Source organism: Gymnoscopelus microlampas (genome assembly GCF_963454915.1).
Source record: "Gymnoscopelus microlampas genome assembly, chromosome: 12".
Classification (NCBI taxonomy): domain Eukaryota; kingdom Metazoa; phylum Chordata; class Actinopteri; order Myctophiformes; family Myctophidae; genus Gymnoscopelus; species Gymnoscopelus microlampas.
Window position 1 is genome coordinate 7,449,499 of NC_139949.1, and position 66,479 is coordinate 7,515,977.

At 43.0% G+C, this 66,479-nt stretch overlaps 1 protein-coding gene across 1 annotated transcript; it reads right to left on the reverse strand.

Moving 5' to 3' along the window:
* Positions 1-19,579: 19,579 nt before the first annotated feature.
* On the reverse strand, positions 19,580-47,505 carry LOC311057154 (uncharacterized protein; the record flags this gene model as incomplete). The annotated part of the gene is made up of 7 exons (XM_084074105.1): positions 47,232-47,505; positions 46,342-46,446; positions 46,041-46,094; positions 45,297-45,380; positions 23,741-23,824; positions 21,064-21,189; positions 19,580-19,866 (listed from the first exon to the last, which is right to left on the reverse strand). Exons 1-7 carry the CDS (start codon positions 47,482-47,484, stop codon positions 19,580-19,582), a joined length of 993 nt encoding a protein of 330 aa, XP_083930231.1. The 5' UTR covers positions 47,485-47,505.
* Positions 47,506-66,479: the final 18,974 nt, after the last annotated feature.

Here is a 66,479-nt window from a genome sequence, read left to right on the forward strand (position 1 = left end):
TGTAATAGCCTTGCGGCGTCGCAGGTTCGACTCCCGGGCCTGTTGACCTTTCCGCATGTCTCCCCCCATCTCTCTCCCCCTTTCCTGTCTACCTACTAGTCTATCTAAAAACAAAGGCAACCAAAAGATTCTAACCAATTAGATATTCTGAATTTAGAACTTACAAAATGGCATTGGGCATGCAGGAATGACATTGGCCACAGAGACAGATTATTGTACTGGCATGAATCTATTATTTTTCCTGTTAATCTCTGATGTGTAAAATGATGCATATACACTGTATATGCATCATTTCACACATATCGCATACTGTATATTCTACAGCATGCGAAAGAAATTGGTGCCAATTCTCCCCACACCGATTATAAAGTAATCTCAAAACCACACCAGTGTGGACTGACCAGTGCCTTTATTAGCCATAGTTTAGGGTAGTGTACTGTACTGTGCTGTGCTGTTGCACTTTGAGTATACAGTGGTCAAAAGCGGTATAGATTCTTGTGCTACACACCCAGCCACCCACCCACACACACACACACACACACACACACACACACACACACACACACACGCAATGTCATTTATAGGACCAGTTGGCACTGGTCAAAAATTAAAGTTTAATATGTCACATCAATTAGTAATGCATTACCCCCGTTTATAAAGTAGGAGTGTTATATTACGTATTTCCACGATTGTGTAGTATAATGAGTAATGCCGGTATGTAATTTGACGTTATTCCCTCCAACACTGCTCAAGGTGTCCGTCCGGCTGTGGTTCAGCACCAACAAACACACAAGAGGCTTAAACATGAGCAGATCCCGACTAAGGAGGAGCTCATAAGGTTCCAGGAGTACGCTAGGGACAACATCCCAAAGGTCTTGGGTATGTTCAGCCTCTTTTATATTTATATATATATATATATATATATATATATATATGCAAAAACACAGCACCAATGTTTATTGATCACACTTCTGTCGTCCCCTCCCCCCGACCTGTTAATCCAGATAAACTCAAGAAGACGGGGGGGGCGAGGACAAAGGCCACGAGAGACCAATTCTACGGCCTACTGGCAGGCTATTGGTCTACACTCTACGGCCACAGGCCCTGTGTTTTAAAAAATATGGTAGACGAGGACGTGCGGGAAGCGAGGAGGAGCAGGGAAAAGGCGGTGATGAGGACCAAAGGCCCAGTGGACTTCTTGATCCTGGTGAGTGCTCAATTATATATTCACTTAATTTCTGTCACCATATTTTAACTAATCAGTTGACCTTCATGCAGGTGGCATGGTAGCTGAGTAGTTGCAACTGCTGCCTCATTAAGTTACCTTTATTAGCACTAACGCTTTCATTTCAGCAGAGTCCTGTTGTTACTTTAACTAACTTCTCATCAGCTCTAACGCTTTCATTTCAGCAGAGTCCTGTTGTTACTGTAACTAACTTCTCATCAGCTGTAACGCTTTCATTTCAGCAGAGTCCTGTTGTTACTGTAACTAACTTCTCATCAGCTCTAACGCTTTCATTTCAGCAGAGTCCTGTTGTTACTGTAACTAGCTTCTCATCAGCTCTAACGCTTTCATTTCAGCAGAGTCCTGGTGTTACTGTAACTAACTTCTCCTCATCAGCTCTAACGCTTTCATTTCAGCAGAGTCCTGTTGTTACTGTAACTAACTTCTCATCAGCTCTAACGCTTTCATTTCAGCAGAGTCCTGTTGTTACTGTAACTAGCTTCTCATCAGCTCTAACGCTTTCATTTCAGCAGAGTCCTGTTGTTACTGTAACTAGCTTCTCATCAGCTCTAACGCTTTCATTTCAGCAGAGTCCTGTTGTTACTGTAACTAGCTTCTCATCAGCTCTAACGCTTTCATTTCAGCAGAGTCCTGTTGTTACTGTAACTAACTTCTCATCAGCTCTAACGCTTTCATTTCAGCAGAGTCCTGTTGTTACTGTAACTAGCTTCTCATCAGCTCTAACGCTTTCATTTCAGCAGAGTCCTGTTGTTACTGTAACTAACTTCTCATCAGCTCTAACGCTTTCATTTCAGCAGAGTCCTGTTGTTACTGTAACTAACTTCTCATCAGCTCTAACGCTTTCATTTCAGCAGAGTCCTGTTGTTACTGTAACTAGCTTCTCATCAGCTCTAACGCTTTCATTTCAGCAGAGTCCTGGTGTTACTGTAACTAACTTCTCATCAGCTCTAACGCTTTCATTTCAGCAGAGTCCTGTTGTTACTGTAACTAGCTTCTCATCAGCTCTAACGCTTTCATTTCAGCAGAGTCCTGTTGTTACTGTAACTAGCTTCTCATCAGCTCTAACGCTTTCATTTCAGCAGAGTCCTGTTGTTACTGTAACTAACTTCTCATCAGCTCTAACGCTTTCATTTCAGCAGAGTCCTGTTGTTACTGTAACTAACTTCTCATCAGCTCTAACGCTTTCATTTCAGCAGAGTCCTGTTGTTACTGTAACTAACTTCTCATCAGCTCTAACGCTTTCATTTCAGCAGAGTCCTGTTGTTACTGTAACTAGCTTCTCATCAGCTCTAACGCTTTCATTTCAGCAGAGTCCTGGTGTTACTGTAACTAACTTCTCATCAGCTCTAACGCTTTCATTTCAGCAGAGTCCTGGTGTTACTGTAACTAACTTTTACCTAGTCCAGCACTAACACTTTCATTTCACCAAGGTCCAGGTGTAACTGTAACTTATCCATTTCAGACAGCCTTGGTGCTTTGGCGCAGGGCCCACCTTCTGTCTGGTCTGCGCTTCTACAGGACTGTGTCCCAGGTATAGGAAAGTTGTTGTGCTCCATCACGGTTCAAAGCCTTTTCGGTTTGTTTCCAGATTTGCACTGCTTCTATGATCCACTGGTAGCAGTTTGCACAGCTTCTGTTATCCACCCATATGAAATGAGAACTCCCAGTCCATCACTTGTTTTTCTTTGCTGTCTTGATGCACCGGTTGTTAAAAACTGTCTTTCTCACATTTTTTTTTATGGTATTGTTTCCTTGTAACGAACAATCGGCCTGTCGCTCATGTGTAGCCATGAGACAGATAACCTGCCGTATTAGCAGTAAGCAATACTTAGCAATACTTAATGTCACTGCAGACATCACTTGGTTCTGCACTGGACTGGCGAGTGGGAGGACCAGGTTCAAATCACCACCTGTGCACATCACTACACCTGTCTTGTATAGGATAGACTCTCACATCACACGTTAAAGGAAAACTTCACAGATTTTCAACCTAACTTCATATCAACTGGTCAAAAAAACGTTTTCCCCCAATTGGTCTGTGACGTAGAAGGGCTGTGGCCGGTTAAGAAAGTGGACTTAAGTGACATTGAAAACCTCAACATGGGGGGGGGGGTGGGGGGGGTTTATCATCATCATTAGTGAGGACCAATTGATATGAATATAGGTTGAAAAGTATTAAATCTGTCTCACACTTTGTCACACTTTTTCAGGTTCTAACTCACCCCACGTCTTTGAGTGACCACAACATATATTTGATTTCTTTATTTTATTAATTCATTTTCTCATCATATGGTAGGTCAAAGAACACAAGACCGCCAAGTCCTTTGGGTCAGCCTACATCCATGGGACAGAGGAGGAGTTCTCATGGGTGGAGGAATGGCTCACTGTGAAGGTTAGTGAAGTTACATCAACATCATCATCACCTTTATTTATACTCGGAAGTAGAATTGAGGGCAAGTCCTCATTTTCAGGCTAGCCGAGGTTACAGTAAAACACAGAGTATCACAACCATAAAAATATATAAAGAATACAAAAAAATGGCAAGCAGCTATTGAAAACGACAAATAGTTAATTAAAACAAGTACATTTGCGATTAAAAGTATTGTGGAGCAATCCTTTGAACTCACCAAGAGAAGGCAACGTGGTCAGTTTTAATGACTTTTGCAGGCAGTTCCAGGATGTTGGGCCGCCAACAGAAACAACTGTCCTGCCCAATTCTGTTTGGGCTCGGGGAACCTTTATTTGTACTCCGGTTTTGTGCAAACAAGCAATTGAAATAATTTTCCTTGTCTTTAGGAGCGGTTCAAAGGAAAGAAGAACAACTATGTCTTTTCAACTGGGGGGGAACAGGCCTGCGAGCAACTCCTCAAATTCTTTCGGAAGGAGTGGAGTGACTGTGGCCTCCCTGGGAGGCCATGGTTCATGCTCATCCGTACGGCTATCTCCTTTTATGTAAGCAATATGGCCCAACATTGCGCAACACAATTGTTTTTATATATTTAATAACCTTTCACCTATTTGATATAACCATATTTATTCCTCTGTCTTTGTTTTCCATGAAATAGGCGCGGCAGGCCATGTCTGTGGAGGAGCGCAAGAAAATAACGGACTTCATGGCACATGACACAGAGACAGCCGACCGGTATTATGCCTACAACCCAAGCGCGCAGGAGACTGCAGAGATCCGCCGCCTCATGCAGCAAGCTCTTCATGGACCTCAGCCAGAGGCCTCCATTGAAGAGCTGCAGGGCCTTGTTGACGATGCCGTTCAGGAGGGTATCGCAGAGGGGGAGGCCATTGAGACGGTCTGGGAGGAAGTCCAGAACCAGGCAAGTTGACTTATAGGGGATTCACACTAGGCCAAGTGGTTTTGTTATCATTCATATTCTCCTAAATAAGGACAAGAAACCTAAGATTTTGTCTATGTATGTAAACTTTGGAGCACAACTGTATCTGTTCTCTCTCTTTACCCAGTCACAGAAGGCCAAAGAGTCCACCACCCAGTCAGCAGGGCCCAAACGCCCTCCCTCCAAGAAGTGCGGGAAGAAGCGCAGAGCCAGCAAGGACAGTGAGGGGGAGCTGACCGAGGCGACTGAGACTGAGGAGGAGGGAGAGGTATGTTGAGTTACTTGGGTCCAGCAGGTTCTTAGAAAATAAAAATATTGTTCCCATCTCATAATGTCTAATAATGTCTTTAGATTAGTGATGAGTGACCTTCTAAAGCAGTGGTTCTCAGCCTGTGGTAGAGGAGGGCCAGTGGGGTCGGAGGGGGGGGGGGGCAGATGACAGTGAAGTGATGATTTATGGACTTGTAAGACTCTCAAAGAAAAAGGCTGTTATTGCATGAAAAGTAATCAACAAACTAGGCTAAAAACACTGGCCAAGTTGTCAAACAATATGTTAGTTAAGTTATTGTCCACGAATGGAAATGTGTCTTTTGTTTCATTTACAGAACACAAAAACATATCAACAGCAACAGCATCAAACACTTAACATTTAAATACAAAACATCTTAGCAGCAAAGAGAAGGGGAAAAACATCTGTATAATGGGCAGGTCTACAGAGATGTTATCATTAGCTGCCTTAATGGCATTAGGAATGAATAATGACTTGAAATATAATTTTTGTTTTGCCTTTGAAGCCTCGTAGTGTATGCCTGAGCCAAATAGTTTGAACTCACTGTTTAGTGGGAGGCCAAAATTGTGAAAATAGCAGATCTATGGGCAGAATGAATATCTGTGTTCCACAGAGCCTGAATCTGTTGAACGGAGTCACACAATTTGGGGGGTCCCCAGTTCTAAGCGATTATTTTGGGGGGTCAATTCTGCCTGGTCCACAAATTAAATAATGTCTCTGTCTGGTCTATACTTACCCATTATCAATGTATAGGCATAAACAATAGGAAAAAATCATTCTGCTTCAGTAGTAGGTGAAGTGTCAAATTAGGGGTTTTTCATGGTTTTGGATCAATTTGTTTACACAAATTTGTATTTCTATTTTTCTATTCTTTTTTCCCTTCTCACTTGAAAAATTCTCTTCAGGTAAAATGCCAGGAGTCGGGAGGTTCCTATCTATCCACCACAGAGAGCGAAGGAGAGGTATTCATGGATATGTCAATCTTTGTTTTTATTAACATTCCTAATCCAATAGGGCATGCCATGGAGACACACTTTTTTATGTTTTGGCGAAGTCAAATCAGGTTTTCTTTTTATAGATTTTGGTGTGTACAACACACAAGGCAGTATGTATACTGTAGCCTATATATACATGCAGTGGATATATATTACTCAATGCAATGTTAACTACAATTATGTCAATCATAATTTTATGGATTTTGCTAGGTTGACCAAATACTTGTTTCATTAATCTTCTACACCGACGAGACGAGTTGCTCAGACATGAGACTAAACTGTCTTAAGAAAAAATAGAAAAAAACTTGACAAATTTCTGTTTGTCCACCCCCCAGTCAGACACTCCAAGTGGTGTGGGAGAGACGCCCCCGCCTCCTCCAAGGAAGCAGAGGTCTAGCAGCAGTAACGGCAGAGCAGAGGAGGACACGGAGAAGCCACCAGCGGTATGTTTTTTTTTTTTAAACTGATGGCAGTCTCTGGATCACATGGTTTGTAATCCCAGATTACTATTTCGATGTGCATTCCAGGGACTGGACTCCTTTCTAAATTGCTTCAGACTGCAACTCTGTGAGCCCCTGAGACACGCACGCACACACGCACGCACACACGCACGCACACACGCACACACGCACGCACACACACACACGCACATGTCCTGTTGCATCTAATGCATCTATTACTATTCACAACACCTCTCATGGCATCAGAAAACCGAATGACGCCATCTAAGGGCGTGTATGTGTAATTGCAGCTTCAACATCTTTTTTCCAAAGTGATGTGTGCTGTGTGTGACACAGTGATTTGTTCTTTAAGCAATGAGTGATTATGGCTCTATTAAACATGGACTAGAGGACGCTTTAAACAGACTTTTCCATGCAGTTGTTTTGAGGATTTTGTTGTTGGGAATATGAATGGTTTCGTCTGGTCTCTTACATTTAACAACTTTAGCAGTGGTTTCAGCAATCTTCTAAACAAGAATCCAGAGTTTGACCTGCATTAAGGCTACATCCATTGAATGCCCTTTCTATCTATGGGACAAATTGATGCTCTTTGGGATTGTCAGAATTTAAACTAATTGAACATTTGTGTTCTACACCTAAATCTGAAAGTTGACATGTATGGCCAATAATTTGAATTGTCATATTTGGTTTAGACTTTGAAAGGACGGCCGACAGAAAGCACTCGCTCACAAACTATGGAGCATTCGTTAACATTTAATGGAGCGAGTGAGTCTGTAAACCTCCCTTGCAGTCATACTTGGTTGGAATTGATCTGGACACATAGGATGCTTTCAGTCGTTGCAGGGATTCTTATAACCTTCTCATCTCTATCAACAAGAAGCTGAGGAGAGTGTATGTTGTCTTGTATATTAAAAATCTGTTTGTCCACCCCCCAGTCAGACACTCCAAGCGGTGTGGGACAGACGCCCCCGCCTCCAAGGAAGGAGGAGGACACGGAGAAGCCACCAGAGGTATGTTTTTTTTTTGTTTTCTTTTTTAACTGATGGCAGTCCAAAGCTAGAAAAGTAAAGTGCCAGTGCATTATAAGAGACTAGCACAGAAAATAAACCTACAGGGATGCATAGAAGTCATACAGTATACAGAACAGATCACCTGTTATAGGTTTTGTTATGGAGCATAACTGCAGAGGGGACGAAGGACCTTTTGATCCTCTCAGTAGAGCAGCTTGGCATGAGAAGCCGGCCACTAAACTTGCTCCTCAGGTTCATGATGCCATAGAGAGGATTCTCTGTATTGATGAGAATGGCATCAAGCTTTTTCTTAGTTCTTATTTCCATAATGGCCTCGAGGGAGGCAGGGGTAATGCCGATTATGGATCCTGCCTTTTTAAGCAGTTTCTTAATTCTATTTTTGTCATCAACATTAATGCTGTTTCCCCAGCATACAACGGAGTAAAACAACACGCTGGCTAGGATGCTCTGATAGAAAATTCATAAGAGTCCTACTAACACCAAAGGATCTTAGCTTCCTGAGGAAGAACAATCTAGTTTGGGCCTTCTTTACTACAGCATTAGTGTTTTCCTTCCAGTTGAGGTTTTTGTATAGATGGACACCCAGGTATTTGTAAGATGGGACCATTTCTATTTGTGAGCCTTTAATGGAGATAGGAGTTACTGTGGCTTTTTTGATCCTAAAATCAATGACAAGCTCCTTGGTTTTACTTAGGTTGAGATCCAAGAAGTTCTCCTCACACCAGCTGACACATTTGTTGATCTCCTCCCTGTAGGCTTGGTCATTATCAGTTAAGATATGGCCTACAAGGGCGGAGTCGTCTGAGAATTTTTGAAGATGGAATCTTGACTGATTAAGCCTGTAGTCAGCAGTGTATAACGTAAACCAAAAGGAGGATAGCACTGTTCCCTGGGGGGCCCCTGTCTTTGTATGGATGGTGTCAGACAATGACTTATTAAGCCTGACATACTGTGGCCTTGATATTAGATAATCCATAACCCATGGAATGGTCGAACTATGGAGGTTATAGTTCATTAGCTTCAAGGCCATTAAATGAGGCTGGATGGTGTTGAACGCGCTAGAGAAATTGAAAAACATAATACGAACAGAGCTGCCAGCTAACTATAAGTGGCTATATATGCTTTGCAGCATGTATAGCAGCGCGTCATCAACACCCACCCTTTTCCTATAGGCAAACTGTAGGGGGTCCTGAAACGGACATACCTGCCTAGTGAGGGGCTCTAGGATGGTCCTTTCAAAACATTTCATGATCTGTGAAGTCAGGGCTATAGGCCTAAAATCATTAAGTTCATGGACTTTTGTCTTCTTGGGGACAGGGACAATACAAGATGTTTTCCAAGACATGGGTTTGGAGACATTGACAATGATAGAGAGAAGATGTAATGTAACACGTCACACAGCTGGTCAGCACATGTTTTTAATGTGCGGGGATGAACCCCATCAGGACCTGCGGCGTTGTTTGTGTTAAGCCGCTTCAGCTGAAGACGGACCTGATCAGCAGTGATGGTAATCGGGGGACATGTATTATCATCGTCTCTCTGAAATAGGGTAGAGGAAACCTGTGCATGTTCGTTAGAAAAATCATGCTTATCAAACCGGGCAAAAAACGTATTGACCTCATTTGGGGTTATCCCTTCCTCCTGAAGGCTCTTACTGGTCACACCACATCCAGTAATGAGCTTTAAACTGTTCCACACAGCTTTACTGTCCTGATCTTGTACCTTTTCATCTAGCTTAAGGCTATATTCTCTCTTGCCCTGCCTGATGATTCTTTTCAGGTCTTTTTGTGCTGCTTTCATCTTAGTTGTGTCTTTACTATGAAAAGCAGCCTTTTTTCTATTTAGAGCAGCTTTAACTTCCTTTGTCACCCAGGGCTTATTGTTAGAGAAACATTTAATGACCTTACAAGGGATAACAGAGTCGACACAGAAGTTAATATAGCAAGTGACATGATCTGTAACAGTGTCCATATCATTCCCTTCATAAAATATGGACCAGTCAGTACAGTCAAAACAACCTTTAAGTTGCTCACAGGCTTCATCCGACCATACCCGTACTGATTTAGTAGTGACAGGCTGCCTTTGCACGATCGGGATGTACTTAGGGCTTAGACTCACAAGATTGTGGTCTGACTTTCCCAGGGGAGGTAGAGCGGTCTGAGGAGAGTGTATGTTGTCTTGTATATTAAAATTATGTTTTGATTTATCCTCTAGATTGCTTCAGGGGAGGAGCCCAAGAAGTGGGTTCGATCTAGTCCGATTGGAACCAGAGCACGACCTCCCAGAGCACGACCTCCCAAAACGGTGTCCCCAGGCAGAGTGTCGCCAGGCAGTGCCATTCTAAGGCCGAAGACGACCATGACCTCACCCTACAAGCGCAAATTGGAAATCCATCAGCTCCAACAGAGACTGAGAGTTAGAATCAAGAGGCTTAAATTTGAATAGTTTGCATAGTGTAAAGTACATTTCATAATCATAAATCATATTTTGTTTCTGATATTCACGTGTCTTGGAATGTTGGGGTTTTGTTCATATGCCCCTTAAAGGGCAAGACCACTTTGGTAGAGGTTTGGGTTGTGTAGTTACCTTGCCATGATGTAACTCCAAAGGTGGGCAAGAAATAAAAAATAATTGCTGCATTGATTAGAAATTGATAATTCAAAATATGCTCCTCATTGACTTACATTGTAAGGTAAAACTGCTCTCAAAGTCACTCTTTTAGCACAAAAACGAACACAAACAAAGTTGATTCAGACAATATAGAACATCACCAAACCCAGTACTGTTTTTTTTTTTAAATAAAAATGTCAACTTCCTGTTGATTTTGCCATTTTTAATGAGTAGAAAACCCGGACTGGATCGGCGGATCCGGATCCAGATCTTCAAATAGTAAAATCAACAGGAAGTTGACATTTTTATTAAAAAAACAAACAGTACTGGGTTTGGTGATGTTCTATATTGTCTGAATCAGCTATGTTTGGGTTCATTTATGTGCTAAAAGAGTGACTTTGAGAGCTGTTTCATCGTACAATGTAAGTCAATGAGGAGCATATTTTGAATTATCAATTTCTAATCAATGGAGGAATATTTTTTTATTTCTTGTCCACATTTGGAGTTACAGTACATCATGGCAAGGTAACTACACAACCCAAACCTCTACCAAAGTGGTCTTACCCTTTAAATAATTGTTTAGATTGGTTCTTAGTGATCTGGGTGTACAGTGTAAAGACGTAAAGATGATGTCACGCACTTGTGGCTCTACCTCTAAAAACACTTAAAGGTGCTGCTGGAAATTTCCAGCAACAGTTCAAGCCCCTGAGATTATCTCCCCTTTTTGTTTATTTAAAAGCTGTATTTTGTTTATGTTGCATTGTATGGAAAAATTATAAATATACACTGGCAATAGAAATTGGCATTCAGTGTACTTGTATAAGCCTATTTTCACAATGTTGGTCTCTTTCTTATGTAATATTTAACAATTTGGCCTATTGGTATATAAAAAAGGTAACTAGAAGTCATTGCATTTAAATGTGCAGATACCCTGTGCGGTATGTTTGTTTATTTACTGTGAAGTGAGAGGAAAATGTTGCACATTAAGCTAATCATATGGAGACCCACTGGACATAATTTGGGAATCCCCAGTATGGAAACAACTCTCTCAGGAGAGCAGTGCAAAGACTAGCCATGGTCTGTGTAGAACAAGGTGTCTCTGGGGAGGGGATGGGAGGCTGCCAAGTGGGATGAGACATCTGTGACGAGGCTCAAGCCCCATGCAGGGGCTGCTGATGTTCTCTGTAAATCTTTGTGAAATGTGCTGTTCGTGGCATTCCAGAGATTTCACCTTATTTGTACCTAATGGCCCTGTAAGAGTATGCAGGGACGAGAGGAAAGTTGGATGGACTGAAATGTCACATCCTGTTCAGCTAATACCTTCATTCACAATTTTGGAGAATAAGTGACTATTTCTTTGGTTTTTTGTTAGATCTTTATTTGCTCAGCATACACCAGGGTTTCCCAAAGTGGGTGCCGTGGCACCCTAGGGTGCCTTGATGCCTGTCCAGGGGTGATGAAGAATAATTTGATAATGTTTGGAATTCACCAACATCACTTCAGTAAGTTTAACCACTTAGATCCACTATGCTTAGTAAAAGATCTGATTTGTACTGTACTTGATGAGTTATTTTTCCATCTACACCAACTCTCTTCACCAAAAATAGCAGATCTACAAGCTCACAACGCATCACAATGTGTTGTGAGCTTGTATATCTGCTATTTTTGGTGAATGTTCCCCTCAGAATAGGGACTCGATTGGGTAGGTTCGAGTGGTTCAAAGGTCAATAAGTCATTTTCAGTCAGTACAGATGGAAACTGAGTTTCCATCAGTTTTGACATGCTCCAACTCAGTGACATGCTGTATCTCAGGTGCATATTTTGGTATATGATATAAGATTCTAAGCATTAACAGAGTAATTCAGGGGTGCCGTGAATGAAAAGGTTATTTACAGGGGTGCCCCGAGTCACAAACGTTTGAAAACCCCTGGCATACACACACATTTTCACATTTCATTACAGTTCATTATATTGGTACTTTTCTGCAGGGTTTATTCATCTGAATTGACCACAGGAAGTATGTTACACATCTATTGTGGGTGTTATGTGGGTATTCACATTGTTTTGTTTCTGTTGTCATGTCAGCATCATTCAAAATCAAAATAGAGAAAGACTTTAGATTTGAGTCCCAAGCTCTGGATGTGTGGTATTGGTCTTTCAAGCACAGGCTGTCTTCTTTAACGCTGTAATCTTTAACGCTTCTGAGATATTAACATACAACTTAACATGTACTCTGATCATCGATATGTATGTTTGGTGTCATGCCACTGCTGTAGGCCTACTGTGTTTCATTTTGGTTGTGTACATCAGACCCTTCCCCCTGTTCTGTTGGGAAGGTAACGCAGCGAATTGTTAATAAGGGTGTTCCAACTCTAAATGCTGTGCTCGGGAATCTGATGTACAGTTTTGGACCAGGCTGATAGACTCCAACAATGACAGCATTAGGACTATAGACTCCAACAATGACAGCATTAGGACTATAGACTCCAACAATGACAGCATTAGGACTTTAACCATGCCTAGGCTAAGCAGCATGAGATTCTCATGTCTCTGGAGACACTGGAAAAAGTGTCTGTATGTCTGTTAGATGTGCTTCCTTTTCTTTTTTTCTGTTTTTGTGTTTTTATTTATTGTTATGTTGGATACTGTATGGACCCATGTGAGTCTGAAATAAAGAGTGATTGATTGAGAATCAGCATCATCAAATTACTCTCAGGCACCGTTATATGCGGCTTACTTTGAATATGGATGGACATGACAGAAGTTTTAGATTTTCACAATATGTCTGGAGCGATTTATTACAGATGTTATGCCCCTCACAAGTTTGGGGCCGCAGGGGGCGCACGGGCTGGTCGGCGGCGGTCCGCGAGGGGGTCCCCGGCCGCGCTGGAGGTGTCAGAGTGGAGCGCACGCGAAACGAGCTTGCGGATCAGCAAGTGTGAGTGAAGCTGGTGTCCACCAGGCGGCGCCAGTGCAGCGGGGGGTCCACGGGGGTCCCCCGGGCCGAGGGAGAGGGTCCCGGGGGTCCCTGGGGCCGGCGGGGGTCCGCCAGAGGGGTCCCCAGTGGAGAGCAAGGCATGGTGAGGCCTGGAGAGCCGCGGGGGTCCGCGAGAGGGGGTCCCCCAGCCGAGGGAGAGTTCCTGGGGGTCCTCTGGGTCCCTGGGGCCGGCCTGGCCGGCGGGGGTCCGCGAGAGGGGTCCCCCAGACAGAGCAAGGCATGGCAAGGCATGGTGAGGCTTGGAGAGCCGCGGGGGTCCGCGAGAGGGGGTCCCCCAGCCGAGGGAGAGTGAGGGGGCAGAATCACAATCTATTGCCTGCCGTGTACAGACAGAATCACAATCTATTGCCCGTGTACAGTGCAGGATCATGCACTGTACACGGGCAATAGATTGTGATTCTGTCTGTACACGGTGGGCTGTTCCAATAGCTTTGAAAATAGCCTGCCACACTGTGGAAATGTGCTTGAACTGCAAGATTCCTAGCAGTTATAAAAAGGAACACATAAAAAGGAATAAAAGATCATCCAGAAGGCTGATGGGCGATCAAGTGGCGTCCATACGTAGATGGGGTCCCAGAGAACATGCAAAGCCCACCCCCTTATTTTTCACGCCCACAGGATCCATATGGTTGGCCATGGAAATTTGGTGCCGTACACCAGCAATAGAACTAAGTGTCGTGTACGCAAATAACGATAGGGGTAATAATAATAATAATAATAATAACAATAATAATAATAATAATAATAGTATCATATTGTTATCAACTATAAATTAATCTCCCAGTCCCGACGTGTGCTGGAGGAGTGACACATGCTTAATTGATTTGACCTACTTTGTGCAATGTAGCTTAATTAATTATTGGAAGCAGCTGTATTCCAGAATATTTGGGGACGATCCTCCACTCTGTCTGGTAGGAAATGTATTCCTACTAGTGTAGATCTGACATGCTGCATTATCATGCATAGTACATAATTGCCTCCGTTATCAAACTGCAAGATTTTACATTTTTGAACCAGGCTCACTGGCAGTGACAAAACCTGACAAACAGCCTTCACTTCTTTCTCCTCAGCACTGTAATTGTTTTTTTGTTTTGTACTTATTTTGTTTCATGCATCCTAATGTCCTTTATAATTGTGTTTCCTTTGCTTGATGTTCTGTGTAAAGCACATTGAATTGCCTTGTTGTTCAAATGTGCTATACAAATAAAGTAGTGGGGAGAGAGAGAGAGAGAGAGAGAGAGAGAGAGAGAGAGAGAGAGAGAGAGAGAGAGAGAGAGAGAGAGAGAGAGAGTGATTGATGTGTGATTCATGTAATATTAACATATTGGGTTAATTTCTGTGTGACTGCTGGCTGACCTCATGTTCAATGATATTATTATTATTAAACAAGCATGAAAGACTCAATAAAACATCACATCATAAGATAGCAGATTGTCCCTGATGGCGGTCCGTGGCCAAATACAATGTATGAGAGAGAGAGAGAGAGAGAGAGAGGGAGGGAGAGAGAGAGAGAGAGAGAGAGAGAGAGAGAGAGAGAGAGAGAGAGAGAGAGAGAGAGAGAGAGAGAGAGAGAGAGAGAGAGAGAGAGGGAGAGAGAGAGAGAGACACACTCCCCCTTGTGAGCATATTGCACAAGTCACCACATCTCTGCCAGTAACATCTGCAACTAATCTGAACCAAATGTCTCTGAAAGTTAACACACAGTCTGCCTAGTTCATTGTGACTACAGCTTCTTTTGTTTTCTTAGCAGCTAATGGATGCTAATGTGAGTACATTTATGTTTCTGTAGTCTACATAATCTGCGTGTTCACTAAACAAGGAGCAGTGTCGGAAAAAGTACTAACATTTTTTACTTAAGTAAAAGTATCAATACTGCACTATAGAAATACTCTGTTACAAGTAAAAGTCTGGAATTCAAAATGTACTTGAGTAAAAGTATAAAAGTATTGGCATCAAAATGTACTTAAAGTACCAAAAGTAAAAGTACTCATTGTGCAGAATGTCCCATTTCAAATGTATACAAATATTTTGAAAATAGCAGATCTACAAGCTCACAATGTGTCGCGATGCGACGCATTGTGAGCTTGTAGATCGGCTATTTTCAAATGGCCGAAATGTATATAGGGGCTGAAATGGTTAATGTTTTTTTTAGCGGTGCCAGCCGCTCTACATTTGACCGTGTGTGTGGGTCCGTCCGTCCGTCCGTCCGTTTGAGTACGGCAAACATGCAACACATGCGCCACTTCAAGACATCCACACGCACGCACACACGCACGCACGCCAGCACTGCGCACGGCACGTGCACACACACACACACACACACACACACACACACACACACACACACACACACACACACACACACACACACACACACACACACACACACACACACACTCCCCACCATGAATCACACACAGGTGCAAGATCTCTATGATGAGCTGAGGGGTTGCCTATGCCAGGTGTCAATCATTGTCAATTAAGAGTCAAGGCAGTCACAACAGTACCCTGCCTCCACCAGGCCTCACACTACAACAGCACCCACACCACAAACATATTAGTTAAAGGCAACAATTGTTTGCCACCACTTCCCTGTCTCTGTGTCTGCTTTTGGGTACCCACCCTGTCAGCTATGACAGATCACTTTTTGCCACTCACCTTGGAATGCATTTGGCCCCACTGCTATATACCTGCACCACTTAACACCTGGGTGTGATTTGCTTACAGTGGCGCTGTTCAGTAGCCTTCAAATGAATTTACAGGGATTTAACATTGTTTCTCTAGTTCATATTTTGCCCAATTAAATAAGCTCATCAAAGGCACGCTTCCTTCACACAGGGTGTGATTTTTATAATAATAATCCAAATCTACAAAGCAACTACTAACTAAAGTTTTCAAATAAATGTAGTGGAGTAAAAGCACAATATTTGGATCCGAGATGTAGTGGAGTAGAAGTTGAAGTATTGGAAATTGGAAACACTCAAGTAAAGCACAAATACCTCAAAATTGTACTTAAGTAAATGTATTTAGTTACTTTCCACCACTGACATGAAGCGATAAATACCTGCATTGAGTCTGTTGAGTTCCTGCACTTGGTTTTCCGCGGCAGCCAGCTTCTCTCTCACCTGAGCCAGCATGGTGGCCAGGCTGTACATCTTGTCCCTCATTCCTGTCACCTCTCTCAAAATGTCAGCCATGGAGGGGGTTGCTGGTTCGACGCCGCTATGTCTCGCGTCTCCCTGAGCCCCAGCCTCACACACAACAGCAACACAAGCAACGCTCCGTGAGCCTTCATTCTGAAACACAGTCTGTGTAGAAGTTGTTCCAAGTGTGACTGCAGTTATTTCGTTTCCCAGCTATGTTGTCCTGTTTTTTTCTATTGGAGGGAGGTGTACATGGGTATTTCTAGGGCTAACATTGGTTAGATAGTTCAGGGGGAGGGACAGGGCTTTTAGAGAGAGAGGGGAACGTAGGAGGAGTTTGTGTTGTTTTGGTAGAGATAGTGCAGACATTCATGCCTCATTAGACTGTTGCAATACGGCAATGTTACAATAATTTGAAGGACCCCCAGTTTGCTCCAGTATAACTCAACTGTAAGGTTCCACTTGGTTCCTAATTAATTAATGTGTTACCCAGGGACTTCCTGGGACCTTCTCAAGGACCCCTGGGGTCCCCGAACTCAACTTAAATAATAATAATACATTTTATGTAAAGCACTTTGTTTCTATCTTTTTTTTGCAAATCACAAAGTGCTGCAGGGTTTAAAAACAAAGGTTTAAAATAGTGAAGGGTTAGGGTTACACTTACTTTGAGAACCACTACAATAAGGATTAAAAAGAGCAAACAGAATTAATTTCTGTCTGGATATGAGTTATTCTCCTTAAAGGCATTGTAGGGAACATTAAGCCTAAATTAAAAAAATATTTATATATATATATTTTGCATTTTTTCCCCTCTATCAGCCACTATATAATGATGCTGGGGTGTTTTCCTGCATTGAAACACAGTACTCTTTCTGAAAACCGTATTTTCCCTGCATTGTTTATGTTTGTGCAGTTCGTTTCCCGGCCACCAGGGGGTGATGCCTCCATAGACTTCCATAGACTTCCTTACGTCCCGGACAAACATAACAACAACAACAATAGGGAAAATAGGGTTTTCAGAAAGAAGCCTGTGTTTCAATGCAGGAAAACACCCCAGCATCATTACATAGTGGCTGATAGAGTGGAAAAAATGCAAAAAAAATAAAATATAAATATTGTTTAAATTTAGGCTCAATGTTCCCTACAATGCCTTTAACGTTCTGGACATTCAAAAGTGTATGAAATCATTTCACATCCTGTTCCCATGCAGGACGACAGCTGCTGTTGGCAGTGACAGTTACCACAGAACACATGGAGGAGTTGAGCAATGTTGAGCAAACAACAGAATAAGTCAATAGTTTTTATGTGAGGAATAAGGGCAAGAATATACTATTATAAACAAAGTGTTATGCACATGAAACAATGCAAACAAATGTAAACTAATTAAGGCATTTGATCAAGTTTAATATAAACACATTTTATTTACACAGCGCTAATGATAGTTGCTGTCAAACACGTATATGAAGCTAATCTATTAAATCTATGAAAACGTTTAATCTAGGGTGACCATATGTCCCGCTTTGTGCGGGACAGCCCCGCATTTCAGTGACTTTTCAAGCGTCCCGCAAATTGAGACGCTGTCCCGCATTTTGATTGATAGGCACCAGTTTTCAAAATGCGTTTAAAATCGTGGTTTTATCAACTAACTGGCTGTGTGCAGCGGAGCAGTGGAGCATGTCATCAGGGGGCAGGCCGAGTGTGTGTGTGTGTGTGTGTGTGTGTGTGTGTGTGTGTGTGTGTGTGTGTGTGTGTGTGTGTGTCTGTCGAGAAACGCAGCCCAAAACGCTCGCCCCAAAACACACTCGCCCCTATGTTTTTCGCCGACCGAGGCCGCCAAATATACCCGGGGCGAGTGTGTTTTGGACGAGGCGTTCTTGTAAACAAGCAGTGAATGAAATCACGTGTTGCTGGTGGAATACAAGTCTGAAAGAAAAGAATCAGGAGCTCAACAACATAATAAGAGGATACAAGAGCCATCTGTGCTAGCTGCAAAGTGTGCATATTTAAGCAAGTATTTTAAAACAGTGAAAGCTACAGAGGAAAAAGAAACATAAAGTGATAGACCCCCGCCACGACTCAAACTAACGACCACGTTGTGAATAATTATAAACAAACAACCTCCTGGTGCTTCCAAGTTGGGGGGTAGTTTGACCAAAACCTAAGGTATTGAAGAGGATTTAGCAGCTGCCATTCTGATAATGTTAGGAGCAATGGACCAGGCAACAGTGACACTACGACCAGGTAGGGTCCAACCAAGTGCTTCTAAATGGACTGCAGTCTGCACAGAACCCTATCCATCAGATCCAAAGTAGACTAGGTAAAGACCATGTATTATGCAAGTACATAATGAAGTTGACCAAAGTTTCTCAGCTGCATTATATTTGTTATTAGTGTCTGTCTATCCTCTGAAACAAAGGGGTTTGTACTAGTGAGAACATGGCATCATTGTGAGCTCCTTATTGGATGTAATTAAAGGTAGGGTAAGTGATATGTTTTGGTTAAAACAAAAAGTATTTTGTTAAAAGGTTAAAATACTATATTCTGATAGTAATCATTGCTATAGAGTGTTTGTTCAGTAACAGGAGTCTCCATGTCTCTCCAGCTCTGTAATAAACAGAAAATACATTTTTCGGTAGGTGTCAAAATCTCAGCCAATCAGGAGAAAGTACCCATTTTTAAGCTTAATTTGTATAGTGTTCCAGTTCCAATTTTGTCTACTCATTTCTTAGTGTCATCACTTCCAATTTCACTTGTTTAATCTGTATCCTGATTGAGTTCTCTGTCCTGGTTGGATAAAATTGAAAAGGAAACTGAAACTGAAACGAAAATGCATTTTCTGTTTAATAAAGAGCTGGAGAGACAAGGAGACTCCTTTTATTGAACAAACACTCTATAGCAATGAGTACTATCAGAATATAGAGCTATTTAACAATTATTTTAACCAACGCAAATCACTTACCTTACCTTTAATGTCTTCACAGTCAAATCAAAGCCTCTTAGTAGGTTGTATTGTCCAGTAAATACAGATCATTTCAAATGCATTTCTGTTGTTAAGTTTTTATTTGCATATTAGTTCTATTATAGTTATTATTATCATACTCATATTACAGAGAAGATTTCATACCCCCCACATTTTGCACAAAAAAAAATTGTGTTCAATTGTGTTTAATTTTTCTGATAATAAATCGGTAAAATCAGGCAAAAATAAGAATTAAATAACATAACCCTAACCTAACCCTAATCCTAACCCTAAAACCAAAATAAAGTAACCAAAACGCATTAAAGAAACGTGTTCTAGATTGATTAAAAAGTATCAACAAAAATACAATAAACAGACGTCAGTGCTTTATGTGTTTATTGACACTATGAATATGAGCATTAATGTTACAAGTAGCAGTGTTACACAGAATAGACCAGAACACCACTGGACTCTATAAAGTAATGGTACCAGTATCAGTGTTACATAGAATAGACCAGAACACCACTCCACATGCTGTGATTGCCTGTGTCATCATAGAGCCTGTGGCCAGAAGGTATGCTCATGTAAACTGTGTCTCCCTCTTCCAGCTCTATGATCATTCCGTTGGAAACGGTTTCCATCTGTCCATGATTATTGTAACCCATGCTACGCATGATTTTCTTGCCATTTTTATGCATCTCGATATTCATAGTTTCTGATGATTTGGCCCAGACAGCTGCACTGAATGTGAAGTGATAAACTCCTTTCAATGGTGCAGTGAAAATACCTGGAAACACAGAGTTGAAGATTTATTTGTATTAATGTATATTAACAAGGCACGGCAAGGAAGTTTTATTTGTAGGGTTGTCCGATATTGGCTTTTTTACCGATAACCGATATACCGATATTGTCCAACTCTTAATTACCGATACCGATATCAACCGATACCGATATATGCGGGGATTATTGTGATTAGGGTAAGCTCAAATTTCATATCACACACACCATATACAGTAAGAACTCCTGTAACTTATTTATAAAGCAAAAAAATATATATATATATATATATTTTTTTTTTTTTTTTTCTTCAAAAAACGATACCGATATTTTCCCGATATCAATTTTTATGCTAATATCGGCCGATAATATCGGGAGGCCGATAATATCGGACATCCCTATTTATTTGTATAGCAAGGCAATTCAATGTGCTTTACACAGAACAGCAGATGAAAGGAAACACAAATATACAATGACATTAGGATGCATAAAACAAAATAAGTAAAAAGTAAAAAAAAACAGTTACTGTGCAGAAGAGTCAGAAAAAAAGGGAACCAGGAGACCTGGTACTGCCAGACCCCTAGTGGTTGAAATCTGAATGGCCGGACTTCGCATGACGTGTCATGCGAAGTCACGTCATGCGCGGTCCCTTCTATGCCCATGTATGGACGAAAGGGGGACAAAAAACTGACATGCCCATGTATGGACGAAAGGGTTACAAAGCCACATGTAGGCCGACCCCTTGGGTCTGGCAAAAAAAGTGTGAAAGCATGTGAATGTGTCTGATAGTTTGATAGATATAGCTGCTGTCAGGCAGAAACTTTGTATCTCCATATTTCATCTCCAGCTTGTGGATCAGTTTTTGTTTTGTTTTGCCTACAATAACATGCCCAAAACAGAGATGCATGTGTGTGTGTGTGTGTGTGTGTGTGTGTGTGTGTGTGTGTGTGTGTGTGTGTGTGTGTGTGTGCGTGCGTGCGTGCGTGCGTGCGTGTGTTTTAATAAATATTGAACAAATGAAAAGTATTAACTGGAGATTGTGACTCAATAATAACTACATTAGATCCATTTGGAGCACAGGCTATTTGCTGGAAAGCAATATTTTTTCCACCTGAGAGCGAGGATATGTAAGTTGTGTAACAATTTGTTGTTGAGCTAATTACTGTAATTGTGTAAAGTTCAATAACATGACTTAATCACCACTTACCTGTAGATGTATTGTATGTGTTGCCGACGTTAGTGAAGACTCTCTTATAGACGACAGTGGTAGCACCAGAACTAACTGGTCCAACTGTTACAGCCAAACCAGCAGAGAAGGCCACCTTTGGTTGGTCTGTCAACACAGAACATTATCAAACTGTTTATAATGCAAAAGTGTAAATTATACTATTCACTTTTATATTTCATCGTATAGTGTCAAATCACAACAAGTTGTCTCAAGACACTTTACATGTAGAGAAGAGACCCGACAATCCCACCCTGAACAAGCAATTTTTTGCGACAGTGGCAACGAAAAACTCCCTCTTAACTGGAAGAAACGTCAGGCAGACCCTAGGTTCTAGGGTGGCGGCCTTCTGCCTCGACCGTGTCGGGGGAAAGAGGAGAGAGAGAGAGAGAGAGAGAGAGAGAGAGAGAGAGAGAGAGAGAGAGAGAGATAGAGAGAGAGAGAGAGAGAGAGAGAGAGAGAGAGAGAGAGGGAGAGACAGAGGAGAGACAGAAAGAGATACAGTGCAAGTTGTAACAGTAACAGTAGTAGCACATATAATAGTGTAAGATATATATGATAGTATAATATAGTACAGCAATAATGTGTATGTAGTATATAATGGTATAATATAACAATGTTAAAATAATATACAGTACATATAGTATAGTGGTATAGTGTAATGTAGTAGAAATCCACGGTCGTGCTCCATGGAGAGGCCCGGTCCGCAGTCACAGTCTTGAGCTGCAGCTGGGGGTCCGTAGTGGCATTCCATGGACCTGCGACGTGGGAGATAAAAGAAACTCCGCGGAGCGGGTCCCCGGTTGTATAATTAGTGGCAGACCTTACTAGAGCGTGAATCCGTACAGGGTTAATTACGATTGTACCATTGGGACACAAACCCACACGACCAATGGGAGGACAAGAGGAGAGAGGACGAGAGGAGAAGGGGGGGGAGGTGGGCTGCCTGGGCTGACCGCCCAACCAAAGGACCAACCCCGCCGCCGGCCGCCGGCTCCACAAGGTGGGCAGGGGAGGGGAGAGAGGATAACTATAGGGTGACTGAGTCTATACACTTCGGCTATAGGCTTTATCATAGAGAAAGGTTTTTAGTCTAGTCTTAAATATACAGAGTGTGTCTGCTTCACGGACTGAGACTGGGAGAAGGTTCCACAGCTGAGGTGCCTGAAACTTAAATGCTCTGCCTCCTGTTCTAACTTTTTGGGGGTTTCCTGGAGCCGTAAACATTTTTTCATACTGTGGGCGCAGTGGTTTTCTGGCTGGTTTATAGGGCTCGATGAGTTCTTTGAGATATACTGGTGCCTGTCCATTGAGAGCCTTGTATGTGAGGAGGAGAACTTTAAACTCTATTCTGTATTTAACCGGGAGCCAGTGCAAAGAGGCCAATGAAGGAGTGATATGGTCTCTTCTTCTGGTTCCAGTCAGTATGCGTGCAGCGGCATTCTGGACTAGCTGCAGGCTATTTAGGGACTTACTTGGGCAGCCTGATAATAAAGCGTTGCAATAGTCCAGCCTAGAAGTAACAAATGCGTGGACACGTTTTTCTGCATCATTTTGGGACAGAATGTGCCTAACTTTTGCAATATTACGCAGGTGAAAAAAGGCATTTCTTGAAATTTGTTTTATGTGAGACTGAAAGGGCATATCTTGGGCAAACGTGACTCCCAGATTCTTTACAGTGGCCCTGGAGGTCAAGGTAATACCATCAAGGGTAAAATTCTCATCGGCTAATCTATCTCTGAGGTGCTCAGGGCCAAGTACAATAACTTCAGTTTTGTCCGAGTTGAGGAGTAGGTAATTACGGGTCATCCAACTCTTGATGTCTATAAGACATGCTTGAAGTTTAGCCAGTTGATCTGTTTCATCTGGCTTCATTGATAGATATAATTGTGTATCATCTGCATAACAGTGGAAATGTAAGAGTGTTTCCTAATTATCTCACCTAAAGGAAGCATATAGAGTAAATAGTATTGGTCCAAGTACAGAGCCTGTGGGACTCCGTATTTAACCTTTTCGCGTAATGAAGGTGTATCGTTAACGTTTACAATTTGAAATCTGTCAGACAGATAGGACTCAAACCAGTTCAATGCAGCACCCTTAATGCCAACCAGATGCTCTAGTCTCTGCAACAACATATGGTGATCAATAGTATCAAATGCAGCACTGAGGTCCAACAGAACCAGTACAGAGAGGAGGTTGTTATCGGATGCAATCACTAACAAATACCCCAAAATAGCAGAACACGTTCCAATGCAACGCAGTATGAGCTTGTAGAGCTGATAATTTTGCTATTGTAAAAAGAAAAAATAATAATCAAGGAGAAGGCGAGGTTAACTTTTTGACTGTTTTTGTAAAAAAAAAAAAAAAATGTTCACCTGGGCCATATATAGCCATGAGTGCCAGTAGGACTGATTTGTCTTAAAGAAATATCCACGTTTTAAGTGAGGTGGGGTCATTCCCCATACATATGAAATATGTTTGGTGGAAATATGCTGTGATTTTCAAAAAATCATCAAAGCTATAAACATATATGCACATACATAGCAGCAGGTATGTACCTGAGGTTAGACATGCAGCAGAAAGGTGAGGTTACAAACAGCAGCAGGTACAGTACATAAGGTGCAGCACTAGAAGTGTGTTAAACATGAAGGTTTCATACCTGCATTCTGTCTCTTCAGTTCCTCCACTTGGGTCTCACTGGCAGTGAGCCTGGTTTCTACGATGGACAGCTGAGCAACATGAGCTGAAATCAACACAACATTAATATTAACTCAACCATAAACACACAAGAAGTTTCATTTGAGTGAGTAGCTTTCCCATGTTGATTATACATACAGTAAATTACATTATCAGAGATGGGAAAAGTACTGACTTTCTGTACTCGAGTAGAAGTACAATTACTTGTGTAAAAAAATACTTTGGTAAAAGTACTCATTCAAATAATTACTCGAGTAAAAGTAAAAAAAAGTACAGGCTCTGAAATGTACTTTATGAGTAAAAGTAAAAGTATTTTTACCGGATGTTTCTGTGCAAAGCCAATTGTACCCCACAGCTATTAAACTAAAGATCCCCACCAAACACACGTCTTAGAATGCGCTGTCGGACTAACGTACTGCACCCGTCTTAAAAGCCCAGGATACGTTTCCAAACTGTGATGTGAGGAATCAAACAAGTAGTCGACCCAACTCTTGAAATCAATAAGTGGTTCTCAACCTTTTTACACTGAGTACCACCTCAGAAAATATTTCCTTCTCCAAGTAGGCTACCACCATTATGACCTACAACGCCACACTCTCGGATAAGCCCGAGGTGTAAAAAAGTAGTGTGGCGGACCGTCCAGTGAGGTCAGACGTCAGAAAAGTGCCGTTTTCAGTCCATAGCCTTAGGAAGAGGACACAAGTCCCAGGAAGTGCCACAGAATCTCATCAGGAAGTTTTAAAGCATCTTCTGTGTATACAGTACTGTTGCGTTGACCAGTTATTGATGGATATGTGTTGATACTCCCACACAACAGACATGGCTATGGACAAGCCTTGCTTCTATTTCAGTTTCCCAGTTTGACATCAGAATAAAATTTCAAGACCATTAATAAAGGCACACACCAACATCTTGTTCTGTGCCTCTCTCCGTTCCTGAGATATGACTGATGTAACATTGACTGTGACCATGATTGTGCCATTTTTCTAGGGCAGCCTGGAGATCATTTCTACCAAGTTCCATGAAAATCTGCCTCTCTCTTCTGGAGTTATTTTCTTTTCAACAGACTTGCACACAGGAGTATTATTTTGTGTTATTGTGCTTGTCATAATTAGAAACAATTGCTGGCTATTAAACGCTGACTCAAGTATCAGTCTTGCTCACTAAGAGTCAAATAAAGTCAAAGGACGGTGATAGGTATTAGGTATTAGGCCTATGTAGAGGGTTCAGAAAATGCCTCTATTTAAAGTTTTGCACTAAAACATACACCCCCCATTTTTTAAGTTTATCAGAACTACTCTAATAGTATTGTGAGTGTGACACTTTGTATGTGTTTTCACATCTTATTAGACTTCCAAGTCAGTAGATGGCGCCCCTGCGCTCCTGTGAATGACAGAGGAAACACTATAGTCTTGGCCCACACGGGTGCACTACGTTAGTCCGACAGAGCATTCCTCCGACAGCCCATTCCTCCGACAGCCCAAAACTCCTACTATTTTCAAGATGTTTATTGTCACAAGGTACAAAGTACAAGTACATGCACTGTGAAAGACTTAGGTTGGGGGTGCTCCATAAAACAAGAATAAAAACAGTTCATCAATAACAATACTAAACTTCCGTAAAGATTAAAAACTGTTTAAAAGTCAGTTTAAAAGACCAGGGTCAACATACAAGGCCGTCACACCATAGAAATAAATACATTCATTTCATAGACTTATTTGCTAGTCTCACAGCCTGGGGTAAAAAACTGTTCTTCAGTCTACTTGTGCTCGCTTTGATGCTTCGATACCTCTTGCCTGAGGGTGTGACGGTGGCCAGGTTGTCACATGTAACTTGCCACTTCTTTTTAGAATGCTGACACTCTTTACTTTGTCTCAATAATAAATAAATAACAATACACATTAAACTCACAACAATAAAATATCAGTTGCACGGTAAAGTGCGGGGTGCGTAATTACTGTGAGAATAATACTGTTTGTTAGGTACTGCAAGACTACGCCACCTTTTTATTTAAGAGGTAGGGTCCTCTGTAACACTCTTTCTTAGGCTATTCACAGGTTCGAGTTTACCCAGGTAAGTACAATACTTTTAAATGAGAACAACACTTCAACACATATCCCTTGGAGAAAGCTGGACGGAAACAGGTTTGTATAAAAAGGTAATCTATTTTATTAAGCTAATACAGTGGCGTCTATAAGCCATAAAATATTGAAAAGCATAAACAAAATATAACACTAATTCTAAAACCTCAACCTCCTAATGCGCCCACTAACTAACTAAAATACAGGAATACAGACAATCACCAAACACTAAAAACAGACAGGGCTTGTGCAAACTATAGCAAATAAATAATGAATTTAGCGTTAAAGTGCCAACTATTACTGAAGCAGTAAAGTGCCAAGTGCCAATTCAATTGCTATATGTCATATACTCATCACGGTTCAATGCAAAAGGTGGGAATGTCCTTATATGGGGTTTAACTGGAGCGGGGGTTTAGGCCAGGAATCACTGTCTCTTCTTGTCTTCGTGCGTATTGCCTGCAATCATAGAAACTAGAACCAGTTCATCTGTTCAGGTATATTTCACATATGAGGTTTAGGACCGTGGGTTTATAAAGGTAACGTTGCATAGAAGGACACTTACTCGCCCGCCAGACTGTACGTCTGGCTTTGAGGGTGTGAAGCGCGCAACGTTATCGCCACTGGACCTCTCCTCCGTTCCTTGGTTCGTCTGTCTGTCCTCCCCGTCTCTGCTGCTACTGCGCCGTCTGCTCACCGTCCGCTGCTGGTGGCTTGGTACGTGCCGCGATCACTGTATTCCCCACCTCTGCTCCGTGGTATGTCTGCTCCTCCTGTGCACAACCGTCCCTTCTGGCTGTCACTTCCACACTGCCCTGTATGCCTGTCTCTCCGCTGTCCAAGTGGCTCGCGCTCACTTTTGAATAAGGTGGGCCACACCCTACTCCGCCCTCATTCGCTCTGCCACCAGCGTGACCTGGGGACATTGGCCGTCCGCTGTCACAAGGCCAATGTCACACAGCCTATAGGGGAGTCCAATGTCAAGTGGCTCGGGGACCGGGGGGAAATACATTGTCAACCATAAAACATGCAGTGCAGAAATATAGTTAAGAGAATGATGTTTTTAAGTGCGTAATACAGGTTTTTCATCATCAATAAAAAATGTTACAATTTGGTTTCACCCCCCTGCTTTGACCCTGTCACATCCCCCCCCACTTTTCCGTTGCCAGTCCCTGCAACTGTCCCTAATCATGTCCATACCTCTGGGGTGGCTGGCCTATATTTGCTCTTCCCGAGCGCCGGGGCTCATCTGGTGCTCTCGGGACGGAGAGAAACCCATAATACTGCGGCGTTGTTGCTTCTACCTGCTCGGGCTGCACTACAGCTGGGGGGTCCTCGTGGGGCGACCTGGGGGCTACACACACTTTCAACGCATTTCTATGTATGGTCTTTTCTCGCCCCCCCTTCTCGGGTCTGACTCGGTACACCAACCCCGTAGCTCCCACCTGTTCCATCACTGCGTAAGGCTCGGGGTCCCACCACGTACTCAATTTCCCCTGGCCATCTCTCTTCCTATTTCGAATCCACACTCTCTCTCCTGGTAATAGGGGTGTAATACCGGCCCTACGGTCATAAACCTGCTTTCTCCTCTTGGCCGTTTCTCCCATCCTCTCCCCTGCGGTCCTATAAGCTGTCGCCATTCTCTGTTGGTGGTCCTGTACCCAGCCACCCACTCCCATGCGCTCTTGCGCTGACTGCACTCCTAACTGGACATCTATAGGGCGCCTCAAATGTCGGCCAAACATTAAGTAGGCGGGGGCATAACCCGTAGCACTATGGATCGTGTTGTTATAAGCATGAACTAACTCGGGTAAGTGCTCATTCCATCTTCCTTGTTTATCAGTGTCTAGTGATCGCAACATGTTCAGTAATGTCTGATTAAATCGTTCCACTCCACCGTTCCCAGCCGGGTGGTACGGAGTGGTGCGACTTTTTGCAATACCATAAGTCTGACATAAATGGTGCATTAACTCGGACTCGAAGTTGGGGCCTCGATCTGAGTGGAACCGGGCCGGACAGCCGAACGGCTGGATAATATGCGTCCATAACGCACGGACAGTGGTGTGCGCAGTCTGGTCTCGGGTGGCAATAGCCCAACTATAACGGGTGAATAAGTCAGTAGCTACCAGAATGTTTTGCCACGCATCAGCAGGCCTACCTAATGTGAGGAAATCAATGGCTATTACTTCTAGTGGATATGAGACTTCAAAGGGTTGTAAGGGGGCCCGAGGCTCTGACCTGTTCCTCTGCAGGCGACAGGCGACACAACCCTGTTGTAACTGACGCACCGCTCCCTCCATGCCTGGCCAATAGAACCGACGTCGCAGCTGGGCCAAGGTCCTCTCCAACCCAGCATGCGCCGCGGCCGTGTGGATTCCTCTCCATACCTCCTCTCTGCGTGAACCTGGACAAATGATCTGTGAGTATTGTTCTTTGGTATAAGGATCGGTCACCTTCCTATATAACACATGATTTCGTATAATCAGTTTGTTCCACTGGCGTAACAGTTGCCGCGCTCCCCGAGTCCAATTCTTCCTCTCCACCATATTAGGGGCTCTCCCCCGTTCCACGCACCTCTTCACCACCTGCACATCTGGATCCCGATCCTGCGTCTCTCTCCACTCATCCTCCCGGGCTGCTGGCGTCGATTGTACAGCCGCCACATCTACAGGCTGCACTGGGAACCGCGATAGGGCATCAGCGTTGGCGTTGTTTTTGCCCGGTCGATACTTGATGTCGAAAGTAAACGACGCAAGTTGAGCAGCCCACCGTTGTTCCACAGCTCCCAATCTAGCCGTTTGGAGATGCGCAACAGGGTTATTGTCCGTGAATATTGTGAATCGAGCGCCAGTGAGATAATCTTTAAACTTCTCGGTCACGGCCCATTTAAGGGCCAAAAGCTCCAATTTGAACGAGCTATAATTTGCGTCATTCTGCTCGGTCGGGTGGAGACTGCGGCTTGCATAAGCTATTACACGTTCGTGACCGTCTTGGACCTGGGCTAGAACCGCTCCCAACCCACGGCCACTCGCATCAGTGTAAACCACAAAAGGCTGTGTATAATCCGCATACGCTAACACCGGGGCTTGTGTGAGGGCACTCTTTAACGCATCAAACGCCCGCTGGCACTCCGAAGTCCACTCGACTTTACACTGGTGGGATTTTACGTCATTTGGGATTCCTATCAATAAGTTGTTTAAGGGTCGTGCTATAGCAGCAAAAGAGGACACGAAACGCCTATAGTAACCCGCTAGACCTAGAAACGCGCGGACCTCGCGGACCGTTGAGGGTGGTGTCCAGTCCCGCACTGCCACCACTTTCTCCGGATCGGGCCGCACTCCCTCTTTGTCCACGACATGGCCCAGAAATTGCACTTCCCTCCGCAGAAGTTTGCATTTGTCTAACCGCAGCTTCAGTCCATGTCTCCACAGGCGTTGGAAGACGAGCTCGAGGTGCTGTAGATGAGAGGAGAAGTCAGGTGAATATACTATAATGTCATCAAGATATACCAGCAAGGATTCTGTCACCTGACCACTCAGACACTGCTGCATCAGCCTCTGGAACGTCGCGGGCGCATTACAAAGCCCGAACGGCATGCGTTGAAACTCGAACAGGCCCAGCGGGGTCGTAAAGGCGGTCTTCTCCCGGTCCCGGGGATCCATTCCTACTTGCCAATACCCGCTGGCCAGGTCTAACGTGGAGAACCATTGCGCCTTCGTCAGGCTGGTGAGCGTCTCTTCTATCCTGGGTAGGGGGAAGGCGTCCTTGTGCGTCACGGCGTTAAGTTTCCTGTAGTCGACGCAGAACCTCCAGCTGCCATCTTTCTTCTTGACCAGTACGATAGGTGCCGCCCACGGACTGCAACTCTCCTTGATGACTCCCTTCTCCAGCATCTCATTCAGGAGGGTCTTCATCTCCCGGTACATGGAGGGCGGCAACGGCCGGTGTCGCTCTCGTATGGGTGCCGCGTCTCCGGTCGGTATCTGGTGTTGCACGACGTCCGTCCGTCCGAAATCCTCGTCATGGATGGCGAACACCTTCTTCCACCGACACAACATCTCGTGTAACTCTCTCTTCTGCGCCTCCGGCAGGTCATCACGCTCCGTCAACACTTCCATCTCTTCGGGCAGGGTCTTCAGTGGTCCATCATCTTCCACACTGATTACGGCCACTTCCACCTCTCCGTCGGTCCCCAGGGACAGGCTCAGGTCCCTGCCGCCTCGGACATCCGCTTCTTCCACCGGGTACAGCCTCCCCAGCTTCTGGTGGCGGTCCAGGACCAGACTATATGCGTGTGGGTTGCACACTCGTATGGGAACACGTCCGTGGCGCACCGTGACGAGGGCACGGGCCACTCCCAAATCTTTTCCATCCGGCAAGGCTTCCATCAAGGCCTCGTAGTCCGCTCCATTTGGTCCTCTCCAAGCGCGGCCCCAGATCATCACTTCACTCTGCGCGGGGATTCGAATCTTCCGCCGGCCGACCGGCCACACATAACCGATGGACCCATCTTCGTTCGTCACTGCCTCCACCCTCCTACAGGTGGCGAATGCGTCCTTCCACAGCGTCCTTCCCTGCTGACATGGAAACACAGGCCTCCCAGGCCATTTAAAGAGGGCATGCCATACAGCGTTCACGACATTCATCCCAATAATCAGCGGTTGAGTACAATGTTCATCTTTCACGATTACAACTCCTCTCCCTGGGATCTTCATTCCCTCCAGCTCTAGGTCCAATATGGCATAGCCAGTGTACGGTAAGTCAAGACCATTAGCGGCGCGTAATTTAAAAACAAGGGGCCCATTTCCCAACGTTAGGTGTGAGAATTTTTCCTCAAATAAGCTTTGCTGCATTAATGTGACTTGTGACCCAGTATCCAATAACCCCCTTAAGTGGACTCCTCCCATAGTGATCCCAATAGTCGGACAGTCCCCAATAAACACTTCATTAGCCCTTGATCTGGCGAGTGCGCGCTGCACCCCTGTCTCCCGGACCTCGGCGACAGGGCGTACTAGTTTAAATGATTGGGGTCAGATTTACAAAAGCGAGCAATGTGCCCAGACTGCCTACAGCTCCTACAGATCGGCCTACCTCCCTCATCCCACTCGTTGCGTTGGTACGGCTCCCGGCGTCGTTCAGATGGAGGCGAACCGCGAGGTCGTGTATCGGTGGTGTTGGGTCGAAGGAGCGGTCTGATCTCTTTCATGAGCTCCTGCGTAAACCCCTGCATTTGCGATTTGACGTCTTCCATAATCTCCTGTTTCAGTTTCTCTCTCCATTCAGATTCCTGTGAGGGTGTTGGGATAGAGACAGGTTTAACAGCATGGCACAAGATTTCAGCAGTCCCTTCTCTTCTATGTTCAGTGTCTAGTAGGAAGGCCTCATTTTTTAGGGCGGCGAAGTCTTCTGTGGGGTTTCGACGGGCATATATTCTTAAGGCTTGACCCAGAGGGCCTTCAGACAGTCCTACAAGTAACTGCTCTCGCAGAATGGCATCGGAGGGAGCGGTGTCTGGGTCGAGCCGCCGCAGCCCGCAGAACAACTCTCTAAGCCTCAAAATATAAGCCTGCACACTTTCGCCTGCGCGTTGCGCACAGCCATAGAACAAGGCACGAGCTTGGGAAGCAGAAACAGATGTTTTATACAACGTGTCTAAACATTTAAAGACTTTGGCCACTGTATTGCGATCTTCCTTGTCAATTACACTAATTTGTCGCTTAGCTTCCTCAGTAAGGGTCTGTACTACAAAAGCAACTTTTTTCTCCTCTGTTAAATCCTGAGTGCCCAATAATCCTTTAATCTGTTCTCTCCATTCCCTGTATTTCTCCTCACCTTCTATGCCCGAAAACTTAGGTAGCCACGGTGCCCCTGGATACACTGGCATCATCATCATTACTTTCTTGATTCAACCAAACAAAACAAAACAAAAAGCAGCAAAGCAGCAAAATTTCAATACAGTTTCTCTTAGGGATTTTGTGTTGTTCTCTACCCAGTCCTGCCGCGCTACGCCAAATATGTGACGGTGGCCAGGTTGTCACATGTAACTTGCCACTTCTTTTTAGAATGCTGACACTCTTTACTTTGTCTCAATAATAAATAAATAACAATACACATTAAACTCACAACAATAAAATATCAGTTGCACGGTAAAGTGCGGGGTGCGTAATTACTGTGAGAATAATACTGTTTGTTAGGTACTGCAAGACTACGCCACCTTTTTATTTAAGAGGTAGGGTCCTCTGTAACACTCTTTCTTAGGCTATTCACAGGTTCGAGTTTACCCAGGTAAGTACAATACTTTTAAATGAAAACAACACTTCAACACATATCCCTTGGAGAAAGCTGGACGGAAACAGGTTTGTATAAAAAGGTAATCTATTTTATTAAGCTAATACAGTGGCGTCTATAAGCCATAAAATATTGAAAAGCATAAACAAAATATAACACTAATTCTAAAACCTCAACCTCCTAATGCGCCCACTAACTAACTAAAATACAGGAATACAGACAATCACCAAACACTAAAAACAGACAGGGCTTGTGCAAACTATAGCAAATAAATAATGAATTTAGCGTTAAAGTGCCAACTATTACTGAAGCAGTAAAGTGCCAAGTGCCAATTCAATTGCTATATGTCATATACTCATCACGGTTCAATGCAAAAGGTGGGAATGTCCTTATATGGGGTTTAACTGGAGCGGGGGTTTAGGCCAGGAATCACTGTCTCTTCTTGTCTTCGTGCGTATTGCCTGCAATCATAGAAACTAGAACCAGTTCATCTGTTCAGGTATATTTCACATATGAGGTTTAGGACCGTGGGTTTATAAAGGTAACGTTGCATAGAAGGACACTTACTCGCCCGCCAGACTGTACGTCTGGCTTTGAGGGTGTGAAGCGCGCAACGTTATCGCCACTGGACCTCTCCTCCGTTCCTTGGTTCGTCTGTCTGTCCTCCCCGTCTCTGCTGCTACTGCGCCGTCTGCTCACCGTCCGCTGCTGGTGGCTTGGTACGTGCCGCGATCACTGTATTCCCCACCTCTGCTCCGTGGTATGTCTGCTCCTCCTGTGCACAACCGTCCCTTCTGGCTGTCACTTCCACACTGCCCTGTATGCCTGTCTCTCCGCTGTCCAAGTGGCTCGCGCTCACTTTTGAATAAGGTGGGCCACACCCTACTCCGCCCTCATTCGCTCTGCCACCAGCGTGACCTGGGGACATTGGCCGTCCGCTGTCACAAGGCCAATGTCACACAGCCTATAGGGGAGTCCAATGTCAAGTGGCTCGGGGACCGGGGGGAAATACATTGTCAACCATAAAACATGCAGTGCAGAAATATAGTTAAGAGAATGATGTTTTTAAGTGCGTAATACAGGTTTTTCATCATCAATAAAAAATGTTACAATTTGGTTTCACCCCCCTGCTTTGACCCTGTCACATCGGCAACATAGCGAACAGACTGTTATGGGGGTGTGTGGGGTCCTTGATGACCCTCAGGGACTTCCTGAGGCAGCGCTGGTTATGCAGTTCCTCCAGGCTGGGCAGCTGACATCCAATGATGCGCTCAGCTGTGCGCACCACCCTTCTTAGGGCCTTATGGTCCTTGTCCGTACAGCTTCCATACCAGCTGGTGAAGCTGCTGGTCAACAGGCTTTCAACTGTCCCACGATAGAAGGCCTTGATGGTTTTTTGACTCAGACCAAACTTTTTGAGACGCCTGAGTCCATATAGGCGCTGTTGGGCCTTTGAGACCACCAGAGATGTGTGTCCCTCCCATTTCAGCTTCTCGTTAATGTTAACTCCCAGGTACTTGAAGGTTTCCACCCTCTCCACTACAGCACCGCCGATGGTAACAGGGGGCTGTGGGTCCCTCCCCTTCCTGAAGTCCACAATGACCTCCTTGGTCTTGGCCACATTCATAAGGAGGTGGTTCTCTCCACACCACTGCTCAAGGTTGGTTACCTCCTCTCTATATGCCACCTCGTCATCCCCGGTGATCAGCCCCACTACCACCGTGTCGTCTGCAAACTTGACGATGGTGTTTGTGGGATGCAGGGCCACGCAGTCGTGTGTATAGAGGGAGTACAGGAGTGGACTCAGAACGCAGCCCTGTGGTGCTCCTGTACTCAGAGTCAGTGAAGAGGAGGTCCAGTCGCCCACTCTTACCACCTGGGGGCGGCCCGTCAGAAAGTCCAGGATCCAGTCGCACAGACCTTTTGGCAGACCCAGGTCCTGGAGCTTACTGACGAGCCTAGATGGTACTATGGTGTTGAATGCCGAGCTGTAGTCAACGAAAAGCATTCTCACATAAGTATTTCTCCCCTCCAGGTGGGAGAGGGCAGTGTGGAGGACGTGGGTAATGGCATCTTCTGTACTCCTGTTAGGCCGGTATGCGAACTGCAGGGGGTCCAGAGTGGGGGGAAGCATGGGACACATTATTGCTTTGACCAGACCCTCAAAACACTTACTGGCTATAGGAGTGAGGACGATGGGCCGCCAGTCATTGAGACTGGTTACTTTCTGCTGTTTGGGGATGGGAATAATGGTACTGGACTTGAAGCAGGTGGGAACAGTTCTGAGGGAGAGAGACTGGTTGTAGATGCCCGTGAACACCCCTGCCAGCTGGTGGGCGCAGGCTTTCAGTACACGTCCAGGAATGCCGTCTGGACCGGCTGCCTTACGAGGATTAATCCTACTGAAGGAGCGGCGAACGTCAGCCTCACTGATGGAAAGTGGCTGCTCTGCAACATAGGGGGGTTGAGGGGGGGTCTGCTCTCCCATGAAGGTGGAGGTGAGGGGGGGGCCAGTCGTGCTGGTGGATCTGGCGGAGGGATCAAACCTGGCATAGGTTTGATCTATGCCAGGTTTATTATAGAGCAAACTCATTTTTGACCCTTTACCCCGACTTCCCTTTACCCCGACAAAAGTTATCTCAATATCCCGACACCCATATGTCCGACAGCCCATTCCTCCGACAGCCCAAAACTCCTACTATAGAGCAAACTAAGAAATGTGTATATTAGGCTATACTGCGTGTATTATCAGCCATGCGTCTCTCTATCTCTCTCTCTCTCTCTCTCTCTCTCTCTCTCAGGTAGTAGATCTGTCTGATTATGCATATAATAGCTTGTGCGTTCATCCTATTCTTTATTATGGTGGAGAAATTGAGGCTATGCAAGGATTATTGTTATTATTATAATATTATCATTATTCCTTGCGCACCGGTCCAATACAATACAAACCAATGCGCTGGTGCGCATATCTAAACACACCCAGCCTGGCACAGAACATCTTCTAATTCTCCAGGAATGTCTGTCATAATAATTTTCCTATGATCAGCAGATGTGAGAGTGTCAATTCCTTGTGTCAATTGTGTTTATATAAGATGATAGTCTATTCAAAGAGGACAATTTGTGTCGCGCGATGCCATTTGCTCCAAATGACACACTTCAGTTTTATTCATGGTTTACACAGGAAATAATGAACTGATTACAATAATATAAAGTTCTCTCAAATCAGTAACAGGTAGGTGATACATATGTCCATCAAATATGGTTTTATTGAAAGGCAATCCAAGGTTAGAGCTTGGAAACCAACCTTCGGGGAATGTCTGACGGCTTGGAGTGCGGCGCCTCGGTGCGGCCACAGAGTTCATCTTGGAATTTGTCATTACAATTTTACTGTAATCCCCAAAAGTCTCTCTCTCTCTCTCTCTCTCTTAATTTATGGACGTAACATCACAGATTTACAAGCTAACAACGCGTCTCTCCCATGAGCATTGCAGCTGAAGATCTGTTTTGTTTGTTGATCACACAGACAGCTCCCAAAGTCCACGCCTGCTTTGTTATTTATTTCCTATACCTCTGGATACCTACGGTATTCAATGTGCAGCCGTTTGAAGATCGCACAAGAATTAACAGCTAAACTGTAGATAGATAGATAGATAGATAGATAGATAGATAGATAGATAGATAGATAGATAGATAGATAGATTTAGGGATTTTAATATAATTTATTATTTCTTAAATTATTATTTACGGCCGCGGACTTCTGACAGACAGACAGACAGACAGACAGACAGACTATTAAAGAATGAAGCTGTTCAGAGCTATAGACTGGCCAGTCTCCTCATCCACAGCGGCCTTCGGTCAAAAAGTGTACAGAGAGCAAGGGTGGCAGTTCACAGTGTCTTTATATAGTATTGCACACACAGGCACAGGTCAGAATAGTAGTATCTGTAGATAATAACAAAGAATACAATGGTTCACTGTAAGCAATCATATAACATACAGGCACATCATATACTGTATAGGCTAGCATAGCTTAGTGATCAGACATGTGCTAAACAAACAATTCAGCTAGCATGGTCCATGTGCTAAACAAACAATTCAGCTAGTATCAAATAAGGGTAGCTGCTAGAATGAAATAAACATCCACAGGTGACAGAAATAATCAATAGTGCTTTAACAAAGGCATACATGTAACTCAACAACTTACATGAGCATTCACTCATCTGACTGCATCTGCCTGTCTGATGCAAAAGGGTAGGTCAAAAGGTGCAGCACCTACTTATAGATTAAGCAAAGGTCCCTTAGGTGTCCTACACTCTGCCTGACTGAAAATAACATGACATACATTGCATCACACAACACCACCTACTGGTGGGAAGGGGGAATTCTGCACACAGACAGACAGATCGATCTACAAGCCGATCTACCAGCTCCATCGTATCATGCCGTCACCAGATTTTAATTTATTTTTTCTTCTCCTTTTTCTTCTCCTCTCAACCCAGTGACTCTGTCCAAGGTGCTGAAGTGGGTGGGTGTTGGAATGAAGCTTATGTAGGCCTAACTTATGGACATTATGGTGTTATTTGGCACTTAGCCTATTGCCATGAAGGACTTTATTGTATCTGTGCGAAATTGCTAAAATAAATTATTATTTTGTTGTTTACTTTATTAAGCATTTCTAGACAGACAGACAGACAGACAGACAGACAGACAGACAGACGGACGCCCGGCCCGACAGCTACTGTATCCATTGCAACCAGAACCAACTGTACACCAACAGGGACAAAACGATAATAATAATTATTAGTATTATAATAATAGGGCTGAAGTGGTTGGGGATGTAATAATATCAATCTAAATCTACATCATAACTAACGTTTTCAAATAATTGTGGCGGATTAAAAGTAGGCTACAATATTTTCCTCTGAGATGTAGTGGAGTATATAGAAAAATGGAAATACTCAAGTAATAATAATAAGGTCTATTATTGCAATATTAAGGTATGTAATAATAATAATAATAATAATAATAATAAATTAACAGTCACACTTTTGTGGATTACAGTAAAATTGTAATGACAAATTCCAAGATGATCTCTGTGGCCGCACCGAGGCGCCGCACTCCAAGCCGTCAGACATTCCCCGAAGGTTGGTTTCCAAGCTCTAACCTTGGATTGCCTTTCAATAAAACCATATTTGATGGACATATGTATCACCTACCTGTTACTGATTTGAGAGAATTTTATATTATTGTAATCAGTTCATTATTTCCTGTGTAAACCATGAATAAAACTGAAGTGTGTCATTTGGAGCAAATGGCATCGCGCGACACAAATTGTCCTCTTTGAATAGACTATCATCTTATATAAACACAATTGACACAAGCAATTGACACTCTCACATCTGCTGATCATAGGAAAATTATAATCACAGACATTCCTGGAGAATTAGAAGATGTTAACTTGTGCCAGGTGGGTGTGTTTAGATATGCGCACCAGCGCATTGGTTTGTATTGTATTGGACAGTGCGCAACGAATAATGATAATAATAACAATAATTCTTGAATAGCCTCAATTTCTCCACGATAATAAAGAATAGGATGAACGCACAGGCTATTATATGCATAATCAGACAGATCTACTTACGAGAGAGAGAGAGAGAGAGAGAGAGAGAGAGAGAGAGAGAGAGAGAGAGAGAGAGAGAGAGAGAGAGAGAGGGAGAGACGCATGGCTAATAATACACGCAGTATAGCCTAATATACACATTTCTTAGTTTGCTCTATAGTAGGAGTTTTGGGCTGTCGGAGGAATGCTCTGTCGGACTAACGTATGCCTCCCGGCCCACACATGCGCAGCTCAGTAATAAACCGCTGCTGGCTGAGCAAGGCAAGATAAAAGTAACGTGTCTGTTCCTCGTTTTTCTCAGGTAATGATTTAACTATGTAAAACATTCCTAAGAAAAACTAATGTGAACTGTCAGTGACATGTTTTGTAACGTTTTGAGTGTACCTGAAGTAAGTTTGGACGAGTAGTTTTATTGTTTTGTTGAGTTGAATAATGGCTGCTGCCAGGTAGACTGTTTCACTGTGTTACCACACAGAAACCACACAGAAAGCACACGTTGTGCGCGTGCACGTGCGTGCGTGCTTTTGTGACTGAGAACGTGTTATTTTCAATGTGTATTTTGAGCTAATGGTATGAATATAAGAGTATTAGATTTAGGAAATGTATTATTGTTGATGGAATCTGATGATTCTGACCACAGTAGTAAGTGTTTATTTGGAGTAAGAATACTGAATGTATTATTGTTTTGCACTTTATTTGGGGTTTATGAAGAATACATTGTATTTTTGTATTATTTGATTTATTGTATTTTTGCCAATATTGTAAAATGTCTGTTGGACTGTTAAACAGTATTTTGTGATATTGAAAGTATTGAAATGATATGATTGAAAGTATTTAGATGGTAAATCATATTGATATTTGTTGAGTAATAAACCGCTGCTGGCTGAGCAAGGCAAGATAAAAGTAACGTGTCTGTTCCTCGTTTTTCACAGATCCACAGTGCACCCTTGCCTGTGTGTCACTTGTACCGACCCAGATTCCCCTAGGTCTGAGGCCGGTAACACCTACTCCTTCCACTCCTTCCACTCTGAACTTGTCACTTTAGCTCCAAATATCACCCACACTGCCCGTAACCTGGGTATAATTTTTGACCCAGCCATTTCATTTAACACACAAGTCACAAGAGTAGTCCAGTCCTGCTACTACCAGATTAGGAACATTGCCAAGATAAAATCATTCATATCCACTGCAGACCTGGAAACTGTCATACATGCCTTTATTTCATCCCGCTTAGACTACTGTAACTCGGGTGCATGTCGCCTTTCCGACGTTAACGAACCCTATACCTAACCCTAACCCTAACCGCACGCGGAAGCCACTAGTCGGAGTGGCGAGATGTCGGAATGGAAGGAGCACCCCCTGTAACTCCCTCTACTCAGGTATAAATAAAAAATCACACCCTGTGTGAAGGAAGCGGTGCCTTTGGGGCGGGGCTTAACTAATTTCCGTTCGTCCCTATTGGTGGTCTGAGTCCACTTACCAAATTTGTACTTGGTAGCATGCTGCAAACTGGAATAATGGCTGTTTAAAGCCCAGCCAATGGGCAGACAGAGGGGGCGGGGCTTAAGTAATTACAGTTCGTCCCTATTGGTGGTCTAAGTCCACATACCAAATTTGGACTTGGTGGCATGCTGCAAACTGGACTTACGGCTGTTTAAAGCCCAGCCAATAGGAAGACAGAGGGGGCGGGGCTTAATTAATTTCAGTGCGTTCCTATTGGTGGTTTTAGTCCATGTACAAAATTTGTACTCCGTAGCATGCTGCGAACTGGAGTTATAGCTGTTTAAATGCCGTGCTCAAACGGACGGACATAACATACGGACGGACATACGGACGTCAAGTGTGTATGTGTGCGTGTGTGCGCATGTGTGCAGTATTGGCTTGTGTGTGTGTGTGTGTGTGTGTGTGTGTGTGTGTGTGTGTGTGTGTGTGTGTGTGTGTGTGTGTGTGTTGAAGTGGCACATGTGTTGCTTCTTTGCCGTGTTCAAACATACGGACGGACATAACGGACGGACGGACGGACGGACGGACGGACGGACGGACAGACAGAGTCAAATGTAGAGCGGTTGGCACCGCTAAAAAGCCATATCCCGTCTCCAGATGGTGCAAAACTCTGCTGCAAGGTTACTCACCAACACAAGGAAATGAGACCATATTACACCCATCCTGGCTGCCCTACATTGGCTGCCCGTGAGCTACAGAATTTATTTTAAGATTTTATTGATCACTTTTAAAGCCCTACATGGACTGGCCCCCAGTTACATTGTGGACATGCTGAAACCTCATGAGCCAGTGTGCCAGTTTAGATCCTCGGATTGGGCCCTCCTGGATGTTATGTTTGTTTTCTAAGTTTTCTTATTTTATTTTCTCTCTTGCTGATGTTTGCGGTTTTTAACATGTATGTAAAGCACTTTGTAACTTTGTTTGGAAAAGCGCTATACAAATAAAATTCATTCATTCATTCATATAAACTAATGCGAGAACTGCAGTATATTTGACACAAACCCAGTTTGACTGTAAACAACACTATCATTTAACATTGAAATAGTGTATACGTTTTGTAAGTGGCTATAGCAGAACCCCACAATTTTTAACATTCACAATTATAAAGAATATAAATAATGAATGAAAATAAGCTTTTAAGTGAATACTTTTAGTGGCATGTGTATTACATCATGTGTACCTACCAGCTTAATATCAATCAGGCAATGGATGTGGAGTCATTTCAAAATGTGTGACATTTTCAAAGAGAACTCTGGAACTAATCTGAACAAGAATCAAGAGGGACTTATTTGTCACTTACTCAATACAGGTACAAGCAGTGAAATGTTGAGACCTGTTTCTACAGAGACTGTGCTAACACAACCAAACAAAATATGTCAGTAACAAGTAACAATACCGATGTAATGAAGTAGATTTTTTTTTTATAGATAACAGAAATAAAATTTAAGTACAGATGGAATGGCAGGTATGATAAACCTTGTGCGTATGTCACAAGTGCCACGCCAAATAGCTGTCTCGTGTCCAGCGTCCAATTTGTAAAGGCTATGCACTGAAAACGGCCCTTTTCTGACCTCTGACCTCACTGGACGGTCCGCCACACTTTTTTTTACACCTCTCCCGCTTAGCGGAGAGTGTGGCGTTGTAGGGAGGTGTCCCCGCACGCGTGCGTATGTCAGACGTGTCGGCAGTGTCCGCCGGCGCCTGTCCAGTGTCCACTTTTGTCTGAGAACGGCACTTTTCTGACCTTTTCTGACCTCACTGGACGGTCCGCCACACTTTTTTTTACACCTCTCCCGCTTAGCGGAGAGTGTGGCGTTGTAGGGGAGGTGTCCCCGCACGCGTGCGTATGTCAGAAGTGTCGGCAGTGTCCGCCGGCGCCTGTCCAGTGTCCACTTTTGTCTGAGAACGGCACTTTTCTGACCTTTTCTGACCATTTATCCAGTTAGATAAATAATTAATGTTTAAAAAAATGTTTTTGTTACACAGAAACATAATATGTGTTGTATAGCTTCGTTTAAATGCTTAATTTGTAGTTTTAATGTGCAAATTAACCGTTTTTCTACTTTATTTTGATTTTTAGAGGGTACTCTTATTCTGAAGAGATCGTCCACCGGAAGTCTTATCGTTGCTCCGTTATCGTTGCTGACGGAACACAGCTGTGTGGATGCACCCGGTGGGTACATACACACATCTCCGTTTGCTGGCGTGAAACGGGTCGCTACGAAACGGAAGCTCTTGTTCCGGATCCGGCAATTTTGTTATGTATACAAATGTGTTGCGGAAACCGGATGTGCTTTTTCCGGACCGGATCACGTCCGTCTTTCCATTTTTTAGCGGTGCCAACCGCTCTAAGCTTGACTTTGTCCGTATGTCCGTCCGTCCGTCCGTATCAGCACGGGATGATGAGCACGGGATTTTACACAGCTATAACTCCAGTTTGCAGCATGCCACCAAGTCCAAATATGGTATGTGGACTTAGACCACCAATAGGGACGAGCATGAATTGCTGAAGTTAGCAAAGAGGGGTCCAGGGACCCCCCGCGTATGTTATGTCCGTCCGCCCGTTTAGGGCACGGGATTTTAAACAGCTATAACTCCAGTTTGAAGCCTGCCACCAAGTCCAAATTTGGTATGTGGACTTACACCACCAATAGGGACGAGCATGAATTGCTGAAGTTATCAAAGCGGGGTCCAGGGACCCCCCACGTATGCTATGTCCGTCCGCCCGTTTAGGGCACGGGATTTTAAACAGCTATAACTCCAGTTTGAAGCCTGCCACCAAGTCCAAATTTGGTATGTGGACTTACACCACCAATAGCGAGGCGCATGACTTGCTCACGTTATCAAAGAGGGGTCCAGGGACCCCCAGCGCCCGTATGAGCACGGGATGAGCACTGGATTTAGCTATAACTCCAGTTTGCAGCATGCCACCAAGTCCACATTTGGTATGTGGACTTAGACCACCAATAGGGACCAGCATGAATTGCTGAAGCCCCGCCCCCTCTGTCTTCCCATTGGCTGGCCTTCAAACAGCCATAACTCAAGTTCGCAGCATGCTACGGAGTACAAATTTTGTACATGGACTAAAACCAGCAATAGGGACGAACTGTAATTACTTAAGCCCCGCCCCCTCTGTCTGCCCATTGGCTGGGCTTTAAACAGCCATCATTCCAGTTTGCAAATTAGTACAAATTTGGTAAGTCGACGAACTGAAATGAGTTACGCCCCGCCCCAAAGGCACCGCTTCCTTCACACAGGGTGTGATTTTTTTTTAACATGGGAGTGGATGGGACTTCCGGCCGTCTGTACGGTCGCGAACGGAATTGTGTGTATGTACCCACAGTGAGTACATCCACACATCTCCATTTGCTGGCGTGAAACGGTACGCTACGAGACGGAAGCCCTTGTTCCGGATCCGACGTTACTTTGATATCTTCCGGATCTTTGAGCAGCTGGTGGGCAGCGCCGTTTTTCAGGAAGTGTAGTTCATTGACTAGTGCTATTTGTACAAGACAAGTGAGAACTGCATAACACTACTATTCATCATGAAAACATTATGCACGTGCAATAAAAAATATTAATATTATCCAGTGATATGAAAACATTAGCTAATGTTTTCATATCACTGGATAATATTAATGTTTTATGTAAGGTGCCTTGACAAAAACATTTCAACACAATTACATTATTATGAATAGTATTAACCACATGAACCCCAGATGGGGGGAACATAAGCCAAAAATAGCCGATCTACAAGCTCACAACGTGTTGCAGCGCGACGCGTTGTGAGCTTGTAGATCTGCTATTTTTGGCAGAGAAAAAAAAAGCGTCCAAGAAAAGTAGGTCTGTTTTTACTGAGAATAGAGGGTTTAAGTAGGCTACATAATAAAAAAATAATAACTTATTTATATAGCACTTTTCAAAACATGAGTTACAAAGTGCTGCTGAACAGCAGTTAATGTTTATGTTTTATTTTACCTTATATATTTTATGCTACAATTGGAGCATAATATATATATATATATATATATAAGTAAGGTAAAATAAAACATACACTTTTTTTTAAAGAATAAGGGAATACCATAGTTAATAAATAAGTAAATAAGAAAACACATTTAAACAGACTACAAGGAGACCAAAATAACTTTGGTCTCGTTGCCCACATCAAAGACAATACAGACAACAAAGAAATACAGACATACATGTGAATTACATCAATAATCATGAATGACAGATTCATATTGTGGAAGAGTGCAATTTATGACAATAAAGCACAGACATGTTTGGTTTTTTGTAGCCCACGTTTGTGTGTGAAACTGTAGAATTAATAAAAAGAAACTTCTCATTTATTTTGGATAGTAATTTAATTTATTATTCTGCTATTCTTTATTATGCTCATTATAATATGATATTATATCTTATCTACATATAATTGGTCCTCACTAATGTTCATTATAATATTATATTATATCTTATCTTCATATAACTGGTCCTCATAATTCTCATTATAATGTATTTTGGATAGTAATTTAATGTATTAATCTCTATTCTTTATTGTGCTCACGTAAGCTATTCATAAGGGATCAACTAAACCGTGCAAAGTATTCAGGCCATTCACCACCAATAAATAAGGACGTTTACATGTATTGAAATAGAGTGCATGTGTTATACTTTTGTGTTTGTGCTGGAACGTCTGCCTTGCATTTCCCCTGTAAGGAAACTACAAGAGACAAACACGCCCAGTGGAGAGAACACAGGACGATTGGTTGGTGCCTATCACTTCCGGGTGATCGTTTCTTGAGCGGAACCCGGATATGCTTTTTCCGGACCGAATTGCGTCCGTCTTTCCGCTTTTTTTTTGACATGGGAGTGGATGGGACTTCCCCGTACGGTCGTAAACGGATATGTGTGGATGCACCCACTGGGTACATCCACACATGAGCGTACACTGACGTGCAACGCTACGCTACGTGACGCTAGCCCCGTCCACTCCCATGTTAAGTTAAAAACCGGAAGTTCCGGTCCGGTTTTTCCTATAACATGGGAGTGGACGGGACTTCCGACATGTGTGGATGCACCCTATGTGTCACACACCAGTGGCCAGAGCTAACAGACGTAACAGCGACTGCATGCATGAGCGCTTCTTTTCGTCTGATCTGCCTGCTGCCGCGCAACATTAATATTTAGCATTAAAACTAAAGTAACAAGCCTGTTTTCAAAATGTACTCAGTAGAAAGTACAGATACTTGTGTTAAAATGTAACGGATAAAAGTAAAAAGTAGTCAGAAAAAGAAGTACTCAGTAAAGTACAGATACTCGAAAAAAGTACTTTGTTACAGTAACGAAGTACTTGTACTTCGTTACTTCCCATTCCCATCTCTGTATATTATCAACACAGTATCTGTTCTCAAATTATTAAAATAAATGAAAACCAAATTAAGTCATTTTTTCAACAACCACATGTAATTCTGAATGGATGTCTGTCATTCACTCTCTCTCTCTCTCTCTCTCTCTCTCTCTCTCTCTGATTATTCATTCCTTGTGCCAATTGTCATCATCCACCAATAATCAAATTGCACAACTTGAAATATAGCCTATGTTTACTCCTCTTGCTTTTTCTCTGTTTCTCCTTCTCACTCTCCAACTCTCTCTATCTCTCTGTCTGCAGGGCCGTGTTAATGTCAAAATGCGACCTAGGCAACGGACAGTTTTCGGGCCCCCCCCCCCCCTCAGCGCACATGCACGCGCGCGCAGACAAGACATAGGCATGTGCCTACATTGCCTGTGCATAAACACGGCCCTGTCTGTCTGAACATTCATCCAAAAAGGTTTCGTCTCACAGTAAACCTGCTAGCCTCTCCATTAAGGGGTAAAAAGTTGGTTGCGTGCGTCCCACAGCTGTTTGTGGTGCTGGGTGCAGAGATCATCTTTGTACCAGTGCAAAGGCCTAGGTGAGGTTACAAACATCAGCAGGTGCAGTACGGTATAATAAGGTGTAGTGGCACTAGAACATGAACATGAAGGTTTACCTGCATTCTGTCTCTTCAGATCCTCTACTTGGGTCTCACTGGCAGTGAGCCTGGTTTCTACGATGGACAGCTGAGCAACATGGGCTGAAATCAACACATTAATATTAAATCAATCACAAATACACATAAAGTTTGAGTGGGTAAGCTTTCCCATGTTGATTATTAGGGATCAAATATACAGTAAATTACATTATCAATACAGTATCTGTTCTCAAATTATAAAAATAAATGAAAACTAAATGAAGTCATTTTTTCAACACTGTCCTGTCCTGTGGTATCAGACCGTGCCGGTCTGATACCACACGTCATTCTGAATGGATGTCTGTCATTCATACTCTCTCTCTGTAATCTTCAAAGTCTGATTATTCTTTCCTTGTGCCAATTATCATCCACCAACAAACAAACTTCTCTTGCTTAGAGAGAGAGAGAGAGAGAGAGAGAGAGAGAGAGAGAGAGAGAGAGAGAGAGAGAGAGAGAGAGAGCCTGCCCATAAAGGTCTCGTCTCACAGTAAACACACTAGCCTCTCCATTAAGGGGTTAAAAGTTGTTTGTGGTGCTGGGTGCACAGATGGGCTGTGTGAACATCTTTGTACGAGTGCAAAGACCTAAGGTGAGGTTACAAACAGCAGCAGGTGCAGTACATAAGGTGTAGTGGGCCACTACACCTTATGTACTGCACCTGCTGCTGTTTGTGCCCCTACTAGTGGCACTAGAACATGTGTGTCAAACATGAAGGTTTCATACCTGCATTCTGTCTCTTCAGTTCCTCCACTTGGGCCTCACTGGCAGCAACATGGGCTGAAATCAACACAACATTAATATGAACTCAACTCCTAAATACTAAATACACATGACGTTTCATTTGAGTAGGTTAACTTTCTCATGTTGATTATTATGGATCAAACATACAGTAAATGACATTATCAACACAGTATCTGTTCTCAAATTATTAGAATATGTGAAAACTATCTGAAGTAATTGTTTTTTTTCTCCAACACTGTCCTGTCCTGCCTGCATTCACTGAACATCCTTCTGTTCTAATCACCTTCACTTTCTTTCTTCAAGGCCTCCACATTGTTCTCACTGCTGCTCAGTCTGGTCTGAACGACTTCCACCTGGGATTCACTTGCAGTCAACTTGGCAGCCATTTCTGAAAAATAAATCACGGAGAAAAAGATCCCCTAAAATGAGGCCCGGCACATCAAGTGTGTTGACGACACAGTGATGGTGGACCTGATCTCAAACGATGATGAGAGTGCCCACATGTACATGGAGGATGTGGCAGAACTGTCACTGTGGTGCCAGGAAAACAGCCTTCACTTCTTTCTCTTCTGCACTGTAATTGTATTTTTTGTTCAATACAAAGGGAATTCTGTTGTATTTTTATGTCATTGAATAATTGTGTTTTGTTTGCTTGATGTTGTGTGTAAAGCATATTGTATTGCCTCGTTGTTCAAATGTGCTACAAACATAAAGTAGTGGGGACAGAGAGAGAGAGAGAGAGAGAGAGAGAGAGAGAGAGAGAGAGAGAGAGAGAGAGAGAAGGGGAGAGATAGATAGGGAGGGAGGGAGGTGAGAGAGAGAGAGAGAGATGCAGAGGGAGAGCGGGAGAGAGAGAGAGAGAGAGAGAGAGAGAGAGAGAGAGAGAGAGAGAGAGAGAGAGAGAGAGAGAGAGAGAGTGTGTGTTGTGACTCATCCTTATGAACATATTGCACAAGTCATCACATCTCTGCCAGTAACATCTGCAACTAATCTGAACAAAATGTCTCTGAAAGTTAACACACTGTCTGCCTGTTAGTTCATTGTGACTATAGCTTTCTTTTTTTGTTGGTCATTACGGTGGTCAGTACATTTATTTTTCTGTACATATCTGGGACTATAATGTGAACAGCATCAGTGTTAAAAAGTGTTCACTAAACAAGGAGTGATAAATACCTGCATTGAGTCTGTTGAGTTCCTGCACTTGGTTGTCGCCGGCAGCCAGCCTCTCTCTCACCTGAACCAGCATGGTGGCCAGGCTGTACATCTTGTCCCTGATTCCTGTCACCTCTCTCCATACGTCAGCCATGGAGGGGGTTGCTGGTTCAACGCCGCTCTGTCTCGCGTCGACCAATCCACTGTCTCCCTGAGCCCCAGCCTCACACACACACAACAACAGCAACACAAGCAACGCTCCGTGAGCCTTCATTCTGAAACACAGTCTGTGTAGAAGTTGTTCCAAGTGTGACTCCAGTTATTTAGTTTCCCAGCTATATTGTCTTGTTTTGTTTTTTTATTGGAGGGAGGTGTACATGGGTATTTCTAGGGCTAACATTGGTTAGATAGTTCAGGGGGAGGGACAGGGCTTTTAGAGAGAGAGAGGGGAACGTAGGAGGAGTTAGTGTTGTTGTTTTGGTAGAGATAGTGCAGACATTCATGCCTCCATTAGACTGTTGCAATAAGGCAGTGGTTTTCACAGTTTTTAATTTCAAGGACCCCCAGTTTGCTCCAGTATCAGGCCACAGATACTCCTCCATAACTCACCTCTAAGAGTCCATTTGGTTCCTAACTATCAATGCGTTACCCAGGGACCCCCTGGGACCTTCTGAAGGACCCCCATGGGTCCCCAGAACCCCACTTTGAGAACCAATGCAATAAGGATAAAAAAGAGCAAATATAATTAATTTCTGTCTGGATATGAGTTATTCTCCTTAACGTTCTGGACGTTCAAAAGTGTATGAACTCATTTCTCATCCAGTTCCCAGGACGACAGTGGCTGTTGGCAGTGACAGTTACCACAGAACACATGGAGGAGTTGAGCAATGTTGAGCAAACAACAGAATAAGTCAATAGTTTGATATGAGGAATAAGGGCAAGATAAATTATAAACAAAAGTGTTATGCACATGAACAATGCAAACACATGTAAACTAATTAAGGCATTTGATCAAGTTTAATATAAACACTTAGTTGAATTTTGAGTTTTCTTTTCCTCAGTTTGCTGTCTGTACTTTATTTGTTTATTTGGACGGGACAGTGCACATTAATGGACACTAAAACATGATCAATGATCATGGCGTTGTGAGCTTGTAGATTAGCTATTTTCACAATATTCATCTGTGGAACCGAGTGAAACAACATGTCATTTCTCAACTCCTACAATTCCAAGTGCTTGTCAGGGTGGGGGACCCCAGTTCAAATATGATTGCTTTGGGGGGTCCCCAGTTCATATATGATTACATTGGGGGTTTGCGGCTATCATGTATATTGGTCACATAAAAATGAAACAATTGCAGGCTCAACTAATATGTTGATATGTTATCGTACTAATGTATTCATGATGTATTCTGAAATACATTGCTGAGAAGCATTTGCACAAATGAGGGGGTTCCCTCAGGCCTAGAGGCCCATTGACATAGGATCTGACCCAAAGAGAGAGAGAGAGAGAGAGAGAGAGAGAGAGAGAGAGAGAGAGAGAGAGAGAGAGAGAGAGAGAGAGAGAGAGAGAGAGAGAGAGAGAGAGAGAGAGAGAGAGAGAGAGAGAGAGAGAGAGAGAGCTCCCCCTACTGGGACAGGCCTGATTATGGATCCCACCAACGCTCCAGGATTTAGACCCACCTTACCTGTCTGATTGGCTCCCTGGCAGGCATAGTTTTACTGAGGTTAGGTTTAGGCATAGTCTTACTGAGGTTAGGGTTAGGATAGGGTTAGCGGAGGACTTCTCTGCTGGGACTTCAGTAAAATGCTTTCAGTCAAGGCGTCTTGACATAAAAAAGCAGATTAAAGAATTTTTGCATTCGCCATCTCCATTTGAAAGAAAGTCTGTTTTTAAGGGTTTTCCTCTGTTTAAATGAATGTCTAAGACTAAGGTATAATGTGGATTTTATTTTGTGAATGGTATGTTCACTAGGCTGTGCATGGCTTTTTCCACATTAGACCGCATACCAAAGTGTTGATTTTAAAAGCTCCTATTTTGCCTATTATCTATTGTCTATTTATTTATCTTTTATCTCTATTTTAAGTTACCCTTATATGGGCTGTTTGGTTTTTTATCCAATTAAGTTTTCACTTTAGCTTCTTTATATTTAAACATTCCGTTCCTAACTTTTATTTATTTCAATTTTTAAGGGGTTAGGTTTCTTTTTGAGCTCCAGTTTAACTTTTAAGTTCTTTTTACTTTAGGCATCCGGGTTACTCTTATTTATTTTAATTCTAGTTTAACTGTATCTTCTTTTATTCCCTTGAATTGTGAAGTCTATTTTGAGGGAAAGTGTAACTTTGAGTTCCCTTCTGTGTATATATTCCAGTGGGCTGTGATATAACCTTAAACAGTTAAGTTTATTTAAACTGCATTTAAATTGTGCTTTTTTTCATTTAAACCTTTCAGTTTAATTCTATCTATTTTAAGTGGATAGGTTCAAGTGAGCTATTCTGGACCTATTCCTTTGGGCCTGTTCTAACTGTTTCATCTTAGGTCAGTTGGGTTTTGATTTTAACTGCTTTTATGTCTACTTAGTTATATTTATTTTGTATCACTATAGTTTTATAAGTCCTAAATATCTTTGCATTGAAAGGCAAAGTTCATCTTGGTGTAATCTTTCTAATTGCTCTAATTCTCCATCCCCATTCTCCCTTTGAAGGGTTGAGTGGGCTGTTTTTTATGGAGGGGAGTTCCTTTACACCTGTGGGTGTGCAGTTCTGTTTGCCAGTAAGGGCACTTTAGGTTCCAGGAGGGGATGAGAGGTGTGCAAATTGAGTTGACCCAGTAATCACTACCTCCTGATTACACTAAGTCACCACTCATTGATGACCCCTAATGGTCCTGTTCCACTAAGTTCACCCGCATAATCACCCTCCTAGGGTTAGGATAGGGTTAGCGGAGGACTTCTCCGCTGGGACTTCAGTAAAATGTTTTCAGTCAAGGCGTCTTGACATAAAAAAACAGATTAAAGAATTTTTGCATTCGCCATCTCCATTTGAAAGAAAGTCTGTTTTTAAGGGATTAGGGTTAGGGTTAGGGTTCAGGTATAGGCTTTAGGCTTTGGTTAGGTATAGGCATAGTTGCAAAAACGAGAACTGTCAATCACAGCAACTACTGACCAATCACAGCGGGTTTGCCAAGACCTGGCGTGGGATCCATAATAACGCCTGGGACAGACATGTTATGCATAATTACCCATGATCAACCTGGGTCTCCTGATTGGGAAATTGCCCAACTCTATAAAGTTATAAGTATAAGTATAAAGTTTAAGTATAAACAAAAGCGAGCTTGTTAGCTAGCTAATATGTCTAAATAATAACTACATTCATTGGAACATGGGTTGTTTCATCAATTTCCTGTAAAGTAACAGTTTTGGACATACAAGGTTTCCACCTGGCAGTGACAATATAGTGCATCTAAAAAACACCATTGTTATTCTAGATCATGGGTCTTCAACAGGGGGTCTCCTCCGAGTTAGTACAGGGGGTCCGCAAAATCTTTGTGTGATAGGAACTTTTTGTTGTTGTTCATTAACCACTTGGTTAATGAGGTCATTAACCAGCTTGTAGATTGGCTATTTTCAGCGAAGAGGTTTGGTGTAGAGCAAGGGTTTATGAACTTTTCAGGCTGCGACCCCCCAATATAATCCTATTAGAACTGGGGACCCCCCACCCCGACAAGCACTTGTAATTGTAGGAGTTGAGGCCTTACATTTTGTCTGACTCTGAGATAAATGAGGTGGTTCCACAGATACATTTGAGAGAAAACAGCAAATCTACAAGCTCACAATGTCTCGCACTGCGAGGCGTTGTGAGCTTCACTATGGTCAGACTTCACTATGGTCTGGTAAAGGTTCTATTGCACTTTTAGTTGCCAACAACGCCATATTGTAGTTAGTTTGATATTCCAGTGGTGTGTATGAATGGTTGAAGAATGGATTGAGTCGTCACTCCAGTCAGTGAGGTTACTTGCTTCCGATTTATTTCATAGTACAAACAGCTTCCCATGGACCCTGAGGTCCCATCAGCAGCCTCACGGCCTCTGAGTGACACACACAAATAGTTACATTTCAGTCAATATTTATACTGCCCTGCCAAGGCAGAGTGCAGTAACTACGAAAACAAAAATCACTGAAAAATGATATGCCAAATGAGATATTGGCATATAAGTGATATTACACTAATTGTACATCTGTTCTTGAGGTAATTGTTTATCCCCCAACATCACAAAGGCTAATTTGACCTTTGGGCAACCCAAATAAGTCGGTGTGTCCAAAAACGTAGTTACTGCTCTTTGGCTTGGCAGGGCAGTATAGCAGTAGTCATATTTAGAATAAGAGGAGGTACATGTGTGGGTGTGTCAGCCTTGAAAGTTGCGACCCCACCTCCCGGCAAAGACAATGCTAATTGTACCCCCCACCCAGGCTGGGCCAACAGTAACCTCTCTGTCTCAATCAACTCTCCTGTCTGTACTTGTGAAGTAAACATATGGCTTAAATGTGAATGCTATATTATGAAATATACAACACTTGTAGATCAGCTATTTTCACAATGTTTGCCTCTTTCTTATGTAATATTTGACAGTTTGGCCAATTTGGTTTTAAAAGGGTGTTAAAAGACCTTAAATTGTGCAGATACCCTGTATACACTATGTTGGTTTGTTTACTGTTGAGTGTTTCATATTAATCTAATCATCTGGGGACCCCCCTGGTGGTCCCGACCCCCAGTTTGGGAACCACTGGTGTAGAGGATATAGCGAACCAAGCAGAGACAAAGGTCAAGTTGACTAAGTACTGAGGGTTCAAGTGGACAAATGTCTTAAATACACATGAACATGAATCCAACATATTAATAGAAAAGATCATGTAAACAAAAAAGATCTAAAAACATCTACACAACCTTGGTGATAGTGCTGTCAAACAAGTCTATGAAATCTATATGAAAAAGTTTAATCTGCAACACAATATTATACAGTATGTAGTGGGGGTCCCTGCTTCATCTCTCTCTGACTTGGCCTGAAAGACATTTAAGACCCCTGTTCTAAACCAATTATAGTCTTATAGATAAACAGTAAAAAATGTCAAATAACATAAGGAAGAGACAATATTTTGAAAATAGCGGATCTACAAGCTCACAACGCCTCGCTACGCTATTTTCAAAATACTTATGTGTGGAACCGAGTCAAACAAAATGTAATGCCTCAACTCCTACAAATCAAAGTGCTTGTCGGGGGGGGGGGGGTAGCCTGGTAATGAGATTTCCGGAGGGAGGGTTTACCAGGCTAGGGGGGGGGGGGGGGGGGTCCCCAGTTGCGGCCTGAAAAGGTTGAGAACCATGAGTTAGAATAGAGAAGTTGTGGAATAGAGAGGAAAGGATAGAAATATAAAAACTGTATACACTTTCTTTAGCAGAGAGAGAGAGAGAGAGAGAGAGAGAGAGAGAGAGAGAGAGAGAGAGAGAGAGAGAGAGAGAGCTCCCCACTGGAACAGACCTAAAATGCATCTATAATTACCCACGATCAACCTGGGTCTCTAGATTGGGAAATCAATAAAGTTACCTTTTCACCTATAATGACAATTAAAGTGGGTTTTATACATATTGAATCAATGACATGTATTAACAAGAGTGTAGAGGTATTTCAAGTCCAAACCTCTATTCCATGGTGAAGGCCCGGTGGTGTCATGACTCGCTTTATTTCTAAATAAAAGGTGCTGAGAAGAATTGACTTTTAACAAAAACATATTTATTGATTCCAAAAAAGTGTCACAATAATAAACAAAATGAAAAATTCCAAAAATACCTTTCCTATAGATAAATGCGGTCAAAAACTGTGTGCCTCCTAGGCCTCACCAAACATTTCCATTGTACTGACATTCAAGTAAAGTCACCTTCAAGGCAAACCTTATCCTGTCTGGAGGTGAGCTTTCCACAATAAAATACAAAGAATACAACAACATGGAAAGAAGGCTTTTAACCTGAAAGGAAAAAGTAAATGCTTGAAATGCATGTTCCAAAACTTAAATGAGTAAATTCCAAAAGGTGTATGTAGTTAGGTGAGAGGAGGCCTCTAAAATTTCAATAATAATAATGTCATATTCCAAAATAATATTTGACATTTCTAAAAACGAAAAATTATGAAAGAAGTGGAGAAAACAAAGAAAACATAAAACTGGCTCCAACATTCCGGCCCCTAATTGTTGGCGTTAGAGAAAACAATTACAATATTATGAAATCAAGATGGAGCCAAATATCATACTACATGATTTTAAGTATACCAGAGAATTTATTTTCCAAATAAATAAACATAATTCTCAATTTTGTTTTTCTTTGTTTTCTTATTTCTCTTTTTCTTTTTTCTTTGTTATCATAAGTAGTAAATAAACTTCTTTCTTCTTCTTGAACGAATGTCCTTGATGTCCTTGTTGTAAGCGTGTGTGGGGTGATGTGTGTGTGAGGGGGGGGGGGGGGTCAGAGGTTCCAGAACATGACCTCATTGTTGGAGGCCTTGGCTGTAGCCTCTACACAGCTGCCTCCAAAAGGAGACAGAGCTTGGTAACTGGTCTGTCCAAGATGCTAGACTTGGTTTTCACTCTGACCTGTCGAACCAAGCCTTTGGAGTCTGGCATAGTCTGAAGGATACGACCCATCAGCCAGGAGTTGTGGGGCGCAGTCTCGTCGACGATGAGGACGAGATCACCAGGTACCAGGCTTCTTCTTACTCTGTTCCATTTTTGCCTTTCTTGTAGAAGTGGCAAATACTCCTTTGTCCAACGCCTCCAGAACAAATCGGCAATGTACTGCACTTGTCTCCAGCGTCTCCTACAGTACAAGTCTTCCTTTTTGAATACACCCGGTGGCAGCCAGGGTTTGCACTTCAGTTGTAGTAGATGATTTGGAGTTAGTGCCTCGAGATCACCAGGATCATCAGACATTGGAGTAAGTGGGCGATCATTGAGTATTGCCTCCACTTCACAAAGCGCAGTTTGCAGACCCTCGTCATCCATTGTTTGTTCCTTTAAAACAGATCTAAGGACCTTTTTAATGGAACGGATCAATCGCTCCCAAATGCCTCCGTGATGAGCGCCATGAGGGGGGTTGAATGTCCACTTAATGTCATCTTTAAGCAAAGTTTTGTGAATTTTGTCGTGGTCTAGTTCCTTGAAAGCTTGTTTCAGCTCTCGGTTAGCACCAACAAGGTTGGTTCCATTGTCTGACCTCATCTCAGACACCTTTCCTCTCCTGCATATGAAACGTCTCAGAGCATTAATGCATGAGTCAGTGTCCAGAGAACAGGCCATTTCCAAGTTGACAGCACGGCATGCGAGACAGGTAAAAATTACCCCATACCGTTTCACTGTACTCCTTCCTCTTTTGATCATTATAGGTCCGAAGTAATCGACTCCAGTGTGTGTGAACGGTGGAAGATCCACAGACACACGATCTTTAGGGAGATCAGACATCAGTTGCTGTCCAACTTTAGCATTTTGCCGCCGGCAAAACATGCACTGTCTGAGCATCCTACGAGCTGCTGCATTTGCCTGTGGAATCCAGTAGCGCCGTCTGAGCTTTGAGAGTGTGTGGTTCCTACCACTATGTCCAACCTGCTCATTGACGTGCCGCAGAATTAAATCTGACATATGATGTTTTTTAGGAAGGATCATCTGATGTTTAGTTTCCTCAGGCATAGCAGCTCGACTCAACCTTCCTCCAACCCGCAAGATGCCATCAACCATTATTGGATTGAGTTTGTGAATCCTGCTATTTTTTCCAATTTGGCTTTTGTTTTTTGCCAGAATGTCAAGTTCCTCTGAAAAGCACTGGTGTTGCACAAAATATACGATTGCTTTTTCTGCTTGATCCAAGTCCTCCGCTGACAAGTGTTGGATACTGGTAGACTGAGGTTTGATCAAGGGGTTTTTCCTGGCCAAGCTCAGTTCTTTCAACATAGTCTTCAGTTTGAGAAACCATGCCACTGCTGTCTTTAATCTGTTCCATGTAGAGAAGTACTGGATGAACTGACAAGTTGGATTGTCTTCCATTTTCACCTCAGTACTGCAAACTGTGATGTCTTTCCTCACCTCTGGGTCGCCAGGAGGTATGTGCCCCAGTGCTGCCGATTTTGGCCACTGGGTTTCAGGCAGTGTGAGGAAAACAGGTCCATTGATCCATCTTTTAGATGACAGGAGGGCATCAGCTTTCAGTCCACGTGAAGCATCGCTGGGTTGAGCTTTGAAGTTACATGTCGCCACTGAGAGATGCTTGTGAGTGCTTGTATGGTTGAGATTCGATTGGCCACGAAGGTTTGAAATCTGTGATTACGATTGGCCAGATACCTTAGGACAGTCATGCTGTCAGTCCAGAAAACAGAATCTTCAGTTGTGATTTGAAGTTCTGCCTTTAACATTCTGTCCATACGTGCTGCTAACACTGCAGCTGCGAGCTCCAGTCTGGGGATGCTTGTGTGCTTCAGTGGTGTAACTCTTGCTTTTCCAGTCAAGCTACGTGTCTGTTGTTATTGTGGTCTTCCAGTCGGATGTATGACACCGTCCCATAGCCACTCTCACTGGCACGGGCCATTGACCACCCATCCAAACATAGTTTTCACAGCATAAGGCCCATTACCTACACTGTTAACTATTTCCCATGGTTCCACAGCTTTGGGAGCATTAACTCCAATGAGAAGACCAATGTCTGCATCGATGCGTTTCACATGAACATTATTTAGGTAAGGCCATTTTTGTATGTCTTCCTGAGAAGGAATATTTTTGTGAGTGACTGGGATGGTCTTGTGGGTGTACACATCAGGCAGTCCAAGGAATGCATTCTCCTCAAGCCCAGCCACTTCCAATCCGGCCAGTTTGTAACTGTGAATTGGCCTTTTCTGTCCCAGGGTTGTCAGAAGTATTTCAGTTTTGTTTCCTTTTACTTTAAGTTCGTCCATTAATGCTTCTGTACAAAAAGTAGCGGAGCTACCTGGATCCAAAAAGGCGTAAGTGTTCACTGTTCTATTCCCTTTGATCATTTTCACTTGCACAGGTACAATCGCCAACATGCAATCACGGCCATTAGTACCGGCCCCAGTATGCCTACCGGTGCCCAATGATACCAGTGCAGTGACAGCTGGCTCACCCCCAACATCATTCGTGGCACCCGATGGCTGGGTGGGCTTCTTGTCGATGTGCAGGATGCTGGGGTGCTTTTGTTGACATGTTTGACAAGTCATGCGCTTTTCACAGCTCTTACTCATATGGCCTTTTCCAAGACATCCAAAGCAAAGTCCTTTAGTTTTGAGAAATTCAACCTTCTCCTTATTAGGCTTGATCTTAAACTTTTTGCAGAGCAGCATTATATGTTCTCCATTACAAAAGGAGCATGGCTGTTGGAATTTAGAGGGAACATTTTTCTGCTTGCCTGCTTGGCCTGTGAACTTTAGCTTCAGTTGAGTGTTATGAGTGGCTGGAGCTGCTGGTGTTATTGTGGTGGCAAAACTGCTTCTTCTCAGCTGCGACTTGGGTCTTTGTGTGACTGTGACTTTAGGCTTGAGACCGACTTTAGGAGACACTGGATCCTGAATGTCTCCAAATATTGGGTCCAAAGCTATGTTTGCTTTGTTCTCAACAAACTCCACGAGGTCCATAAACTTAGCTCTTTGCTTTTTCCTTTCCAGCAGAGCACAAGCTGTTGACCTCCAATTATCACGCAGCTTAAAGGGCAATTTGGCAATAATGGCTCTCATGTTCAAAGGGGTTTCTAATTCCATTAAGAATTGAATATCTTGCATGACATTATAGCATTCTCTCAGATATATGCCATAGGCATGCAGGGCTTTTCCATCTTCTGCCCTTATATGGTTCCAATTTAGTGCCTTCTCCAGATAGGCAGTTGCTATTTTCATTTCATGCGCAAAGTTCTTTTGGAGCAACATCTTTGCCTCTGTGTATCCTCTTTGGGGGTCCATGTGCAGACAACTGCGCACAAGATCCCTTGGCTGTCCAGCAGTGTATTGTTCCAAAAAGTAAAGTCTGTCTTGGTTACTGCTGGTCCTGCTTTCTTTCTATATTGTGTTGTTGAAAAGCTCGGATGAAAGATCTGTAGTGAAGTGCATCACCATGAAATATTGGAATGTCTCTGGTGGGCAATAATGAGAGCTGCTGTTGGTCAGCTAGATATTGAGTGATGTCATTTTGTCTTCTTAGGATATTTGCAAGAATTAATGGTTCGGAGTGGTCTCCTTCATGGTGGCCTCTTTCCAGGTCCCGCCTGGCATCCGCACCAATAGCACCCCTGGATGCATAATGATGCTGTTCCGCACGCTCTCACCTGGTGTTAGGATTTAAAGAGTGCTGCTGGTCTGCGGTCTGGATGCTGCTCATCACCACCATGTCTGCGGTCTGGATGCTGCTCATCACCACCATGTCTGCGGCCTGGATGTTGGTCTGCATGCACTGACGGGGTGCGAGGATGTAATGAGCTGACATCAGGATGCTGCTCAACACCACCACCACGTCTGAGAGATGAGTGCTGCTCACCTCTGCCAACTTCTGTAATGGCTTGTTCTTCAGGAGGCAACTGAGCAGCATTTTCTTGTGCAGACCTATCAGGAGGTGGGCGTGGCCTAGCGCCTTGTAGTTCATAAGCATCCAAAGAAGCCTCTCCAATTGCAGTTTGGTCCATTTTCAGAGGACTGAAACGATCCATGGTCCTTCCATGTGCTTGTGGTGCTCTTTTGGATTTGTGAGATGAAGACTCCTCCAATTCATTCAGCACATTCAATTTTGCAGTTGCAGCAGCCAACTCAGAATCAACTGCAAGCTTTTCTTTCCTTGCTTTAAGCTGAAGCTCCTCCAAATCCAGAGCATATTTGTCATCAAGACATGAAGCCTTAGCTAACAGCGCAGCACGTTCTGCTGCTGCACGTATACGTGCACTGGATCCTCTGGATGTTGTGCTGCTTTTAGATGCTACAGAATCACGGTCGATAGATTGCAAGCTTACTTCATGCATGATCTGTGTAGATTGATGAAAAGGCTGCTTTGCATGAATACTGTTACATCTCAACCAATTTTCTGTTTCCTTAATAAAGTCTTTGAATGCAAGCAACTTGGGTTCATACCAGTCAATGTGGTCTGCATCTCTTTCTCCAATAGGCAGAGCCATTTGTACATTTACTTGCATTTCCATAAATTCAGACAATACATCATTAAACACATCAAAGGCACCGCACACATCCTCCACAGTTCCATCAGATCCCTCTTTCATCAGCGCTTGAATGTCATTCTTTTTGCGCGTCACAAATCCAAGTTTAGCTCTCCTTGAGCCCATCAGCTTATATAGCTGTTCCTGAGAAACTCCATCGGGCAGTTCATTAGGGTCCGTAACTGCCGCATCCTCTGATACCTCAGTGACCGCCTGTGGATCACTGTTGTCTTTTTCCTCTTCCATATCAGCGCAATTAAAAAGTCATTGTCCTTAGAAACTCATTTTCCACTCATTTTCCATTCCATCCCATTTTCCATTTTCATTTTCCAAACATGTGTAGCTTAAAGTTCATGTCCATTCCAAAGAACGCATACATTCGTGCAACAAACTCAAAGTCTTATTCAGCACATTGTACTCACAATTCAGTTTCCAAAGATGGTTTCCAAATCCTTTGAAGTAAAGAAATCCCCCGATGTTTGTTTGTGAATCCATATTTCCTTTACTTGATGAATTGGTTATTTGCGTCCTTTGTCCATTTGTTCCATTCTTTAATTTCTTGATTCCAATTTCCACATATAGTTTCCAAGCAGAAGTTTTTGACTTAGATGTAGAGGTATTTCAAGTCCAAACCTCAATTCCATGGTGAAGGCCCGGTGGTGTCATGACTCGCTTTATTTCTAAATAAAAGGTGCTGAGAAGAATTGACTTTTAACAAAAAAATATTTATTGATTCCAAAAAAGTGTCACAATAATAAACAAAATGAAAAATTCCAAAAATACCTTTCCTATAGATAAATGCGGTCAAAAACTGTGTGCCTCCTAGGCCTCACCAAACATTTCCATTGTACTGACATTCAAGTAAAGTCACCTTCAAGGCAAACCTTATCCTGTCTGGAGGTGAGCTTTTCACAATAAAATAAAAAGAATACGACAACATGGAAAGCAGGCTTTTAACCTGAAAGGAAAAAGTAAATGCTTGAAATGCATGATCCAAAACTTAAATGAGTAAATTCCAAAAGGTGTATGTAGGTAGGTGAGAGGAGGCCTCTAAAATTTCAATCAGGGGTGCACCGATGTATCGGCCTTACATCGGTATCGGCCGATATTAGCCTCATTGACTGCCATCGGTGTATCGGTGAATAACTTGACTTTCACCGATGGCAGCGGCCGATGTTCACTGACTTAATATGATGATGTTTTCTCTGCATCCTACCAAACTGCAGTTCCAGATTAGATCCCTAGGTGGTGGTATAATACTACACTCACACGCCGAAGAACCACTGCACATGCGCAGTAGGTAGTACTACATGGCATGCGCTTCATGTTTACATACAAACAAAAAAAGAAACGATGTCTGCTGTTTGGGATTTCTTCACCGTCTCAGAGAAAGATCGCCGTTTAGCAGTTTGCAAAACTTGTTCCAATGACATTTCAAGAGGGGGTAATACCACCAAGGATTTCAACACCTCAAACCTGAAGGCTCATTTGAGAAGTAGACACATTGAAGAATATAATGACTTCCTGAAAGCTGACCAGAAACGGCGAGATGAACAGGCCGACAGACAAAACTCCGCCAATAGCAGCAGCATTTGATAAAGGGAAAAAAATCGCCACAGATAGCACCAGAGCTAAAGACCTAAATAAGAAAGTTATGGAGTTTATAGCATTAGACGACCAGCCTTTCTCTGTTGTGGGGGATGTGGGTTTTCGAGCCTTGGTGGAGCATATGGAGCCCCTGTCGTATATTATCAGTGATAAGGTCGCAGGCCTGCCTTGGAAGAGAGTCTTGAGTCAGAGTTGAAGATACTTTGTAAGTCTTTATTTGCAAGACAGCGATTACAGCAAGGTGTCTGTCCTTGGATCGAATGACACAGAGCACACAAAATCACATCAATCAATACAATTTATACTCTTCAGTCAAGAGATCATCACTAACTTTCCAACTCCTCCCCTAGTTCTCATTTGACCAGTCACATTCAACCAAGATGGAGGCTGGACAACCCAAAACTCAGCACTCCCAGTCAGTGGTTGAACCAATTTGCATTTACAGAGAATTACATTAACAGGGATAAACATGTATTCTACTTTAAACTATATTTCCACATGAAACTTTGTAAACCATCTTACTCAACATGTTGTTTGCTTTTGAATGAATCCAAGAACCTGTATACGTTAGTGATTGTAGACTTTGGTTCCATGAACTTCATTGAAGACATTACATTGTAGCCTTGTGTGTGAGCACTGGCAACTTCTCAAGAAAGGAACTAGGATAATTGATTATGATAATGAACTCAGAGATAACAATGATTTGGCCAAAAGGGTTCTTTCAACCCCCTATTTTTACTGTTCTACTGTAAACACTCAACTTTGAATAACAGGTGAAGAAGGCCCAGGGTGCCCTTCCAAACAATGGATCAAAAGGTTTCTGAGGTGGCAAAGAATGAAAGGCCAACAGATCTACAGAAACATATGGGAGAATAGCACTTGAATGTCTTCGCAAAACAAACTTGGTAACTTTATACTAAAATCAGTGATCCAAAACACAATACTTGATAGGGGAGATATGGTTCAAATAGGTGAGAATGGAGAGGCTATCTTTTTGGTTGGAAGACAAATACCACCTGGGAACGGCGCTCAGCTTTTTTGCTGAGGTGCATGGACATTTAGAAAGAGACTACGAGAGCAGCATTTTTCGGATGGAACTCTTTGCAATACAGGACGAAAGGTTGTATTTATGAAGTGATAAAGTGATTTAAAACCGCAGAGCATATTTTTGTTGCCGTGAGGGACAGTGTAAAGCGAGGATTTGTTGTGACACTCTCTGGTCACTGGTATTTTATGTGAGTTTACTTTGTGGATTGTTATTTCATTGAAGGTACACTCCTTCTGTATTTGTATGTGAGCATCTCCGTTGGAGTTATCATGTGAAATGAATTGATACAATGTTAGCTTAGTGAAAAGCTTTAATGTTTTGGTTACTAATTGGTGCTTGGCGTGAGGGGACATCGGTCGGAAGAGAAGTTTTATCGTTTGGTGAAGTGTATGATTCAACTGTATTCTTTCAGCTTCTATTGTATTAGGGTGGACGCGTGTTATGATCCCTTTCTAAGTAAAGGAGACATTCGTTCATACCAAAATATTTATGGTTGGCTGTGTACATTTTATTCCAGAGTTTAAGGTTAACAGAGAGACCTGCACACTGATTTGGGAAGGGGAAATATATTCATCCTATGTATTTTCTCTGAATAAGATTTTTGAGTTGTTTTATTTTTTAAGTTTGTTTTACTGGGAAATAAGTTCCAGTGTTGCCGTTATCGTCAGACGAGCGTCATGTGATCCATGACTACGCAGTGATTTAAGCCGACACGTTTCTAAATACTGATATTCTTGCTTGATTTTGTGAAACAGTTTGTCTATTTTATTTTGAAATTGAATGTAAATCACTGTATGAGTTTATTGTATAATGTTGATGCCTGTATCTAAGTTGTTCTGTTCTGATGTGTTGTTTGTGTTGAATCTTACTGAATGTCTTTGTTCTGCTTGAGTCCAGCCGACGGTCTCGTAAGTGGGAGTGAGATTTTTTGATGTTTTTCCTTTCATACTGTTTTATTTAATATACTTGTTGCGAAAGACGTTAGAGTCTTTCGTGGGGGGAATGTTGTGTATTAGCCTGTATGGCTTATAGTTATGAAACAGTATGCAAGTAAAACATCAGATAGAAATGTTATCTTGCTAAAGTAAGAATTATGAGTGTTGTGAACCAGGTGCTTGCATAGACAATCAAGGGGCTCTGCTAGGTGTGAGTGGCATTTACATTCTATTTGCGAACGCGGAAGGAGGCCGCCCAAGTGGAGCTTACTATGAAAGTCTGCTCGGCTTGTGTCTGTCTGTCTGTCTGTCTGTGTGCAGTGCACTGCCTGGGTGCGGCCGACAGAGGGCGCCAGAGTGCAGCTACAGTCAAAACACAAACACACACACACACACACACACAGAGTCCGTAAATACACAATATTTTCGAGCTGCGTTCGCTTCCAGCGTTCGCGCGTCTTACTTGTCTTAAGATGGTGCCATCAGGTCTAGCTCCACCACAGCATTTGCTAATGTTCAAAGTTCTTATTGATCAACAGCTGCATGGGGGCTCTCATTGACCCCCACCCAACATGAACTATTTGCATTCTAATGTGAAGCTATTGTGTTATAAAAGCTGAACTAAAATGTAACTCAGTGCTACTGGTACTGGTGAGTCGTCAGGCTGCAGGCGGGGAGCTTATGCTCCCTGGCTCTCTGCTATGATGCTGTTGCTGTTGATGATTGCTGAATAAACCGAATCGTGATAAAACCTGGGAACCTGATGTCTCTTCTCCTCCACTTCTTATTACAACTAACCAGCCGGGTAGCCCGCATTTTGGGCCTCTTCTGACACGTCACCCCGCTACACACTGCCCTGTCGCAAAACATTTGCTGAAGTTTGTCTCCCCGAATTATACCACGTTGTGGCCGGCCACATCCATGAGCTTCTGGCTGGTGACATCCCTGCCATCAGTTTTACTACTGATATTTGGAGTTCAGACGTTAGCCCTATGAGTATGCTTAGCCTCACGGGCACGGCACAGTGGGTTGACAAGGAGTTTAACCTGGTCAAAGCAGTGTTACACTCCCAGGAGTTTACTGGCTCCCACACTGCAAATGCTATCTCAGAGGCTTTTGAGAACATGTTTGAAACATGAAAATACCAAAGTCCAAAGTCCATGCTGTAGTGAGGGATAATGCCAGAAATATGGCGAAAGCTATGAAGGACATTAATCTGACTAGTTTTGGTTGCATGGCGCACTCTCTGCAACTAGTGGTTCACGATGGCGTTCTGACCCAGCCTAGCGTCTCGAGTGTGTTGGCAATATGCCGAAAAATAGTCGGCCACTTCAAACATTCACCCCTTGCCTACCCGCGCCTGCAGACTGTACAGGCGACACCAAAAAGATTACAGCAAGATGTCCCCACTCGCTGGAACAGTACATATCTCATGATGGCCAGCCTTCTGGAGCAAAAGCATGCACTCGCTGCATACGCAGTTGACCACGACCTCCCCGCAAACCTCACTGCGCAACACTGGGGATTAATTGAAAACTTAATCACACTTCTCTCCCCATTTGAACAACTGACGAGAGATATCAGCGCATCAGAGGCGTCGGTTGCTGACGTGATCCCCTCGGTGAGAGCGCTGAGACGTCTTTTAAGCAAGGCTGCTGCTACAGACCATGGTGTTAAAACAACAAAGACGGCATTATTAGAGTCTGTGAACAAACGATTCAGTGAGTACGAGTCTGATCCCACTTTCTTAATTGCAACGTTACTAGACCCCCGCTACAAGGACCGATACTTTGACGAGGATGTTAAACAGCGAGCCCGAGCAGCACTTGACGCGCAACTGGTGGACACTGTGGATGAGGCGCGCGTGGATGAGACGCACGGAGAGGGTGCTGCGACGACCGACCACCCACAGCGCAAGAGGGCCCGAACAGACGAGGAACAACAGGAGCGACCCAGTCTACACGACATGTTTGAGGAGATTCTGCAGGAAAAGGGACCAGAAATGCCAAGGTAAGGTATATTTTGTAATCTCTATTATTGTTGTTATGTTGCTGTTAGCGCTATTTTGTGGACCACACTTGCATTGCACTGCTTGTAGCCTACCTGTATGGATAGTGAAAAATAAAACCTCTTTATTCTTTTTTTCTTTCATTCTTTAAGGACGAGGGTGGCAGAGCAGCTGGATAGTTTCTTTGCAGAGGCCCCCATTCCCAGAAATGATTCTGCATTCAAATATTGGCAGGAATATCACCATCGTTTTCCAGCACTGGGGCAAATGGCCCGCAAATACCTGTGTGCCCCATGCACAAGCGTGGACAGTGAGCGGCTGTTCAGCACTGTGGCTCACGTTTTGGATGAGAAGAGAAATAGGCTGACCTCTGACAAGGTAGAGATGCTCGTCTTTGTAAAGAAAAACATGCATCTTATCAAGAAGTAGAGGCCCACTATTAGGGAAGGAGGCTTTTTTTTTGTCTATTTGTTTTGTTAAAGACTGAGCCCCATGTTCAACTCCACCAGCCTACTGCAATGGAAACACAATAAGGTGTATTGTATGAAAAATACAAGAGATGAAACTGTGAAAAATAGCCCTATTTGACTTTGTATTTATTTGTTTTATATTGCTTTTCTTTCTTATCGCTTTTAGATATTATATTTTTTTAATTTAATTTGTTTAACAAAATATTTGTATTGGGCTGTTATTTAATTTATTTGTTTAAATTGGCCTGTTACTTTAAGTACAGAAGCATTTGTCATTGAGTAGGTAGGTAGTTGTATGGCAGGCAGTTTTCATCAAAAAACATTTGTATTTTATTTTTTGTAATCAGAGCCTCCTATTGTGTTGTGTTGCACTGTTGCACAGCAGGCTATTAGTGGCACTGCATCTTGACTTGAATGTGTATGGTCTTCCCTAAGGGTTTATAGCTGCTAGTGTTTTGTGAGGCTGCATTGCAAGCTTTGTTTGTTTACAGTTCAGAGATGATGTCTTGAATAAGCCTGGTGTTACTGTTAAATGTTTGGCTGAATAGGTGTCCATGTCAATCCATGGCATCTAAAGTTGCACCTTTTCATATTTTTCAAGTGAGTACTACTGACCACATTGATACTGACATGATTCTGACCATGATACTACTGACCTATGACCATGGGGGCGGCAGTGGCTCAGGGGTAGAGTGGCCGGGTAGAGTGAACTGCAAAACCGCAAGGTTCCCAGTTCGATCCCGGACTGGGGCGCTCCCCTAGAGTTAGTGTCGAAGTGTCCTTGAGCAAGACGCTTAACCCCTAATTGCTCCCGATGAGCAGGTTGGTGCCTTGCATGGTTTCCTCCGCCATCGGTGTATGAATGTGTGAGTGAATGGGTTAATGGCACAATCAATGTAAAGCGCTTCGGATAGAAGCGCTATATAAATGCACCATTTACCATTTACCATTACCATGATACTGACATGATACTGACTGACATGATACTGACCATGATACTGATGACATGATACTGACATGATACTGAGTTACTGACCATGATACTGACATGATACTGACCATGATACTGACCATGATACTGAGTTACTTACTGACCATGATACTGACATGATACTGAGTTACTGACCATGATACTGACCTACTGACCATTATACTGACATGATACTGACCATGATACTGACATACTGACCATGATACTGACATGATACTGACCATGATACTGACTTACTGACCATGATACTGTCATGATACTGACCATCACACTGACATGATACTGAGTTTACTGACCATGATACTGAGTTTACTGACCATGATACTGAATTACTGACCATGATACTGACCATGTATTATTTGCACATTTGTTTGCAACAGAGACTGTGGTGACTGAAAGAAGGCTATTTAGCTGGATGTGAAGCAATCTGTCTTCTCTTCTGTAAGAGTTACATATTAATAAAGAGATTGTTTAATACATCTTATTGAATTTGTGCTCATTAAAAGTGATAAAGGGCTGAAATTATTTAAGATTGGGCTTTTTAAATACTTAATTTATTTTCCTGGCACAAAAGGGTGAATGAATAACAACATAAACAAACATCGGTATCGGTATCGGCTATCGGCTAAATTATTATTTTAAACATCGGTATCGGTATCGGCCAAGAATTTCCATATCGGTGCACCCCTAATTTCAATAATAATAATGTTATATTCCAAAATAATATTTGACATTTCTAAAAACGAAAAATTATGAAAGAAGTGGAGAAAACAAAGAAAACATAAAACTGGCTCCAACAAAGAGCTTAGGACAAAAATAATAAGTACATTCATTGGAAGTGACAATATCCTACATGTGAAAAACACCATTGTTCTTCTTGTTCATGGGTCTTCAACAGGGGTCTCCTCAGAGTTATTACAGGGGGTCACTTGGTTAATGAGCTCATTAACTAGCTTGTAGATCTTTTCT